The sequence below is a fragment of the Dreissena polymorpha genome, chromosome 9 (assembly GCF_020536995.1).
Source record: "Dreissena polymorpha isolate Duluth1 chromosome 9, UMN_Dpol_1.0, whole genome shotgun sequence".
In the NCBI taxonomy this organism is placed as follows: Eukaryota; Metazoa; Mollusca; class Bivalvia; order Myida; family Dreissenidae; genus Dreissena; species Dreissena polymorpha.
Window position 1 is genome coordinate 27353013 of NC_068363.1, and position 65050 is coordinate 27418062.

General features: G+C 35.1%; 2 protein-coding genes and 1 long non-coding RNA gene across 3 annotated transcripts; 1 reads left to right on the forward strand and 2 right to left on the reverse strand.

The window, feature by feature from the left end:
* Positions 1-9056: 9056 nt before the first annotated feature.
* On the reverse strand, positions 9057-15793 carry LOC127845586 (uncharacterized). Its single transcript, XM_052376604.1, has 4 exons — positions 15541-15793; positions 14324-14487; positions 12137-12229; positions 9057-10789 (listed from the first exon to the last, which is right to left on the reverse strand). The coding sequence occupies exons 1-4, from the start codon at positions 15551-15553 to the stop codon at positions 10229-10231; spliced, it is 831 nt and encodes a 276-aa protein (XP_052232564.1). The 5' UTR covers positions 15554-15793; the 3' UTR covers positions 9057-10228.
* A 15123-nt stretch (positions 15794-30916) lies between these two features.
* On the forward strand, positions 30917-50351 carry LOC127845194 (acyl-CoA 6-desaturase-like). Its single transcript, XM_052375946.1, has 10 exons — positions 30917-31244; positions 33440-33529; positions 33798-33995; positions 36333-36434; positions 36948-37134; positions 38227-38300; positions 39558-39655; positions 43349-43525; positions 45552-45677; positions 47116-50351. The coding sequence occupies exons 1-10, from the start codon at positions 31053-31055 to the stop codon at positions 47174-47176; spliced, it is 1305 nt and encodes a 434-aa protein (XP_052231906.1). The 5' UTR covers positions 30917-31052; the 3' UTR covers positions 47177-50351.
* Positions 33973-37074, reverse strand: LOC127845195 (uncharacterized). The gene is made up of 3 exons (XR_008033106.1): positions 36928-37074; positions 36301-36413; positions 33973-34128 (listed from the first exon to the last, which is right to left on the reverse strand). It is a non-coding gene; the product is annotated as an uncharacterized LOC127845195 (long non-coding RNA).
* Positions 50352-65050: the final 14699 nt, after the last annotated feature.

A 65050-nucleotide genomic window follows, 5' to 3' on the forward strand; every position in this document is an offset into this window, starting at 1 on the left:
TTGAAGTTTTCACAAAATAAGCACTTTATAAGCATATATTCAATTTTGTGACCCCCGGGGCAGTTTCAAATTTGACCCCATGGGCATTATTTTAACAAATTAAGAAGAGAACTATTACATGTCACTTCATACTAAATTTGGTAGCCATATGCCATACAGTTATGGCCAAGAAGTTTTTTAAGTTTTCACAAAATAGGCCTTATATAAGCATATGTTCAATTTTGTGACCCTCGGGGCAGGGTCAAACTTGACCCCAGGGGCATAATTTGAACAAACTTGGTAGAGGACTATAAGATGTCATTACATACCAAATTTGATAGCCTTAGGTCCAATGGCTATGGACAAGAATATATTTGAAGTTTTCACAAAAAAAGCACTTTATAAGCATATATTAAATTTTTTGACCTCCGGGGCAGTTTCAAATCTGAACAAACTTGGTAGAGGACTATAAGATGTCATTACATACCAAATTTGGTAGCCCTAGGTCCAATGGCTATGGACAAGAATATATTTGAAGTTTTCACAAAGTAAGTACTTTATAAGCATATATTCAATTTTGTGATCCCCGGGGCAGTTTCAAATTTTACAAAATGGGCATTATTTTAACAAACTAAGAAGAGAACTATTACATGTCACTTCATACTAAATTTGGTAGCCATATGCCATACAGTTATGGCCAAGAAGTTTTTAAAGTTTTCACAAAAAAAGGCCATATATAAGCATATGTTCAATTTTGTGACCCCCGGGGCAGTGTCAAATTTGACCCCAGGGGCATAATTTGAACAAATTTGGTAGACTACTATTAGATGTCTCTACATACCATATTTTATAGCCCTAGGCCCAATGGTTATCAATGAGGAGATTTTGAAAGTTTTCACAAAATAAGCCTTAAAGAAGCAATTTTCAATTTTGTGACCCCTGGGGCAGGGTCAAATTTGACCCCAGGTGCATAATTTGAACAAATTTGGTAAAGGACTATTAGATGTCTCTACATACCAAATTTGATAAACCTAGGCCCAATGGCTATGGACTAGAAGATTTTGAAAGTTTTCACAAAATAGGCGTTAAATAAGCAATTTTCAATTTTGTGACCCCCGGGGCAGGGTCAAATTTGACCCAGGGGCATAATTTGAACAAATTTGGCCAGTGGAGCTAAAAACTGATTCTTTGTTTAGCGTGCAATGGGTATGGAGGAACATTTGTTGGTGCCTTTTAAAAAAGTTGTTTCATTGTGTGGAAAATTGAGTTAAAAAATGTATACACAATGCCTAATATGTGGCAAATTCCAACAATGTCTGTGGTTTTTCATGTAAAAACAAGAGATGTGTTTGTCAGAAACATAATGCCCCCTATTGCACCGCTTTGAAGCCCTATATTTCACCTTTAAGGATGACCTTGACCTTTCAGTACTCAAAATATGCAGCTCCATGAGAAACACATGTATGCCAAATATCAAGTTGCTATCTTCAATATTGCAAAGGTTATAGGAAATGTTTAAGCTTTCGGACAGACAGTTAGCACATATAAGTTGGTTTTACAAATTCACTGAGTGTAAACATTGGGCACTTATATAGCTCAAAGTGACTGGGAAACAAATTCTTGTGTTCTGATTTACACTTGCAAAATTCAAAGTAAAGAATGGTAATTGTTCTCTCATTGCCAACAACTGCATAAATCTTAACATTGTAAATTGGTTGTTTTGTCTTTATTACTACTTTTGTACATTCTTTTGTATTGCCCTCTTTATATTAACTTTCAACATGTATATTATATCCAGTAATTGTTGATATCAGATGTTTTGTGATGTAAATGTGTAGGGTTCTTGTTACTTTTCACACCCATTTCCATTTCATAATGCCTTAACACTGATATAGGATATTAGTGATTTTTGATTATTGTATTTATGTAAACTTATTCTTTATGCTGATGAAAGTGTCATCCTTTATTTTCACAAAGATCCTAGTATCATCGGTAGTGTTTTTTGTAAAGAACTTGAAAATTGTATTAAATGGTTAGTGGATAACAAACTGCCTTGGAAAAACTGGATGTTTAGTGTTTGGTTCCAAAAGGAAATTATCTAAACTTCATTATTTTTATGTAAAATGCAATGATCACACTATTGTTTCTCAATCATCTGTTGAAAACCTTGGTTCAATATTCGAAGCTGATCTTTCTGCTACATCTATTGTTAATAATATTATTAAAAAGGTGAACTGAAGAATAAGATTCTTCAGGGGCGTAGCTAGCATTTTTTTGAGGCCTGAATATGTTATATATATATATATAACCGGAATATATATTACTGTTGTTCAAATAAGTCATCAATAAAGTATTTGTACGTACATTTAAATGTGATGACAAGATAGTAGTAAACATTGTGTAACTAATGCTCTTTATTAAAGAGTCTTTAATAATATATGCTAATTACTATTTGATCTCAAGACTATAGTCTCAAGTTTAAATTAACGATATTTTTATGCGTATTAATGCCACCATTTTTGTACATTTTCCACCCATCTATAGGGCCCCATTGGAAATAAGTTGCAAACCTTTCATGGGACATCCTGTGGTATATATATTATGTCTTGATTTCAACATCTTGTAACTACTTGTTATTTCAGATTTCTTCCAAATACACTGACTATTTACTTGTAACTGAATGTAAATGATTAACTTTGACTGTGATATTCAAAATGTGATATATCAATGCATTGTGATCCAAAACCTGTGATAATTGTTTTCCAATTGCTAAATGTTCTAAATTGACTGTATTGTATGATCTGTACTTGTATGACATATATATACATATGCATGAATAAATCAATATTTAGAAAAGTGTGACTGACACTGTTTCCAGACATATTACAGTTAAATTACTTCATGTAAGTAATGGCAGTCAGGGATGGAAAATATCTTTTTACAATTGTTGCCTGCACTGTCGACCATATTTAGTGCTTTTGTTTCTCATCTAAAGAGTAAAGACCCAAAACCATGGGCATGCCTGTGATATGTATCTTAAAGTTTCTTAAAAGATAAATAATATAAATTTTAACAACACCACTGCTCAGTTTTAACATTTCCAGTACAGTATGTCTTTTTTTGAGAGGCCATTCTGAATTGAGTTCATTTCCAAGGGCAAAGTTATGCCTTAATATATTAATATTACCAAACTGAACATTGTTACACTGTCCCTAATTTTAATGGCACTTGATTGTTTAAGGCTTTGAAAAGATAGTTGCCTGGTCGGGATAACAACATCTGGATAAATGCCTAGGATAAAATATAAACAATATCTGCCAGAAGTACTGTATGGTTGCAGTGTCCGACAAATTTCTTATTTTTCAGGTAGCCCACTGGGCTACCAATAAAAATATTTGGTAGCCCATAAAATTTTCCTAAAAAATGATAAGAGGCAGGTTTTCATCTTTATTTTATTTCTTTATTTACATATACATAATATGTATACATACATAAAACAGCAAGTAGTCTGATGTACACAGTCAATATCGTAAATTAAAGGGGCCTTTTCACAGATTTTGGCATTTTTTAACTTATTCATTAAATGCTTTATATCGATAAATGTAAACATTGGATCGTAAAAGCTCCAGTAAAAAATCAAGAATAAAATTAAAAATAGGAAAAGAACATTGCCCGGACCAGGTTTCGAACCCGTGACCCCTGGAGTCCTGCCAGAGTCCTGAAGTAAAAACGCTTTAACCTACTGAGCTATTCCGCCGAGTACACATGCTGAACGTATTTTATACCTTATATAAGCAATCTTCGTAGTTTCACAAAATTTAACGACAAAAACAGAACTCTCCAAATTATTCAATCGTTTCGCGTTGCAACGCTTTATAATTTTTAGGTTTTAAAATCGTCAAAAGATGCATATAATGGCTCTATTAGACCATGGTAAATGTTCAGTATTACTGTTTCCTCACAAATATCATAACTAAAACGAAAATTTGCGAATCTGAAACAACTTTTTTCAATTTTGTCAATTTACCAAAGCGTGAAAAGATCCCTTTAATGTTACAGTACAGGCACCGTGTACTTAAATGTAAATGTACCAAAGAAAATCATATACAACATGTAGATATTGCATGTATGTGCACATGTATGTGTACTTAAATTCGGACAGCACGTTAAGTCGTAAACGTAAATAAAAGCGTTTAGATGATCAATACGATTGACTCGTATGGTGTTAATCAATGCAATTGCTTTTTTTAACAACAAATATCGAGTTTCAAGAAATCAAGAGTATTAAATCATTTATTTACTTGTGTCCGACTTTAAGTACTGTCCGAATTTACGTATTGCATCCGTATGTTACGACACTTGTGTGCAGTCAGTATACAATACAATAATTGTTTCAATAATGAAGGAACTTATACAGCGTAACGGAAACGATACAGCGTGTTTACATGATATTGTATAAAGAGAAAATGTCAATGCCAAATAATTCGCGAGATACCCCGGTACTTTAGTTGAAATTCACAACGAAACTTTTAATGGAAATTAAATGATCTCAATGTTGTACCCGCTACGAAATTTTTATTTACAAATAAATACACCCACGCCAATTTTCGCGCGCTTTTTATCAGGACAAAGAAATCCATTTCTTAAATGTAGAATTTTGTAACCTAAAATAGCTGTACACAACGCGTGCAAACCGTGGAAGGTTATGTACGCATGTTGCAATACAACGGTCCTGATTGGGAGCTTATTTCATCATATCTTTAAATAGAACCATATGCCGAAATTCATTTGACACTTTAGAAAATTTCAAACGTTTGTGTTTATGACTCTTATCGTCTATATTACCCACCCATAATTTGGTTTTAAAAATATAAATCGAGCATATATGGGATTATTGATTAACAGTCGATTAATCCAATTATTAATTGACAATGCAAACTAATTAGCAGGTGTTAACCGCGTTCACAAAGTTGTCATTAATATTCATTTTTGGTTTCGTTACCGTTTTGAAGAATCCGCTATTGTTTTGATTTATTTAATGTTTGGCGTCTTTGGATATTTAACGACATCAAAAACGTTGTCGCTATTACTCATTGATGCGGTTAACAAAGAATTCCAAACTGCGAAATGATGTTGCATCATGTGCGCCAACTATCCAACCGGCTGTCATTATATTATTAGCAGACGACAAATGTTGATTCTGATTGGATGATTAAAATACACGGTTACTGTTTAAGACATTACCGCAAGTGATCGGTGACTGATTAGATAATTGATTGCACTTTGTTATCGGATTATAAGCAATACACAGTGTACAAACACATGGTCAGCGTGTTTATTCTATGTATGTCTGTCAATAAACCGGGCTACCGCTCTTATAGATTTATAGTAGCCCGGCGGGCGTCAGCTGGAAAATTTCAGTAGCCCGATGAAAAATTTCGGTAGCCCCCGGGCTCCGGGCAATGGATTTGTCGGACACTGTGGTTGCCATCATCAAATGTACAGAAAGAATCGTTTTTGAAATTCAATCAAGCCCCACTCATTCCATTCCATGAAACCTTTCAGGTGTCTCAATACTGATAATAGCCCCACTGAGGGCCTTATGGCTATGGTCCATATACAGTTTGTGACTGCCTGGCTGGTCACTATAATGCCATTGGGACCAACGTGAGTTTACTATTTCTTATATTACACGGAAGAGTTTTCTCTGTACCATTGTACAGTGTTGTACGATTGTTTATGGTATAGAACATAAACATATTGATTAAATCTCAAAGATTGTTGCCGGCAGCCGAACATCAGCAATTTTGCAATGAATATAATTTAAGAAATACTGATTCTTTTAAGTTTCAATAATGTTGTTGTTTTCACTTCAATAAACAACTAATTGGCTTTCTTAACATTTTATTAAAATTTGAAAATTTTGCATGCAATAATATCTAATTTTAAACATTAACATTAATGAATATTCTATTATATTACTCCTTAAAGATATTGCTCCTTATATATCTGTATTACCGGTTGATTTAGTGCAAATTTATTGGTGTGTAACCCGAACTATATTTTCGGTGTAATATCTTCCGCCTAGAGGCGTTAGACATATCCTTCCACCAAATACACCCGAGAGACGATCGCCGATATGGCGGAATTGTCCGAGGTGTCCCGATTGAGTCCGTTCTGAGCCCAACACAGAGGTGAATGTAATGTAACCGTCGTGCAAGAGATTGCAAATATTAGATAAAACGACAGTAAGTTCAATAGATGGGACACGATGTATACAAACAGGGAAATGTATTTCGTATCGAGTCCTGTACACATGCTGTGCACATACTTCATCTAGCGAGAAAATGTACAAAATGTTGTGAAAGATACATTGCTGAGACACAATGCTAACATGTAATTGTGCGAGCTGGTGAATGACATTTTACAGCAAATACTCGTAACTATTCAGTAAATTAACCGTAACGTCATGATGGTCTAATTCTAAATTGCAAGCCAACAAGTAAAAAGCATGACACAAATATACATAAAAATATCTACATGCTCGCCTTTAATATTCACATAATGAATACAAAAAAAACAATAACCAATATAATAAGTTACCTATGTACATTCCAATACGTAAGTGTTTCTGTATTGATAATTAACACCCATTTTATAAATGTTATTCCTACTTCACTGTTGCTCCAGTGATATTGTTTTTAACAACGTCCAACAAACGGAAGGACGTTGACAGTTCAACAGGACAGTTTCAACTGTATAAACGTCTAGAACTTATTCCGTCGCTACAAAGCACAAACTGCTTTCTGAAAACAACAATAAATCAAGCTTCTAAATGAGTTCTTGAGTAGAGTGTGTGCTGATCCCCGTTTGAATTATTTAATATTTATAGTTGGTGTATTATAATTACAGTAGTGGATAAAAGCACGCATTTCTGTCCTGATAAGTTTCTTTAGCTTAATTTTATGCTATATATTTTATACAAAATGTTGTTTTTGTAGCTGTGTGTGTGTGTGTGTGTGCGTGCGCGTGTTTGCATGTGTGTGTGTGTGTGTGTGTGTGTGTGTGTGTGTGTGTGTGTGTGTGTGTGTGTGTGTGTGTGTGTGTGTGTGTGTGTGTGTGTGTGTGTGTGTGTGTGTGTGTGTGCGTGCGTGCGTGCGTGCGTGCGTGCGTGCGTGCGTGCGTGCGTGCGTGCGTGCGTGCGCTCGCGTGCGTGCGTGTGGGGGGGGGGGAATAAATATATAAACAAACTCCGTCTATATCTTAACCCTCCATATACGGGTCTGAAACATTACAGTGATGATTAAAAAAATCCTTTAAACATTAAATCGAAACGTTTTTCCTTAGTTAACGAAGCCTTATATCATTAATCCCATGTCTCTACAATTAAAAGAAGCTATTGTTTACATGGCGTCGCGGTCACACTAAACACTACAAAAACAGGCTAGATTGCTCTTTACCGGTGCGCAGTTGTTCACCACTATCATTCTATACATAGATGGTGACGTCACTACGTTATTGTCACCTCTATACTAAGACGCATCACATTCCCCTGGCTTGGGGAATTATGCTTCCGCCAAAGTAGTTTTGCGTAGAAATGAAAATGTTAATAATAAAAGAAAAATCGTTTTTTATTGTGTGTTTTAAACGGAATGTTGTTTAAAGAAATGTTATTTAATTATGTTTAAATGTGATTTTGAATCTCTATTAAGACTGATGGCGATTATCAGAAGCACGATTACCTGACATATTTTCTCTTTCACTTTTCACTCGTAAAAGAAGTGCTACCCACAATTCCTTTCGCGTTCGTACACAGGTCAGTAAGACCGGTGTGTACACAATGACCTCTATACTAAGACGCATCACATTCCCCTGGTTTGGGGAATTATACTTCCGCCAAAGTAGTTCTGCGTAGGAATGAAAATGTTAATAATGAAAGAAACATCGTTTTCATTGTGTGTTTAAAACGGAATGTTGTTTAAAGAAATGTTATTTAATTATGTTTATATGTGATTTTGAATCTCTATTAAGACTGATAGCGATTATCAGAAGCACGATTACCTGACCTACTTTCGCTTTCACTTTTCTCTCGTAAATGAAGTGCTACCAACAATTCCTTTCGCGTAAGTACACAGGTCAGTAAGACCGGTGTGTACACAATGCACCACTATCGACAAAGCAGGGTTTGGGGGCGGTAGCCCCCGATACTAACTCAAAGACAGATATATTTCCAATACCTATATATTTTCTTAGTAACTAAGGAAATATATAGGTATTGAAATTATATCTGTCTTTGAATTATTCTTATTCAGATTTGCGTTTATTAGTGCAAATATGTTTCTTTGTACTTTGTTTTGTTCATTTTTTATATAAAGTTCTGTCTTTCTGCAAAAAAATCATATCACTATGATGCTTGCAATATCGAGTATTTTATGTTTACATTCTACTAACATCTTTACAAATTATATCACATTATCTTTTATTTCATTCCAGCATTATGTGCCTAGTATTTCAGTGGCGAATATGTTTTCTAATCTTTTTGAAACTAATGTATTACTCAGTCAATTATGAAAACCTGGACATTACAATACTTATTGACAATAAAACATACAATTTCACCTATTCTTGTTCATCATTTCTTCTCATCTCAGTAAAATATATTATTTTATTATCACTCACTACCTACATGGTCGCTTCATTCCGTCTCCTTTCACTGGTCGCAAACATTACAACATCAACGCCGTATATCTTTTTAAAGATATTTTTTGTTTCAATTCTTTTGCTATTATCCGGACATGGCCATTTTGTTGAAACCCGATGTTGTCCCTGCACATGATTTTGTATGTATGGTAAATTGATCTCGTTGATGTCGCCGTTCACTTCAAAGTGAATCTTATCTCATTTCTGTTCTTATTTATTAAGTGTCTTAAGAATAAGCCTTGATTTAATATAAATATAACGAAATTGAATTGTTCTAACCTCTCCAAGAGCGAGGTGAATTTATATCATAAAGTACAAATACCATGTCAAATTTTAACTGAAGATATTTTTTTATGTACACAGTACACAACACTATATAAGTAACATAAACTTTTATTACAACATTTAAAATTAAGTAACACAGATACAACAACAGAACAACCAGTACAATGACATCAAGTTTTATAAAACTGGACGGGATTCGTACATGAGCTTTACTAGCACATTGTTGCAGTACAACTTGATTGTCTCGGGGTCAACTTAAATACCTTAACAAATATTATTAAAACATACATTGTATTTTACAGAGCAATACTGAAACACAAAATACACTAAATGGTCCCAAAATGTTAATATAAAAGTGTAGACATTACATATCTTATGTTTAGAGTATAACATCAGTGGGAAATAATTTGTTGAATGTTTAAACAAACTGTTATATAATGTTACTGCTATAGTAAATAAAACTAGTTTCAGTGTGAATATCTATTTTGTTTATTGAAACTTCCTGAACAGACTGCGAGTTACCCGAAGGCTGTTCTGGTTTTATGCTGTATGCAGCCATGTTCACTTTGCTTCTGAATGGGAAAGGGTTAAAATCTTGTAAAATACAGCAAACAATCCATATAATGAGATTAAAAATGTAGTTGTCAATATATGTCATATCAATATAGCATGGTAGCGCTACTACGGGATGCCGACAAGACAACGCATCAGAACGAAGAATAAAGCACTGATAGAACAAGCATAAATTTTGCGTCGGTATGATGGCATAATGAAAGAATGCCTCAACAATCGACAAGACCTGTTTCCGTAAAAGAGATTTCAAGACAATTAATCTCTCATTCGGCCCCCAATACTTGAAATATTGACTTCTAAAATATTTAGCAAACTAAACAGTCCAAATTGATGCAATGTAAAACGTCTCATTTTGGGTTAACTTCCACTCGATGGATCAACGATTGAACAAGCAGACAAACAACGGAAAGGCCAATCGCAATATGCCTTCAAAGAGCTGGGTGAATAAAACCAATTGTTATTGGTGTTGTTTTTCCATAGATACCGGTCATCTATTTTCATGCATGATTACATTAATTAAGATGATCACTTATACCTTAAACAAATACTACCAATAAAAATCATCTATATCAATTATAAAATATTACCAGTAGGAATAATATTACAACTGTAACAAAATATTGCAAACATCATAATTCTATTATTAACATAGTTTAAACGTGTATTCAACAAAACTGATTTCATTGGAATGTTAAAAAGCCTTGTCATAGCTGGGGGGAGGGGCAGATGGAGTATACACCGAACCAGAAAATCCATATGAAGGTGGTGGTGGCGGTTGACCTTGGAAACCAAAAGACTGATTGTGTTCCTGATTTAGTTCTCTCTGAAGGCGAAGTTGCTCTTGTAGAAGTCTGTTTTGTTCTTGCAGGACTTGAATATTGGCATTTGATGTTCCTGGATTATTGAATCCTCCTCCAGTAGTGAACATATTGGGACCGCCTGAGTTTGTTATCACAGTAGCAGTTCCTGCGCCGTTAGGCTGGTGAATCATGATCACATTTCGATTACGGTTCATTTGAACACCAAAATAACTGCCATACGTGCAGATGATACAATATCCAAAAATGCCTACAGCCAACTCCAGTATACAGCCGACTATAATCGCCGCAGCCAGTCCTTTTATCGTGCCTTGATATGGAACATCCTCCTCGAAAATTGATGTCGTAAAGCCAAACCCCCCAATTCCTGACAAGATGATGCCAACAAAGCAACCCATCAAATGGAACATTGACATAATATACTGACCAGTCATCTGCAAAAAAAAGCATAATATTTTGGTGAGGTTGAAACAAGAGGATCATAATGGCTCCAGCACTCACCTGAGTTCAAGGTAACCAATTGTCAAACTTCTGACCTGGTGACCTTGTTTTTGACTGATTTTAAATCACAGCCTTGAGTAATAAATGTGACTAAAAATAGTGACTTATAGGGTGGATATAGGGATGCTCTTAGATAAGACATGGTGATATAGCTTTCGGACACTGGATTCAGATTCAAACTTGTCTTTCATTAGGTCAATATTAAAATTCTGAGTTTTATCAATATTTAACCATAAATGTGGCCTCTAAAGAGGTAATAATGTTTGTTCTAATATTTGACCAAGCTTTTGGATGCATGTGACCCAACTTAAAACTCAGCCTAGATATTGCTGAGAAAAAATTCAAAAAAACTTTCATCAAAATTGAAGGTAACATGTGAACTCTATAATTGCAACGAGTAAATGTAGACATGGCATGATACACAATGCTGGATATAGGGTGACTACAATAGCTCACTATGAGAAGAGCTAAAAACAAGACCACTACATACGGGGTGTCAAGGCGCGGCTGCAGGTCCAGTTTTGAATAAATGAAAGCTTGTCAGAATTTATTTATTTATTTTTTTAAAAGGTCACAGTGACCTTGACCTTTGACCTAGTGACCCAAAAATGGGTGTGGCGTGTAGAAGTCATCAAGGTGCATCTAGATGTGAAGTTTCAAAGTTGTAGGTGGAAGCACTTTGATTTTAGAGACAAATGTTAAGGTTTTAGCACAATGCGGACAGCAAACTGCGGGCGGCAGACGGCGGACGACAAGCTGGCTATGACAATACCTCGGGTTTTCTCCGAAAACAGCTAATAAGGGTAAGCGTTTAGAAATATTTTTTCTCAGCATTTAAAGAGGTATTACATATGAATTGTTCACTGAGGCATAAAAGTAAAACGCTTTCAGTTTCTTCCTTATTTAATGAACTTAATGAACATAAATATCAACATATTAATCACATAGAGTTGTAAAGAGGCATGTATGCTCTCTTTTTTTATTCAGGACATTGGTACCTAAAAACAAATAATTATACAATACCTAAAAAATACAAATTTAATCACTTGTGCACCTTATCTTCTTCTACTGCATTATCAACATACAACAAGAACTTGCCTTTAATGTACATATTAAAATATTGATATAAATACATATTGATAGTGGGAGAAATATGCTGCGTCATGCGAAAGTTTGTTTAATACAAAATTCCGCAGGTATAGCCCATGATCAAACTGGGTGGATGCACATGACCCATTTTCGCATGATGCTGCTCAAATCATCACAAAGCGAATTCTTACCACGCAAGCAAGTTCTCTCTTCTTAATCTCATCTTCCTGACTTTTGGGTCCTTTTACAACAATACACGTGCACAGCAGAGCTTGTAGGAGACCCTGCAATTAATAAAAATGTACACATTTGCAATTGACACATCAACAGAGATATTCTTAATAGGCTTTTGATTTGACCCAGTGATTATGTCTACAACCACACCTGACAAAGAATCAAACTTGACCAATTGAGTCATACGTTTGGCTTATTGTGTGGTTAGAAAGTGTTACTAAGATTTGCCTACCTTAGTTTACCATACTTGACCAAGATTAAAACTTGTTCTAACTATTGTCCATAGTGATGATCGATTGGTCACTGTCAGCGCAAGTACTACTTACATGTACCCTGGATACTTTTAAGTATAGTTACATGTACCCCAGGTACAGTAAATATACTTAAACGTACCAGCTCAATGTTAGACTGTACCCGAGTTGTATTCCCGCCAAAATCTGATGTCGTAAAACGCTCTACCGATTCCGTAAAACAATATTGTTTATCTTAAACAAACGTCTCTTTTAAAAAAACTGCATCAACATGATTTTTGAGTATCATGAATTTCGATAATATATAGGCCATTTAACAGACAATTGACATGTATATGAACAAAATCAATTTTTTTTAAATAGCGGACAACGACCGATTTAGCGTTAAAATTCCCGGGTACGTTTTAGTATATTTTCTGTACCCAGGGTACATGTAAGTATACTTACATGTAAGAGTACCCGGGGTACATGTAAGTAGTACCTGAGCCAACAATGACCAATCAAGCCATACTAACATTCTGAAAGTTTCAACATTGAATTGTCAGGTATTGTCTTTGCAATTGGTCACTAGCATGTGTGTTTTTTTTTTAAGAACAATCTTTCATGAGTTTCATTATTCCTGTATATCAGTCTTCATGACAAATTGCCCAAACAATAGGCAACAACACATACACAACATAAAACAAAAACATAATTAAAGGGGCCTTTTCATAGATTTTGGCATGTATTTAAGTTTGTCATTATATGCTTTATATTGATAAATGTAAACATTGGATCTAAAAAGATCCAGTACAAAAACAAGAAAAAAATTCAAGAAAGAAAAAAAGGAACTCTTAATTGGGCTCTAACCACCAACCCCTGGAGTAAAAGTCTATCGCTTAGACCACTCAGCCATCCGTGCTCATACAATGAAGGATGTATTTAATACTTTATATTAGCAATCCTCGTAGTATCACAAAATATAACGACAACAACAGAAATATCCAAAATATTCAATCATTTTGCATTACAATGCTTTATAATTTTCAGGTTTTTAAATCGTCAAAAGGTGCATATTATGGATATTTTAGAGCATGGTAAATGCTCAATATTACTGTTTCCTCATAAATATCACAACTACAATCAAAATTTGCGAATCTGAAACATTTTTTTTTTATTTTGTCAATTTACCAAAACTCCAAAAGGCCCCGCATTGGAAAAACAAAGTGGAAAGCCTTAAATTTGAATTGGTTGAATAGCACACCGAACCTCGCACTAAGAGCAGTATTAATCACTAACACACATGTGTATACAAAAGTTAACCTCACATTAGCATTGTTAAAAGCGCTAAAAGAGAATGTAAATTTGACTTTATTGCAATTTCATTACTCAATGGTTGCAAATTTTTAATATGCACAAGAATAACAGAATAACAACTTTCCGAGTCAAAAATGTAACATCTAAAGCAGTAAAAATGTTCTTCTAAAATCAAACCTTGTGATCCAGGCTTTGACAACATTTGGCCTATACAGGACCTACATATTGAAAAGATAAATATTCTTGCCAAAATTTATCCAGATTGTGCAAGTCCATGTGACCCCTATGTGGCTGTATGTTGATGAGGCACATTACCAGGCCCCAAAATAGGCTGATCACCATAGCTCAACATAAAGCACTTTTACTCAAATAAAAAGAGTTGTGCAGGCCTTCTTTTAATGGTGTTAACATATTTACTTTTCAATTTAATAACAAGAAAAAAGTGTACTTAGTTCACCCCAAAAACTCATTACATTTTATGCTTAACATCCAACCCATAACCCAACAAAACCAACAAAGTGACTCCAATATTATCCCTCTTTTTAGGATGGGGTTGGGGGTAAAATTACAAGTAAAAACTATCATACAAGATCGTACCAGAAATCCCCCAGTAAATCCGCCAATGAAGTAAGGAAGGCCAAACTCATTGCCTGGGTACTTTATGGCCGAAATAAAGCCAATTATAAGCAAGCCAACTGACAGCAGCCCCAAGAGGCCTGCAACAATCTTGTATCTCTCAATGGCAGCTTTACGAGCATCCCCTGAAACAAGAGGAACATTTTTTTTATGAGGATTTCAATTTAATTTGCTCAAAACCTTATGTGGAAACTACTGTTTCCAATTGTGAAATATTTACTCAAAGTAACTTAACAATGTGCTTAATAAAACATATAATAATAAACATGCATCAAAATATTCAATGGTATGCCTTAACAATTACTTGATTAAGGCAAAGGTTTTTATAGTGTTTTTACTTTAAAACATTTTCCTTAAAACATATTTTATTTCAGAGTGCAAGTACCCACTTTGGTCTTATTCATGGTTTAATAAAAAGAATCATTAAATTGTATTACCGTTCACCGGTTAGTTTAATTACTTAAAATGGAATTGCGTTTATTAAAAAAATCAAAGTATATGTCTTTGTCATACTACTTGATTATACTGATTTAATTTGAATAGTGAAATTGCCTTGTTAACAGATTTTGGAATTGTTGAATGATTTTATTAAATATGTTTACTAACAAATCTATAATGATTTGAAATGTCTTATCTTTTTGTAATAGCAAGAAATAAACTTGATTAAAAAATATTGTCTTCCTGAGGTTCAAACCAGGGACCTCTTTAAGCAAAAACAAAAGTTTTAGCTCTACCACTGATCCATGCAAGTTTTAATGTGAAATATTAACGCTCTGTCAGACTCAGGACTCACCTATTTTTCCAAATTGTGAAGAATTATAAACGCTCAATTATTTTACCCATGTCATATGATGAAATTCAATTATGACTTATGAACAAATATGTTTAACTTTTTTTCAGTCAGGAATGTTATTTTACGAGTTCAAACATAATTTGTACATGCTTTTATGACAATTATTTTGAAAATCGTCACTTTATTAAACTGTGAACAGTGGTAAAAATCATTTTCACATTAAATCGACCCTTCAATGTAAACAATTTTTTTTTCAATTTAACAGTTTGATTACAAGGTCAGAATTATATTGATTTTCACCACCTAAAGACTTTAAAATAAGCTTAAAACACGAATGTTATTTTGCATAAAAAATACATGTAGTCATTCTTCGACGCAATCTTACCTTCTGTTGTCATTTTGTTCTATGATTACCAAGTATGATACTTATGTTTTATGTGTTATTGTTAAACTAAAGCGAGTAAGGGTAGTTTTCAGCAAAAACGATTTATTTCACAATTGCAAAATATCTCAATAATGTCCGTATTTTGTTTAATATGATAAGAATATCTGAGAAATGCCTTTATTTCACATTTCTCAATTTTGTCAATAATATTGCGAAATGTTCATTTGTTTGTTTACTCCGTCGTGAAGTGCAGTGGGGTGAAGTCTTTTGTAGTAGGCTACACATAACAGAGAACTTTGCGTTATTTTCTCAAGTGAAAATAACGTTGAGTAGATTATTTCATATAATTACCTTATATAGACAGAGCGACGTTAACGATGTTAACAACTGTTGACTAATCTCTGTTATATACAGTAATATGATTATATGTGCTACCTAATTTACGGGCAAAAGCTTTTTAAGTTTTTTTATAACTATGTATTTTTAATAAATATATTGACATGATTGTGTTCAAAATATTATAATTGTTGCAATAATTAAGTAATGCATAAAAAAAAAATCAATCTTAAAACAAGTTACATGTTCCAAGCTTAAAGATCTAGCATCTTATATTTTTTTGTTTTCTAGCCACAGGAGTTAATAGCTGGTTCGGTCTCTGTGGTATAGTGGATGGGGTGTCTGCTAACTGTCTTAGTCACTGGGAGGTCTCTGTATTGATCTCTTAAGTGGGAGATTCTTTAGATAACCCTAAAGACATACTATGGCGTACCATTTGGGTTGAAAGTCAAGAAGACCTACAAGTTAAAAAGAGAAATGTACGTCAAAGTACAATAATTGTACGTCGACATAAATATAAAATACACTTCGAAGTATATATTTGTACGTCAAAGTACAATTTGTACTTCGACATACATGTTTGTACTTCGACGTACACATTTTTTGAACAGCCAATCAAAACACTGGTCTCTTGAGCCGCTTTTCCTTCAGATTTATTCATAATAAATGTTTAAAATCTCTTTTTTAATTGAGGACAAAATGAATAAAAATATCAGAATGGCAAAAAACAACACATAGAAGTTTCAAGTATTTAATGCATTGAAATAGATTGTATACAAATTTGAAGAAGATTCAATTGTTACCTTTTTAAAATTAAAATTATTCAGCATATTGTGAGTATTTATTGATCATGCGGGGCGGAGTATCTCGACCGTCCAGTGCATTACTGTGTAGGAAATTCCCAACGGTAACCAAACAGTTACCAAGCATTAACGGGATAAATAATGTATTATAACCTCTCCGTTGGTCGTATTTTGTGATAACCATAACTTGCATAAGTCAGAGGTTAATTCCGCCACGCCAGGTCAATAAATACGCACAATATCTATGAGTTAGCGGTCGATAGTCGCATAATTTGGTATAAATTATAATAATAATAATGTTTAATAAATACGCACAATATCTATGAGTAAGCGGTCGATAGTCGCATAATTTGGTATAAATAATAATAATACTTATGTTCAATGTCAAATATCTCTAAAAGCAACAGATGTAAGGTGTCTTCTGATTGGCTAACACTCAAGCGTCGGTGAAAACTGTACGTCGAAGTACATTTCTCGTTCTACCTAGTAGGTCTTGTAGACTTTCGACGTCATGGTACGTCATATAGACACTAAGTACTGGTCCTACCCAGGAACCAGTTTGTTTCATCAAATGTCTCAATTCAACTTGACAGCTTGCTAAAGCAGTTGCATTTAGCATACAGTACATGTGATGTGTCAAATCAATTTTTATTGACAAATTTGACAGGATTTTTTTTAATCCAATAAGTTTTAGACTGCCAAATAACACACACTACGTATTGAAAGCCATACCTGGAGCTTTCGTCTGTATACCATTGACTTCATCAGAAGAACGATTTCTACTGTTGGGAAACGTTAACACCACTAATTGTCTTCTTATTTATTATCAATGTATACTTATGTGTAACAGCATAACAACATACTTGTTTCACAATTAAAATATTTAATAAATACAGGTATCTTGCAGGTTTCTAATTTTCTTTCGCAAACAATTGTTGAATAGTTTAAATTGTGTCGCCACTAAAAAACTAGCCATTTTGTAGCAATTCTAAAATCACAGTCTAAACTGCATAAACTTAGCTCTACAGTTACAATTTGAATGCAAATATTAGAATGCATCATGTTATATCATGCATATTTTTTTATTTAAACATTCAAATAACACATAATACAGTACATATATAAAAAGATATGTGGTATTGTGTGGATATACAAAACACTTCACATCATTTATTTGCACAAAAAAAAATAGTTACAAAATAAGTAAAACTCATCAACCTACATTTCAAGAATATTTACGAATATGAAATTACAAAGTGGTGTTATTGTATTACCTTTTACAAAATTAACATTGCTGGTTTTGCACTAGCCATAAAACATTTATCATGGATTAGCAAGTAACAACCAATTTATTAATTACACAATAGAACGGAAATCATATTAATTGCATTATGCATTTACTAAACAAGCTATTTGCTACTGTTTAGAATTACACTATCTTACTAAAAATGATCACTGGTACTTAGTGCTTTTACATACTTGTGGTAAGTTTTGTATTACTAGTTTGACAATAATCGGCAGACACTTGTCGATATACAGACAAAATTTTCATGGAAACTTTTCATATTTTTTCAGCATAATTGCCTTCAAATTGTTAATTTAACAACCCTTTGACATTGATTGCACATCTGATCTTATTATACCATAGCTGGTTTTTGTTTATAGATAGACATATATAGTCTTTTCAAAGTTCTATAAAAGTTCACACATGTTCCATCCAAGTAAACAAACAGAACCAATAAAGATCACCACGGATAATAACTGTGTGTATAGCTTGGAAATTTTGATAGTTCGGGAATCCCTCCTTTGTTGATTTCTGTAAACCAAAACTATCAGTTTTGCTGGATATAATGGCTTGTATAATGCCCAGCTCTTGCCTTGGCAGAACAGCTTCTAAAAACGGAAAACCAACAAATATCTTAAAATTTGATCAATAATGCAGACAATTTATAAATGTCTTGTTTTTTGTTGATTTCGAATCTGGAAGATTTTTTACGTAAGATTGTGGTACGAAAATTCCAACGGTATCGGATTTTGTGGTTTTAGGCCTAAACTATTAATAGTGATATGTAACCTTTTGGGATATCGGTAAAGTGCGAGCAGACGAGGTGAAAATACTTTAAAAATTAAAGCTAAAAGACTAAAAAGTTAGATCTGAATATCTTAAAAATTTGTGAATAAATGTGTTTCTGGTGGGTAACAACGACAACTTACCAGAATATTGCTCATGATCAAACGTAAAACTTCTTTCTGAGAGCGAATGGAAAATGCGTCACAAATTCTGATACATAAACAGTAGGGTGTCGTTATTGAAATACCGCGAGAATACTTGAAGAATAGAGATGCCAACTATAGTGTTTAAAACAAATATTTTTTTAACAAGCGTTTGTGATTTGTCAGGATAATAATAACAATAAGATATCGAAAAGATCAAAGCAAATAAATTCGACAGAAATCGGAGATTCGGCAATATATTAAAGACGGGTTATGTTCCCCTAAATTGTGTTCGGTGAAGACTGTTACTATATGTAGTGAACCAGTCTTCGGCTTATACCCACTGAAGAAGAGCATTCAGGGGAGATAATTGAGTAATGACCTAATTCTGGAACGGTTGTGAAGAAAAACAAATAATGCGAGAATATTTAGTGCGATTCGCTTCACAATTATGATGTCATTGATATAACTTTTTCTGAGGTATGTATTTACATGTGATTTAGCATATGTCAAAGTGTTTTTTATTTGTTCAAGTTCATAAATAGCATCGCGAAAATATATGTCGCGTGGCAAATTTTTTTTTGAGACGTATCCATATGTGGAATTCTTATGTAATTGTATGTCTAAATTCCCATATGTATGAACGGTCAACGCCCGCTTCGCGGGCTTTTGCCCGTATTAGAATAGTTTCAAGACTTACATTATGTTTTATGTGTTTGAAACATCCGAAAATTCAAGGTCGTATCACAGCTGAATATTTAACTGTAGATTTGTAGTAAAAAGCTTAATAGACAGGTACTTTAGACGTAAAGGGGCAAACTCAATTATAAATAAATATATATATATATATATATATATATATATATATATATATATATATATATATATTATGAATATTGTATGTTGTTTATAAATAAATGTATACTCAAGTTAAATGTGCAAGTTTCAATAACTATGCCACGATTGGTTTTCGTTCTTTAAAGACAAACTAGTATTATATGTGTAAGAACAGTAATGCGTCTGGTATACATCTGCACTCGGACAAGTTATACTTGCAGACGACGTGTCATTAAAGTCAGATATACTGTTTTGGCCAACAACCATACATATCTAACGATGAACTTATTCATTTTTGTTAATACTATAAACTATTTGTGAACACGTGTCCGTTTTACTAGATCGTCCCCACTGTCTGCTTTTGTCCTAATAATCCACTTGAGTCGTTTAACTGGACCAAAGTATGGTTCACACGCTGGTTTATATGTTGTTAAGTTTAGCCATACGTTTTGAGTTAATAATTTGTTTAAATATTAATCTATATGATAGACAATAGATGACAACACATATACCCGTAAGAAATGCTTCACGACATGTACCACCCCCGGAAACCCGATATGATGTTAAAAGTTGGATGTGCTTAGAAAAGTTTCCGATAAATTTTGCTGAATTTCGGTAGGGTAAGTAAATCCAGTTATATAAATGTTTAAAGGCATTTTTGAATTAAAATATCTTTTGGTATATATATGCAAAGGAGGTAGTATCATGTATGTTAGAAAAAATCCTGGTTATTATTCAGGATTTTTTTAAATATGTGTATGTATGTATGTATTTCTTTTGACCTTGCAGTCAAGGATAACGCATGAAAGTGCAAGCACTTATCAACAATGGGGTCCTTTGGTTTTCCTGAAGAGACAGCAAGCAGAAGAGACAGTAGTGGGATACAAGGAATCCGGGTGCGATACCCTAGCTCTTTGCGAATAGATCCCTTGGTTCTTTTACGTGCTCAGTGTAAAGCAACGATACACGCGAGAATTACCTGGTTTTCATACCAGTACATCTCTAGTTGGGTGGGAAACACTTGAAGCATTTCTGAAATTTCCAGTGCCCCGGCCGGGAATTGAACCGGTGACCTCTGGAATGGTAGACCAGAGTGTTACCACTCGACCCTCGCACCACCACCTATATATGGCTATTTGAAGTCGACGATGCAAGGATTTGTCTCCTATTTAGCACTTTATTTACAAATTTCTTTAAAGGTATGCCAGTGAAAAAGTTTTTGCACCGAAAATGATATTAACCAATGTCCCCGAGTAACATATCCGCCAGGGTTTCTTAAAACATTCGCATTGGTGGAGAAATTCGACTTTACATGCAACATGTTGATGAAAAAAATTATATGACCCGGTGCAATGCCGGGGTGCTTACATCTCTCTCGTTCGGGCGCCCATTGTGTTGGCATGTTGACATCACAGATATGCTGTTTCAGCGTTGTGACTGGTTTGCAAGGGAGACACACGAGAAATGGAACATTAATCGTCTTTCTGTTTGAAGCAGAAAACAGCTAAAACGACGTCACATGACAACGTATTTGTCTTTTTGGCGTGTTGTAGTTGTTTGCAATTCCAATCCACAAAAAAAATCTACCAGATTTGGTAGGTTTTAATTTTTTGTTAAAGTAGTATATTATAAAAAGTAGTATAATTTGTCTTTAATGTTTTGAAAATAGTTTATAAATTAAGGTTAATACTAAAAAATAAATTAACTTAATTAAAACAAGTAAAAATAACAACGGTAAAATTAATGTAGCACGTGGCTAAGCTATCATCACGTGGTTGATTATGAAGACAGGAATTTGATCCAGCTATGCTGGTTCCAATCAAATCTCTGCGCGGAGGTTGGAACAGAGTTGGTACTGCATCAGGATGCAACAAAAGTCTCAGCCCTAAGCCCGCACTCGCCATCACACTCAATGGGGGAGGGGGGGGGGACAAAACACTTGTCCTCAAAATGCTTTATGCAAAGCTTTTTATATTCGCTGGTCAACCACCTTCTCGTCGATTATCCGAAGTGAATTCACGGCTAAAATCCATTTAATAGCGCCTGATACTAACGTCTTTTGGGAAGTCGAAAAATCCTTTCTTCCCCTTTTCAGGACGAGCATTGCATCCAAACGCTGCACGCTGCACACTACACAATCGTATTATCTGTAGATCCGCTGTTGTGTTGTTTTTGCTTTTTATCGAGTGCACCGGGATTGTCTCCCATCGCCCCCAGAAAGGCGTGTTAGTTGGTTACGGGGGATAGTGCAAGATACAGGAGACACCCCGTTCCAGAGGTGACCCTGGGTCTTTTAGTGCCCGGTGTATAGCACCTAGTACACTGCACCTCGGTTTAACGTCTCATGCAAAAGACGAGTTAGTAGGTTAGGTGCAGCGGGGGATCGAACCAGAGATCTCTGGATTGTGAAGCCAGTGTGTTACCACTAAACCACGGATCCGCTACCTGTATATCCGCAATGTCACGCAACAATTGACATGACGCCTTATCTATGATCGCTCCGCCCACTAGAATTGATCCACCAATCAGCGATCGTTTAATCGGGCGCACTCGTTAGCAACGACCTGTCCGCCATTTTCTAGACAAGCTACATGTTTAGGTTCACTTTTATTCCAACGAGTTTCTTTTGTTTTCCTCTTTAAAAAGAAACGATTAAAATGGTTAAACGGTATCAATGGGGATTATGTAACTCGGACAATCGATATCCTGAAGGATTAGTTGGTGACATTTAATTTATATCGTTTCCCAAGCCGAAAAGAGATCTTGAGAAGTGTAAGAGATGTATAAATACATGCGGTCGTCACCACGAACAACTGAACGTCAACACTGTCAAAGACAATTATAATATATTTTTATCGGATATACTAGCAGATTTAAATAGTTTATGTTATCGATCTGATTATCACATAATATTTCACTTTTTTAAATAGTTTTATCAGTTACTAGGTCAGAAGCGAGGTTCATCTGCATTACTTAAAGAGAAATAAAACCCAACATGAAGCCTAATGCATGCTGTGTTTTATTACTGTTAGTAATGCACTTAATTGACATCATACATGTTATTTGAAGGTGACATGTGATATATTATCTTATTAACGGTATCTACACATTTGCACTCATGTGGTGTCACCAATAAACGCTTTTAATCCACACTAGGAGCTCGAATGCCTAGATCTCATTTTTTACACGAGTTTCGTTTATTTTGTTGGGATTAAAAAACGGAAATGAAATATGGCAAAAACGGTGTAAAAAGGGTTTATGCAACTCTGACTTTTGGTATCCAGAAAGATAAGTTAGATGAATTAAATTTATACCATATCCAACGCGGCAATGCGGTCTTGACAAGAGCGAGTGGAAGCTTCAAGAATGACCGAGATCCCCTTTATAGAACATTACTTTATTTCACAAACTTGAAATGTCATATAAGCAATAACTAAGCATTATTAAGTATGTATTATGTCACGTGTGCATGTAAAATAATTGAGAATTTTGGTACCCAATTCGTGTAACTTTACGAAATCCCCGTTAAAAAACGCGTTTCTGTGTGTGTCAGAAACAAGTGAAAACCATTTTGTTATTATTTTAATAGAGACGTATCGATAAATGCTATTGTAAAAGAGTTATTATTACTGATATTAGTTAACCAATAAATGCGGTAACTTCGGGGAAGTCGGTACCTGCGCGAGCGTCTGATATTAGTAGCCTTATTAATTTATAATAGCCTGACCGTATTCCATTTCGTACAACGCTAATTTTATATCAGACAATGTCCAAACTTACTGTGTTGTTTTTGCGCTTTAAATTATAGTGATTGATAAATGTCCCATAAGCAATGTTTAATATGATTAATATCACTTATACGCAATAACATGTGGGATTGAGGTACCCACCCGGCGTCAGAAAGCGCGTAAAACTTCACCGAATTCCCAGTTATAAAGCGCTATTTCGTGTCAAATACACGGGTAGGGGGGAATGTTTCGGTAATAATTGTGTTAATAACACGGGTAAATACTGGTGAAGTGTTAACTTATTGCAAATACCACCATTACACGTAATAACGGGTTCGATTTCGGTAAGCGCGCATGCGTTTGAGAGCGTGTTTAATGTACCGATAAATAGCTGATGTTCTCTCTAATCGTATATTGTTTGCATTTGCAGAATAACTAAATGGCATCAACCCCTTTACAAGTGTAATATGGTGTTAAACAAGTCCATAAAATCATCCGAAATATCGCGTAAATCTATATGCAGTCTATAGGCAATAAAGCCATGTTGGTGTTAGCTTGTCTCGGTTTTCTTCCCGCTAAGCCACGTGATTAAGTGGGCGGAGCGATCACTGATAAGGCGTCATGTCAATTCGAATCGCAATTAACTCAACCAGATTGAAAATTAAAAAATATTATGTGACAATATTAGATAGGATGCTTAGGTATTATGAGATAATATGTAACATAAGCTGCCATTGTCGTTGAAATAATTTGTTATTTGTTTGGAAACGGATTTAAAATCTGTGAAATTCAGAATGTTCTAAGAATGGATTATGATGTTCAAATCAGTACTCGCCGTTTGAAAAGAAAAATAATTAAATTAGGACTTAAAATATACTAAAAAATCTCCAGTTTTATCTAACTTGATTACAACTGACCGCTTTGTTGAAGTTTTGATAATAAACGGTATATCATTTTTGGACCGTAGCATTTCTATCTGTAGTTTCGGCCACAGGTGGTTAGCGTGTGGCTATGCTATTAATTAGTGAAAACATCATTTTGAATGATAAATAATCATATTATAACGAAAAATTAACTTTTCTGAAAAAAAAAATTTCACTATCAAATATATATATTACAAGGTATGCAACTCAAAATCAGCCCAAAACGGGGTGCATCGCTTTGAACAGCCATATCTTCATCAATTTTGCAGCGATTTTCACGATCTCGGTCTTATTCAACGCAGAAATGAATTTCCTTTCTGGAAATGTATATGTCTTGCAATATTTTTACAAATGCTGGGTCAACTTTTAAGAAATAACACGATACACAACACGCATGACCCAGTTGACAGTGATCATGTATTCTTTATGAATGAAATCTCCAGTTGTAAAGACACACCTCCGCATTGGACCAATGAAATCACTCGTATGTTTAAAATGTCAGTTAGTTGTAATGTATGTAAACAAAGGTTTCAAACGGCGCTGGACAGTTAGTCTTGATGCAGAATGTAACGACAAGAACGGTAATAATGTTTTTTCATACGTTTTATTGAATTATGGTATCGAACTACATGAACTTTATAGGGAAGTTGCCCTTTACTCCGTGAAGATTTCAGTCTTAAAGACAGCATGATCACTGTCAACTGGGTCATGCGTGTTGTGTATCGTGTTATTTCTTAAAAGTTGACCCAGCATTTGTAAAAATATTGCAAGACATATACATTTCCAGAAAGGAAATTCATTTCTGCGTTGAATAAGACCGAAATCGTGAAAATCGCTGCAAAATTGATGAAGATATGGCTGTTCAAAGCGATGCACCCCGTTTTGGGCTGATTTTGAGTTGCATACCTTGTTATATATATATTTGATAGTGAAATATTTTTTTTCAGAAAAGTTAATTTTTCGTTATAATATGATTATTTATCATTCAAAATGATGTTTTCACTAATTAATATCATAGCCACATGCTAACCACCGTTATATATATATTTGATAGTGAAATATTTTTTTTCAGAAAAGTTAATTTTTCGTTATAATATGATTATTTATCATTCAAAATGATGTTTTCACTAATTAATATCATAGCCACACGCTAACCACCTGTGGTTTCGGCCCTCTTAATGAATACATACGAATTTTGGAAGTGAAAAATACAAAAACACGCATGTGTTATATGTCAATCTATAGTTAAATGTGTGTTATTGTACATAACAACGAAAACGCATTTAAATCGGCAATGTTTTGACAAAGTACTGGTTAGACTTGGCTCCCTATAGTAACCTGTTTCATGTACAATTTTCTCATAGTATAGGCCCTTCTGATTGGTTGCTACGATTTGTTACTATGGCTCGATTGGTCATTGTCGGCTTGGGTACTACTTACATGTACCCCGGGTACTCTTAGTATACTTACATGTACCCCGGGTACGGTAAATATACTTAATCGTACCCGGTCGATATTAGACTGTACCCAAGTATTTCCGCCCCAAATCCGATGTCGTAAACCGCGCTACCGATTATATTAAATAAAACTTCTCTTTTAAAAAATCTGCATCAACATGCTTTTTGAGTATGAGTTTCGATAATAAAGATGCCATTTTATATAAAATTGACATATATGTAAATATAATTAATTCCAAAAAATAGCCGACAACGACCGATTTAGCGTTAAATTGCCCGGGTACGATTAAGTATATTTTCCGTACCCGGGGAACACGTAAGTATACTTAAGAGTACCCGGGATACATGTAAGTAGTACCTGAGCCGACAATGACCAATCGAGCGTTACTATGCGTATGTGCTTGTTCTAAAAAAGTAATTTAATGGAAAATCGAAATTCTTGATCATGTTGTTCTTAAAATATTTTAACATTTTATTCAAAAATAAGCGGCATATTAAACATTTGATAAAGTTAGATTCTACTATTAATCCATAAAAAAACATAATTGTGTGTTACGTAATTAAAAATCATAGAATCACCCTGGAATAAACATGACTCACTTTCCAACGAACACCGGCAATCATGAGAATGAGCATCGTAATAATCATGGATAACCATCAATTAAATAACAACTTCTAAAAATTGAAAAAAAACATTAACTTTCCAGCACTTCTTGAAGGCTTTTCGTTAAAGGCACAATACTATGAGGAGGACCGATACTATGAGAGTAAGGTATAATTATCATTTTTGGACCGTAACATACTTGTAAAATTGGTGCTTTCGTTTTCCTCCCCCCTTAATATAATTTCGAATTTCAACTCATTATCATAAAAACAATATTCCAACAATAAATGTGAGTATTAATAAAAACATTGTGCAATTTTTAAAACCGTGTCCCCAGGTTTCTGTTCAAATTGTCCCTCCAGCACGATGCTGTGGGTATATAATGACAATTAAGGTGAAAGGCTATATTGAGCTTTTCAATAAACGACACTGCATTCGAAACAATCTGCCGCAATCCAACTGTCTGAATTTTAGTCAAGAAAGCAAGATATGTAGACGAATAGTAAGAAGTAGAGAGAGGGATTTTGAAAACTGTACATCAATCATTATGATCTTGTAAGTAGTGCTGTATTTAGAATACCTAAATGTGGCAAGCATAAAAAATATGTTTGTATTGGATTACCCGAACGACTCACCCACATATAGCCGACCTAATCATGTTTTGGGTCTTGAATTTGTTTTCAAAAGAAATACATGTATCCTCGCATTTGAATGCACGATACGACCTTATAGCAAGACACTATTTCAAAGATAACTCCTCTTCATCAAGCTTTTAATTCAATATATCTGTGAGAGGAGTCACGTGTACTACATGCAACATTACGTAAACACTTTTCTATTCTTAGTTATTATACTACGGAATACCGTTAGTGCCGTCGTGATTACACATTAAAATCCAGATGGCGACAATGCGATAGTACGATGGCGACAATGCTATAGTGCGATGGCGACAATGCGATAGTACGACGGCGACAATGCGATAGTACGATTGCGACAACGCGATAGTACGATGGCGAAAACGCGATAGAACGATGGCGACAATGCGATAGTACGATGGCGACAATGCGACATCGCGATAGTACGATGGCGACAATGCGATAGTCATATCTTACTGTCGCCATCGTATCATCGCATTGTCGCCATCGTACTATCACATTGTCGCCATCGTACTATCGCGTTGTCGTACTGTCGTCATCGTGTTAACGTTTTGTCGCCATCGTACTATCGCACTGTCGCCATCGTTTTGTAGCACTGTCGTCCTCGTATTATCGCACTATCGCATTGTCGCCATCGTACTATCGCACTGTCGCCATCATATTGTCGCACTGTCGCCATCGTACTATCGCATTGTCGCCATCGTACTATCGCATTGTCGCCATCGTACTATCGCATTGTCACCATCGTACTATCGCGTTGTCGCCATCGTACTATCGCATTGTCGCCATCGTACTATCGCATTGTCGCCCTCTGGATTTTAATGTGTAACCACGATGGCATTAACGGTATTCCGTCATGAGTTTCGTGTTCAGCCTTTGTTCTGCTAGACCAGCGCGCAAACGATTAGCTGAACATATGGCGTCGTGTAATCCTCGTGGAAAGCGTGGGCATACTCGATTGTAGTTGCGTCCGGTTTACCAAAGTTCTAAAAACTGTATAATGTTTATTGGTAAATCATTTGTTTAACTTACAATAACGGAAAATGTAGCAGTGTCAGTCAGTAGGTTGAAATTGAATTTTCTCTCGTCAACCCGCCAAAGTTTTCGAACTAATAATACTATAAGTGTGCAGTGTCTGACCGATTTTTGCTAGTTCATCGAGTAAGAAACCATATTCAGTAAGGCACTGGAGGATACAGAAACTTATTGTTTGCAGCACAATTTCCCTTTTAATTGAAAGATATATGAGACGTGCTCTGTCAAAAGGTTGTTAAATGCATGTGCGTACAGTATCGTATCAGATTAGCCTGTGCAGTCCGCACGGGTTAATCAGGGGCGACACTGACTTCCTACACTAGATTTTAGCTCAGACTTTCTTGAAACGAAAAAACTATCATCAAAGCGGAAAGTGGCGTCCCTGATTAGCCTAAGCAGACTGCACAGGCTTATCTGGGACGACACTTTACGCATGTGTATTAAACCCCCTTTTCACAGAGCACGGCTCAATTATATTCCATTGTCACTTTTTTAAACGAATATCTATTAATTAACACATTTATGAATAGGTCTATGATTACATAACGAATAATAATTTTTTTACATCCAGCTGATATCAAGTAAATTTTATACGGCGTACAGTTTTTAATTCACAACTCAGTTTCGGATATACCGTGTGTTGTTATTTCGTTGCGCAACAAGTTTGTCAATTGATTAAAAAATAAGTATATTATATATTTCAGGAACCAATAATGATTTATGGCTGACAACATTTGGCAGCCACGTTATTTTAATTCAAATTGTTATAAGAGATGAGTTGTTTTCGGGTGGGGGGGCTAGACTGGTAATTATTATTTCCACAGCATCCATCAATAAAAATTATGGTGTATTTTATATCTCCTAAAAATTAAATACAAATCGACGAATCTATAAATACATTATTTTTTGTTCAGCGTTGAAAAGTCTTGAACATATTGGTTGATTTTAAAGAGCTTCAATAATAAAGCATGTGCTTGTAGCTAAAATAACGGCGAGAAATTTTCCTCGCGAAGCCATGCACGTGCGCATCAAGTGTTAGTGAAGATGTCTGAATGCACATGCTTTCCGTGCATATGTTGTTTATTACGAACGAAACGAAGACGTGACATTTTACACGCACCATACGTTTTCGCTTTTTTGCAGAATCACCATGCAATGGTATTATGTAGCGTGAAGAATATTTCCGTTTTTTTTTATTTAATTTAAGTGTATGTATTTTAAAAGTGATCGAATAATAGTATCAATCAAAAGAATTACACGTAAAAATCACCTACCTTCCGACTGTCATGTTTTAGGTCTGGTTATCCCAAACAAACATGTTTTAATGATGGTAAAAAGTTTTGAGTAGAATGCTCAAAGTCGCCTTTCCTTGCTTATTTTTGTAAGCGTTAAACAACATGGGTTAGTCTTTGAAATAACCTTACATAACTGCAATTATAATAACGACATTACAATGAAAAATCATTCGACTTGTAGTGTTTTTATTTCCCGCCAACGGATAGTTTTGGCTTTGTCCGTCCGTCAGGCAGTCCGTATGTCACAAAATGTTTAGGGCATTATCTAAGAAACTACATAAGATATCAACATGAAACTGTATGGGTGTATTATATTAATGAGGAGAAGTGCCATGAACCTGAACCATAACCCTACACTTTCTTAAATAAGAGTTATTGCCCTTTGTTGTTTGTGTATTATGTAATTTTTTGGTCTATATCTCAGATACCATACCAAAATTTAATATAAATGTTCATGGGTATATATTAAATAGGAGTAGTGCCATGCACATGAACCATAACTCTGCACTTTCTTAAATAAGAGTTACTGCTCTTTGTTGTTTTTGTATGATGTAACTGTTCAGGGTTATATTTCAGATACGATACAAGATCTCAACATAAAACTTCATAGGAGTACAGATATACATGAAGAGAAGTGCAATGCACGAGAATTATAGCCACACACTTTCTCAAATAAGAGTTATTGCCAATTTTTGTTTTTGTAGGATATTACTGTTCAGGGCTATATATATTATACGAGAATTCAACATGAAAATTCATATACATATATCAATGCAGAGAATAATAAACGCATAAAATGTGCAAATAAGTAAGAAAATGCTTAATCTTCCAAATAACCTTCTCTATTAGCTCTGCGTCAATCGATAAAAAAATTATTTGGCGGACGATATATCAATGCACTTGTTTAAAAGAGGTATTAATTTGGAATATATTGAAATGAATATATAAAGATCTTTATAGATTTATGAACTTGTGTAGAAATACACTGAAAACATCATTGAATACTCTTTACCGCACGAACAAATTATTGCAAAAGTGTTTAATTATGTTTACATTTTGAAAATTTCGATTTTAACACACATCTTCATCAGAAATAAAAACAAGTTTATGTAATAAGCGTATATTACCTTTTCTTTAAAGCACGTTCGTTATTTTCGTTAAAACAGGTTTCATTAAAAGTCATATAAGTTTCTATTAAAATTTATATCTTATATAATTTATAATATAGATATATTCTGTAATTGTAACCAAATTCGAAAAAATAACATTTAAGTTTGTAGTGAAAAAGTTTTGAATGTACATTAATTTTCGTCTAGTGCAACTCTCTCACATGTTTAGACGGGCTATATATGCACAATTTATATAAGTGCGATCAATAAATATGAACAAAGTCGTGTTGGTTTAAACTTGACCCAAACTTGCCATTTCCCCATAGAAACGTGTAAACAAATCAATACTTGCTCTTTCATAATCAGGATCATGCTCATGTGAACGCTTGCTTTTCAACGTATTATTTTACGAGCATCTTAGAGATCTTGATGTGGGCTACTCTCATTTCCTGATCGGAAACCGCACTGATTTCGTAAAATTGATTAATAAAACCAGGAAAAATTAAGATTTCAGAATGGGAAAAGGCGGAAAGCGACCAGAAAATGGTACATCAAAGGTTTATCAATGGAATGAGATTGAAAAGCATAGTAAACGGGACGATACTTGGATTGTGATCAAGGGAAAAGTTTATGACGTGACGAACTTCATGACAAGGCACCCAGGGGGAGCGCGGATTTTAGGGTCGTATGGGGGTCAGGACGCGACGGTATGTTTTCATTTTTCTGGGCTTGTTTGTATTCCTATATATTTTAGTTCTTAATTTAAACTTTTTTGTCGGGGCTCGATTGCTTCCTAAGCCAAAAGCTTCCATAGAACCAGTACTTTTTTGTCTTTTGCCGATTTGGGGAGATCTTAAAAATGCTCCGACAAAGGGGATTGAATCCATTATTTACTATCTATCTATCTATACTGTCGAACTCCCCTTGTGGGTATTATTGACAGGTACTGGTGACTAGACGGTTTCAATATTCACTAGATAGCACAAGGGATCGACAAATCCACTCGCCGGCTCGTAATTACTAGAAGAAATCAGCTCCGGACGAGTGAATATTCTGGCAGTGCTCATCCCTCAGGGCGAGTGGCATTTATGGCCGAAAAGATTGAAATTTCAAGTTTTAAAACATTTTTGCCAAACAAAACAATGTTTAATCAGCGATTAAAAATTTACCAAATGTACATATGATTATTGCACACTGAGCTAAATGAAAAAAAAAAAAAGTTAAGGTAGCGCACCTCTAATGGGCACATATCCAAATATAATCTAATTAATTATTTTCTTCATCAGCATCATTTCACTGAACTACATGCAAATTTGTAGGTAGGCTTTCCATGCTTTTTAAAAAAATATACCGATTTTTTCAAAACCACCCCCACGCTCGGCTTTTGTCCAGTTTATTTTCACCCCTGGGGTATATAAAAGTTCCATAATTCATTAAAACTTCCAAATATGGGCATGCAGTTGGTGTGTACAGATGCTGTAAAGGTGTTTAAAGTTTAAACAAGATGAAATAAGTATTCTTTTACAGACATTTATTTTTTACAAATTTTTATCTATGGAAGAGCGCCATGAAATGTAAGTGATTTCAGACAAGTAAAAATTTGGTCGGTTAAAAACAAAGTGTCATAAAATTCAAAATAGTATCATTTAAGTCATATTTTAAACTTAGTTTTTATAGAAACACTATATACAGCAAAAATACCAAGAACTAGACAGATTTACCGTTTACTTTTTTAAATAAAAATAAAAATGCAACATGCATGGTTCGTATTTTCAACAGTAAATCACCCAATTTCGCCATAACGTTGTTTTAATTTTAATAATTGAAGAATGTGCATAAAAATTGCAACATATTTAACAATAAATATAGCTTATATGCCATGTTAAATCAAATTACGTTAGAAAATAAATAAAACGCGTCGCAAAAAAGTATACGTCGTCGGCAGGATTCGAACCTGCGCGGGAATATCCCAAAAGTTTTCTAGTCTATCGCCTTAACCACTAGGCTACGGCACCTAATAGTAGGCTCTTCAACCTTCGAAAAAATTGCGGGAAATCATTAGAGGTGCGCTACCTTAAAAGTGTGTAAAAACAGTTTATTAACTTTATTGAAGTTCATGAGTTATCACTAACAGTTCTATTTTATAACCAATAGAAAATCACAATAAAACATATTAGTTACTGATTTTTTTCAATAAATTGCAGTGCAAGTACATATTTCAGCAGGGCAAGTGGAAATTCTTAGTTACTTGCCCTGCAGGGCAAGTTGCTGAAAAACAATTTGTCGATCCCTAGCTATGGAGAGCTTAATTTTAGTTCTAGCTATGTGTTCATGTTCCTAGGACTTATTTCTTTGAAAAGTGCATCTTTGTCATAATGGTTATATAACATCTATGGTTATACATTATAAGGCCCTCAACACTATGTCATACCGTCCTATCCTGCATTATGGGATATCAGGTGACACCAACAGATGGAGACATGGCTCTGTGAGTGGCAACAGAGAGCTGCGCCTTAACATTCCTCATTTATAAACTAGCCAGTCATCTCAGAAGTCCCTAAAGCTATTTGTTAGACCTGCTGATGTGTTTACAATACGAAAATAACAATATATTATATGCGTCACCTGAAAACAGTGCCTTATGCAGTAGCTTCAGATCTTCCTGCGCATCCTTATCATGGGTCCATGATTTTTCTCAGCTAATGCTCACTAAGTCTTTGTTGCGAGTATGATTATTTGCTTGTAGTCACATATTTCTTTGTCAAATAGTTTTTAATTGAAGATTTGAGTAACAGTAAACTGTTTAAACCAACATTGCCCTTGTTTTTAATTATTTGGAAATAAGTTTTGTTATAATGAATGTAATGTATGAGGCATGTATAAAAGAATGATTTTTTTGCAGGATGTCTGGACAAGCATGCATAATGATAAAGAATTTGTTGGAAAGTACATGAAACCACTTTGCATCGGTGAAGCAGAAACTGTAAAAGAGGTAAATCTTGATACTTACAAATAATTTGTATTTTTAAAGTAATGATGACAAGATTTTCAAAAGTTTGGTTAAAAAAAACATAATTGTATGACTGTTTGCAATCAGTAGCAAAGACATCAAGAACATGTATACTTGCCAAGTCCCATTGTTGTAAATGGACAATTTTGTGCAAAAAGCTTGCACTCTTTAATGAGAATGTTGGTAAATGGTAAAATTGCACAATAAATTTAAATCCTAAGCTTAACATGTATCTTGTTCTCAATCACAGACCGAGCTTGAACAAGACTTCCGTCAACTCCGCCAGTATGTTGAGGAAAATGGTCTCCTGCGGGTAAACCCAATGTTCTACGTGTGGAATCTCATCAGCATACTGGCCCTTGAAGTAATCGGGTATCACATCCTGTCGCGGTTTGGGACATCCTGGGTACCATACATCGCCGCTGCAGCTTGTTTCCTCATCTCCCAGGTAATGTTCACTTTCTGGTTTGTTTTGAGGATTGGGCATGTACTGTTTTTTGACGCCCTTTTAAAAGGGTATATAAAAACAAATGGGCCGTCCATTCTGTTATTGTGTCTGTGGCTTGTCTGTCCCAGCCAATCTTAAATATGATAAATAATTTATAAGGCAGTGTTTTTTTGCACAATTTTTGGAATGGAGCCGGGGTCCTTTGGATAAGGAAAATTTGCACTGTTTGCCTAACTTTGGGAAATTTAGTTGTGTGTTCATTTTTTGTTTGGTAACAAGTACTAAAAAATTGTTAATAGAAGTGATTTAATATTATAATTGCTAAGGTTTGATTCAAAGAGCTATTTAGAGAGTACAATTTAATAATGAAAGGTAAATTTCAATTTGGGATTTGGGGCAGTCATTTTCTGAAAAATAAACACCTTTTGAGATTTGGAATGAGGCCAAATTTCAGCCCCGAATTTGACAACAAGAATTTCTCTGAATAAAAACAACAATACAATGTAAATGCATAGCTTAAAATACATTTTCAACATGAACATTGTCAATTGTATAAACAACCCCCACATTTGTTTTATATTCTGACTAATTAATCAGGATGAGTTATTACTTTTTACAAATGGTTTTACCAGCTTTACATTGGGTAAACAATTTACTATTAAGAATAATTTAAATTGTGCATCATCAAGTGTTATTTACTTAATAACATGTAAAAAATGTCTAAAACAATATGTTGGTCAAACTAATCAAAAATGTAGTCAAAGAATGAATAGCCATAAATTTGACATTAAACATTTTCCCGACTTTAACAAATGTCTCAGAATATTTTAATTCTGCTGGACATAGCATTGATGATTTTTCTTTTGTTCCTATTGAACAAATACAAAATAACTGGAAACGCCTCTTAAAAGAATGTTCTTGGATGCATTACCTAGGTACTATAGCTCCACTAGGTATGAATTCTAAAGTTCTCTTCTAATTTTCTAGTTTTTAAGGTAGTTTTTACTGGTTCATATAACATATTCACATTCAAACTGTATTTTTCCAGTAATTTTGTATCATAACTGATCCTACTTTAATAATCTAGTTAATTAGATAACATATACGAACTATATGCTTTTTATAATGATTATATATTTTTTTGGTTATATGTTAATTTTAACGCCAAATAGTATGTAACACTTTGACGTTGTTGCAATTGACTTCATGCAATTGTGAGGTCATTTCCTTTATTTTATAACAAAATGTTTACTCCTGATGAAGGTCTAAATTGACCGAAACATTGAGTGAATAGATATTTTGAAAAACAAAGAAGTTGTTTCTCTGTTTTATATAATTATTTATTACTTTTTAGTCATCAACACTATGTCTGGTAGATTATACCTTCAAGTTATTTAGTTTAAACTATTTGCATTAACTATCAACATGACACTTAAAATTCCTTTGGAACCATTTGAGTCTTGCGAAAATGGGTCTAATGCCATATTCAGAGAGCAAAGCTCTAGACCGGCCTGAGCATTGGAATCTGTCATGACGGAGCTACCATGTCCGCTATCAAATAGCTAGCACTGTCTGGACCAGAGCTACCCTGTACGCTATAAAGTAGCTCAATGTCTCATTACCGGATAGAGTAACTTCAGACCAACCAACGCATTAGCACTGGCTGGTCTAGCAGCAAATTGCATAAGACCCCTTTTTGGATGCTGCTGCTCATAATTATGTTATCTGATTATGTTGAAAGGTTTTACTACCTATTACAGACAAAGCCAATAAACCTTGCAATTTCCCTTTATATGAGACTGTTTTTAAGGCATATTTACCTTTCTATGACATTGACTTCCCGGAAATTGCAGCTTAAATTTTAAAGTCATCCTAACTTTTGGTGAGTCAAAACAAAAATGAAAAATAATGCTGTGACACTGTCAAGATCTCACATAACAAAGCATCCCCATGAAAGGATAAAATGTTTTATATACATGCAGCTAGTTTGTTATCTCCCGCCATAGGCGGAGGGATATTGTTTTGGCGTTGTCCGTCCGTCTTTCCGTCCGTCCGGCACTTTTATGTCCGGAGCCATATCTTGGAAGTGCTTTGGCGGATTTCATTGAAACATAGTATGAGCATATACATGTATATGTATAAGAGGATGATGCAGGCCACATGGCATTGTACACCATCTGTTAATAACGGAGTTATGGCCCTTTGTATTAAAAAAAATGCTTTTTAGCTGAGTGTCAAATATAACACTTTTGTGTCCACAAGCATTATTGCGGGGTATATCAATTAAACGAATTTGCTTGTTTACCTTGTGTTAATTTGTATGTATATTTTGTTCAGGCGCAGGCAGGATGGCTACAACATGACTTTGGTCATCTCTCTGTGTTCAGAAGCCGTAAGCTGAACCACATAGCACATCACCTGATTATAGGACATTTAAAGGTATGAATCATATTCACAAAACAAACAATTTGATACTAAGATATAATAAAACATTATTTAGACACGAAAGCAACCAAAGATGCACAAAACATATTTTACAACAATGTAGTGCCCATGACGTCACAATTTACACTTTAAAGGTCATAAAAATATTCATTCCCGCTAAAAATGCAGCATCATAGCAATTTGTTATGATTTCTATAAAAATGGTGTCAATAGAGGTATTATAAACAGAAAAACAGGTTACTGCCTTATCATTATAATAGTATATCATACTCATCATAAATTAAAGAACGGCACGGCAAGCCTCACTGTGCTTTTTTCACCTAACCTCACCTGATATATTACACAACGATAACTTAATAATTGTTGTTCTCTATTTAGTGCATTAACCAATTGAAAGAATCAGTTCATTTATAGCACATCACCAAATTATTGAACAGTTAGATATACATGTATGTTCTGCCATATCAGGAAGAACCAAGTTACTGACTTGATTCGTGATTTTTTTAGGGTGCGTCTTCCCATTGGTGGAATTTCCGCCACTTTCTCCATCATGCCAAGCCAAACATCATCAAAGTGGATCCAGACATTAAAACTGCCAACCTGTTTCTGATGGGGGACGTCCTGCCGAAACTGTGGGGTGAAAAGAAGCGAGGATTTATGCCGTACCATTTTCAGCACATCTACTTCTTATTGTGTATGTCAGCATTCATAAAATTCACCTGAGCACTATATATTTATATATGAGCCTTGCTCTGTGTATAGGGGGTTTAATCAATGTGCGTAAAGTGGCGTCCAGGATTAGCCAGTGCAGTCAGCACAGACTAATCAGGGATTACACTTTTCGGTTTTATTATATGTTTAGTTCAAAGAAAGTCTCTTCTTAGCAAAAATTTAGTTTAGGCGGAAAGTGTTGTCCCTGATTAGCCTGTGCAGACTTCACAGGCTAATCTGGGATGACACTTTACGCGCATTCATTAAACCCACTTTTGCACAGAGTGTGGCTCATATATATGTTGTTTAAGTTCTGAGAAGACAGGGCTTAATGCATATGCTGAAGATTGTCCCAGATAAGCCTGTGCAGTTTTCACAGGCTAATTAGGGTCACATGGTCCGCTTTCGTGGATTTTTTTAAGGAAGTCACTCCCAAACAAATATCCAGTGTAATCGGACAGTGCAGTCCCTGATTTGCCTATGAGGACTTCACAGGCTTATCTGGGATGACACTTTGCACACATCCGTGAAGCTCAGTTTTCCGAAAACGAGGCTCAAATCTTGCCCCTACTGTCAAGCTTAGCTGCTCCAATGCAGAATGTGGTGAAATGTTTTGAAGGCTTAAATGACAAAATGGTTACATAATCTCTAAAAAGAGGGTGTTATGGACATAGTGAATGTCCCGAGGGCTTTTCTCACCTCTTTGGGTCTGGTATTTTGGGGGCAAATTAGCATAATGAGATTAAGGGGAAATTTTACTTGCAGAGGACTAAACCCTTTTCTCATCAGAAGCAAAGTGATATTGGCTTTTGCAACCAGAATAAAGCCAGAACAGCCTGCGAGTAACTCGCAGTCTGATCAGGTTTTATGCTGCTTGCTACTCATCATTATCTTATGGTTGGAAATGAAGCCTTAAAAACTTTAAGATGTTAAGAAACGACTTAAATTTGATTTGATTTTCTTAAAGACTTCAAATGCGTCAAAATGCGTTTATAAAGGGTAAATGGTTAAATAAAGTGTATAATATCACTGCACTATTATGCCTAAAAAACGACTTTGATGTGGTTGTTTTCAGTGAGCCCTCTTCTACTGCCGACATATTTCGTGTATGAGAACCTCTTGTTTGTGATTAAAAGGAGGGACTATTGGGTAAGAAAAAATTTGATTTGACTTACCCTGTACTGGTCCTAAGACCAAATGCGAAAATAGGTCTTATGCCATATGAGGCCAAAACAGCTCCAGATCAGCTTTTCCAATCACACAATCTGGTCAGGAGCTATGATGTCCACTAGTAAGTCACGCAAGGTTTTGTTGTCTCATTAGCAAGATTGTGCAAATGTGCAGGGCAGTCAGGAGTTACATTGACCTCACATGGCATAGGATCCATTTTGGTATGCGGATGTTCAAATAAATTTAATTCCGACAATGTTGATCTGCCGCTGAATGAAAGAAAGCAGAATATAGCAAAATTAAAATATAACATATATCTTTTTTTATTTATTCCAAATATTTCAATGTTTGTTTGTTAATATCAGTATCTAATAACTCTGGATTTGCGTGTCCCAATGCTTTTTTGTTTAAATGGACCTTTCTGTTTGGGTAAATTGACAAATTAAAAAAAAATTGTTTCAGATTCGCAAATTTTTTATGTAGTCATGATATAACATGTAGTGAGGAAACAGTAATACTGAACATTTTCAATGCATAAAAATATCCATATCACTCATCTTTTTTATGATTTAAAAATCTGAAAATATTATGGAGCGTTTCAATGTGAAACGATTGATAATTTGGAGAGTTCTGTTGTTTTCGTTATATACTGTGACACTACGAGGATTGATTATATAAAGTATAAAATACGGCACGGATGGCCGAGTGGTCCAAGTGTTAGACTTTTACTACAGGGGTCAGTAGTTCGAGCCCAGTTGAGAGTTACTTTTTTTCTTTCTTTAATTTTATTCTTGTTTTTTACTGGAGCTTTTTAGATCCAATGTTTACATTTATCAATATAAAGGCAAACTTCAATACATAACAAAATCTGTGAAAAGGTCCCTTTAATTGGAAATCAGGTGTCAGAAAAAGAAGCTATGATACATTCACAACTAATGCATTTATTGCATTTAATAAAAAAAAGGGTTTCATGGATTTTCAATTTTGTTTAGATTTTCAATTTTAATGAATGGCCAATATCAAATGACACCAATGTATATATATGTTTTAACCTTTAACTGCATGTAACTTATTAAACAAAAGTTGGCTTTTTCTCACCTTAAATCCTGCTATCTTTTTGGCCCGTTTTCCCATGCACCCCCGAATTAAACATTAATTATATTTTGTAGTTTTTCAAAGCCAATATGTTTTTTTAAAATGTGCAACATTTTGTATGATCATTTTTCTATCTTTCAGGACTTGTTTTTCACTGTGACATTTTTCTGGAAGATGTTTGGAGTGCTCTCCCCTGTTTTGGGCGTGGCTGGAACGTTTTGGTTCTTCATGTTTGTCAGGTGGGGCACACTGAATATCAACATAGTTAACGTTTTAACCTATTATTTTAGCTTCATGGCATTTCATAGACTTTAATAGACACTTAATAAAAAATTAAAACATATTGCTTCTCTTCACACATATATGAGCCTTACCATGGGAAAACAGGGCTAAATGCATATGCTTAAAGGGATCTTTTCACGGTTTGGTAAATTGACAAAATTGAAAAAAGTTTTTTCAGATTCGCAAATTTTCGGTTTAGTTATGATATTTGTGAGGAAACAGTATTACTGAACATTTGCCATGGTCTAATATAGCCATTATATGCATCTTTTGACGATATAGAAACCTTAAAATTATAAAGCGTTGCAACGTGAAACGATTGAATAATATAGAGAGTTTTGTTGTTGTCGTTTAAATTTGTGAAACTACGAAGATTGCTTATATAACGTATAAAATACGCATCTTATTTATGCTTGGCAGGATAGCTCAGTTGGCTAATGCGTTTTTACTTCAGGATTCCGGGGGTCACTGGTTCAAGCCCTGCTGTGGGCTACTTTTTTTTCCTTTTTTAAATTTTATTTTAATTTTTTTACTGGAGCTTTTAAAATTTAATGTTTACATTTATCAATATAAAGCATTTAATGACGAACTTCAAAACATGCCAAAATCTGTGAAAAGGCCCCTTTAATGGGTCGTCCCTAATTAGTCTGTGCAGTCATCACACGCTAAATGCTAATCAAGGGCAACACTTTCTGCCTTGATTGGATTTTCATTAAGAAGAGACTTCCTTAAAAGACAAAAGTCTATGTATGGAAAGTGTGGTCCCTGAATATCCTGTGCAGGTCTATGTATGCGGAAAGTGTGGTCCCTGAATATCCTGTGCAGGTCTATGTATGCGGAAAGTGTGGTCCCTGAATATCCTGTGTAGGTCTATGTATGCGGAAAGTGTGGTCCCTGAATATCCTGTGTAGGTCTATGTATGCGAAAAGTGTGGTCCCTGAATATCCTGTGCAGGTCTATGTATGCGGAAAGTGTGGTCCCTGAATATCCTGTGAAAGTCTATGTATGCGAAAAGTGTGGTCCCTGAATATCCTGTGAAAGTCTATGTATGCGGAAAGTGTGGTCCCTGAATATCCTGTCTATGTATGCGGAAAGTGTGGTCCCTGAATATCCTGTCTATGTATGCGGAAAGTGTGGTCCCTGAATATCCTGTCTATGTATGCGGAAAGTGTGGTCCCTGAATATCCTGTCTATGTATGCGGAAAGTGTGGTCCCTGAATATCCTGTCTATGTATGCGGAAAGTGTGGTCCCTGAATATCCGGTACGGGTTTGACCCCGGGATCTTCATATCTGTCTGCGGACACCGTATCAACTTTGCCATATTTTTTTGTGTAACCCTTTACCACTAAGATAGGTATTTTGATACGTTTGTAGTCCCTTAGAAAGTTAAATTTTATCAAAGACCTTTCTTACTACATGTAGATTTAAAAGAGCCTTTTATTTTGATACGTTTGTAGTCCCTTAGAAAGTTAAATTTTATCAAAGACCTTTCTTACTACATGTAGATTTAAAAGAGCCTTTTCACGTTTTGGTTCATTGACAAAATTAAAAAAAAATGTTTCAGAATCGCAAATTTTCGTTGTAGTTATAATATTTGTGAGGAAACAGTAATACTGAACATTTACCATGCTCAAAAATATCCATTATATGCATCTTTTAACGATTTAAAAACCTGAAAATTATTAAGCGTTGTCACGCAAAACAATTGAATAATTTGGAGAGTTCTGTTCTTGTTGCTATATTTTGTGATACTACCATGATTGCTTATATAAAGTATAAAATACATCACTCATTGTATGAGCATGGGTGGCCGAGTGGTCTAAGCTATAGGCTTTTATTCCAGGGGTCAGTGGTTCGAGCCCAGTTGAGGGTTATTTTTTTTTCTTTCTTTAATTTTATTCTTGTTTTTACTGGAGCTTTTTGGATCCAATTTATCAATATAAAGCAATAAATGAGAAACTTCAATACATGCCAAAATCTGCGAAAAGGCCTCTTTAAGTTTTTAAGGCTTCATTTCCAACCCTTAGATACTGATGTTCTGGTGTTATGCTGTTTGCACAAAGCCATTTTCACTTTGCTTCTGAGTGGGAAAGGGTTAAAAAATGTTTAGCATGCAAACAACAAAGCAGCTAAATCTGTCTTGTTTCTAGGTGCATATCAACTTATGTTATGTATATGGGCACATAAAAACAATCCATATTGCCTCTGGTCACACATATAATAGCTTAGCTCTGAGTAAAAAGGGCTAAATGCACTGGATTTTTGTTTAGAGGAGACCTTATTGAAACAAACAATTCCATAACAGACAAAAGTGTCGTTCCCGATTAGCCTCTCCACGCAAGCTTCTCTGGGAAGGGAAACTTTATGAACATGAATCCCAAGAGCGCTTCTCACTCATACGTATATAGCAACAATTATATATGTATTAATTTTTAAAAAAAAACAGTGCCAAAACTTTTTTTTTAATCAAGGTCCGGGATGATAAAATTTCAAGCCTTTAAAAAAAACTAAATGTACTTTTCAATTACATTTTACTGTGTAAGTAAAAGCAAGACCTTGGTTATCAATTTATAATTAATCTTAGGAACAAAATCTCTTGTGCTCAAAATGAACATTGCTGCTAATAATCTGTGTACATTTTTTGATAATGAAGTATCAATTATGATGCACTTGTCCTGGTACTGTCCATATTCCCAATAAATTGTTAAATTTGTTGTTGAGAATATCCATAGAAGACCAAGCTTAACTATTGATATAACATGTCAAGATCTAATACTCGGAATCACCACCCCAACAATTATGAATGATTTAAACATTTTGTATCTAGAAATTAAACAGTATATTTTTCTTTGTCGGAAAAAAAACAGAATCCCCTCACCTTTTGGATTTGTAAATAGCATGAAACACAATCTGAAACATAAAAAAACACATTTAAAACAGATGATGAATTACAAGACTGGTGCCGTATAAAAATAGTTGTAGACATATCCAATAATGACAACACTAATCATAAAGAACACATAATTTAAATACTTTGGATATTGTTAAATCACCAAATATTTTGTGAAGTCTGCATTTTTAATGTACCGGTATTTTACATTATGCAATTCAATCCTTATTTGGGCCTTTTCACAGATTTTGGCATGTATTGAAGTTTGTCATTAAATGCTTTATATTGATAAAAGATTACATTGGATCTAAAAAGCTCAAGTAAAAAGCAAAAATAAGATTAAAGAAAGAAAAAAAGTAACCCGCAACTAGACTCGAACCACTAACCTCTGGATTAAAATTCTATTGCTTAGACCACTCGGCCACCAGTTCTCATACATTGAGTGATGTATTTAATACTTTATATAAGCAATCCTTGTAGTATCCCAAAATATAACAACAACAACAGAACTCTCCAAATTATTCAATAGTTTCTCGTTGCAACGCTTGATAATTTTCTGGTTTTTAATTCGTCATTAGATGCATATAATGAATATTTTAGAGCATGGTAAATGTACAGTATAACTGTTTTCCTCACAAATATTTGAAACAAAATCATAACTTGCGGACTTAACAAGAAATTATTTGATTTGCAAATTAAATCATGAGTAAAAAAGACACTGTACGAACACTGTAAGAAATGCTGTGCCCATATTTTTAGGTTCTTTGAAAGCCTGTGGTTTGTCTGGTGCACTCAGATGTCTCACATTCCCAACGAAGTGGATTTCGACCACTCCAAGAACTGGTTCCAGCTTCAATTGGACTCGACGTGCAACGTGACTCCAAGCTTCTTTAACGACTGGTTCTCGGGACATTTGAACTATCAAATTGAACACCAGTGAGTTATTACCTCTAGATAATTTTTAATTATTAGTTTACAAAATCATATTACTTAGATACTTTTTAATTATAAGCTTTACAGAGTTATTGCCCTAAAATAATTTTTAATCATTAGCTTTACAGAGTTATTGCTCTTAGATAATTTTTAATTATTAGTGTAGATGTTAGTGTCTGCACAACGCTCTGGTTAATGTAAAACATCTCCATGTCACTGTTTCTACTACTGTATTTATTTGAAACTTAAAATGTGTGTTTTGGTCATTGAGTAAGGCCATTGATCAAGTTCCATAATTCTAACTTGCGATTTAGTGTGCCCTATTGTTTGGCTAAAAATTTCATGTTAACATTTACGTGCAACAACTACATATCTGTATCTACCACAAATATTGAAATAAATCTTAACATATATGATGAGGGTCTTAATGACTATTTCAGTGTATAAAATGAATCTGCAAATTGTAAAGAAATACTCACATGAATAATTCCCTCAAAATTAAAATTCAAAACAATTTCAGGAACTTGGAACACAATGTGTGACATTTGTAAAGTGTTTAATGCAATTTCAACTGTTAATAATATTGAGTTTTGCTCTGTGAAAAGGGGGTTAATAGATGTACTTAAAATGTTGTCCCTGATTAGCTTGTTCAGTCTGCACAGGCTAATCAGGGACAACACTTATGGCTTTTATTGTATTTTTATGCCCCCCTTCGAAGAAGAGGGGGTATATTGCTTTGCACATGTCGGTCGGTCTGTCTGTCGGACTGTCGGTCTGTCCACCAGGTGGTTTCCGGATGATAACTCAAGAACGCTTGGGCCTAGTATCATGAAACTTCATAGGTACATTGATCATGACTCGCAGATGATCCCTATTGATTTTGAGGTCACTAGGTCAAAGGTCAAGGTCACGGTGACCCGAAATAGTAAAATGGTTTCCGGATGAGAACTCAAGAACGCATATGCCTAGGATCATGAAACTTCATAGGTAGATTGATCATGACTCGCAGGTGACCCCCTATTGATTTTGAGGTCACTAGGTCAAAGGTCAAGGTGACCCGAAATAGTAAAATGGTTTCCAGATGATAACTCAAGAACGCATATGCCTAGGATCATGAAACTTCATCGTTAGATAGATTATGACTCGCAGATGACCTCTATTGATTTTTTGGTCAAAGGTCAAGGTCACGGTGACCCAAAATAGTAAAATGGTTTTCGGATGATAACTCAAGAACGCATATGCCTAGGATCATGAAACTTCTTAGGTAGATTGATCATGACTCGCAGATGGCCCCTATTGATTTTTAGGACACTAGGTCAAAGGTCAAGGTCACGGTGACCCGAAATAGTAAAATGATTTTCGGATAATAACTCAAGAACGCATATGCCTAGGATAATGAAACTTCATGGGTAGATTGATCATGACTTGCAGATGACCCCTATTGATTTTGAGGTCACTAGGTCAAAGGTCAAGGTCACGGTGACCGAAATAGTTAAATGGTTTCCGGATGATAACTCAAGAACGCTAACGCCTAGGATCATGAAACTTCATAGGTACATTGATCATGACTCGCAGATGACCTATATTGATTTTCAGGTCACTAGGTCAAAGGTCAAGGTCACGGTGACCCGAAACAGTAAAATTGTTTCCGGATGATAACTCAAGAATGCTTTTGCCTAGGATCATGACACTTCATTGGTACATTGATCATGACTCGCAGATGACCCCTATTGATTTTCAGGTCACTAGGTCAAAGGTCAAGGTCACAGTGACAAAAAACGTATTCACACAATGGCTGCCACTACAATGGATAGCCCTTATGGGGGGCATGCATGTTTTACAAACAGCCCTTGTTATTGTATTTTTTGTTAAAAGGGAGACTCTTTTTGGCAAAAATCCTGTTAAGGCAAAAAGTGTAGTCCCTGATTAGCATTTGTGCACTGCACAGGGTGATCTGGGACAATACATTTTTGCACATGCATTAAACCCTGTTTACTCAGAGTGCAAATCCTATTTGTTCTATTTTTAGCCTGTTTCCCATGATGCCCCGCCACAATTTTGCTATGATCGCACCTCTAGTGAAGTCACTGGCAAAGAAACATGGCGTGAACTACAGATGCAAAGATTTGCTCACTGCATTCGGTGACATCTTTAGGTAAGAATCTTTGTAAAATTAGGCATAACTAATGTACTTGTAACATTATTGGTACATGTATCAACAGAAATAAATAAAATACATTTCCTTAACCTTACTGGTTTTTGAAATAGCTTCTTGTTAGTAATTCCTATAGATGGTGTACTTTTTATATATGAACATGAATGTTCTATAGGGTCTATTTCAGCTGATTATTTGTACTAAGAGTTTTTAGGCCTTGCCCCCCCCCCCCCCCAATTTTCTTTATATCACACGGCATATAGGAATTTCACCCATAACACACAGTTTGTTCTTCTCTACTGTCCATCAAAACGAAAATACTTAAACTGACATATTTCGTATGACATCAATATTGGTTCCTACAGAGCTTTGATATCTACATGGATGTTATCAATCAACAATTGCCATCACCAGACCTCATGTTGATCTTGATATTGATCCACTCTTGTACTAACACTAAATCAGGAAGTTAAATTTTTGGTTCACCCAAAATTATGTGTTTCATATAACATTAATAATGCGCCCTACAAAGCTTTGATGCACGAATGGATAATGTCTTGTCTCAACACATCCACCTCACTTGACCTTAATTTGATCTTGACCTTGGCCCACTTTTGGACTTTAACTTATTCAGATCAAAATTCTTGGTTTGTGTAAAAAAATGTAATATCAATATTGCTTGCTAAAAAGCTTACTGTAAACGTATAGAAATTCGTCGGTATGAAATTTCGTGGTTTAATAAAAAACAACTAATTCGTTGACACGTAATTTTGTGGATTTCAAATTTTCGGGGAAGATTGACAGTCATAATCATTAAACTTTTCTTAAAACAACATGAGTAATAACGAAGAATAATCTGCTTATGTGTGTTGACAGCAAGGCTTGTGATTAATGTGCACTGAAGCATGAAAGTGTTGCCGATAATTGTCGATAGTATATACTTGCATGGACATCATATATTGATAGTCTCAACATATCCACCTCATTTTGATCTTGACATTGGCCCACTTTTGGACTTTAACTTATTCAGATCAAAATTTTTGGTTAGTGTAAAAAATGTAACATAAATATTGCTTGATAAAAAGTTTTGATACTTGCATAGACATTATATATTACATATCAACACATCAACATCACCTGACCTAATTTTGACATTGACCTGGCATTCTCCTACTTTTAACTCATTCATAATGTCAAAATTCTTGGTTAATCCATATTAACCATTTGCTAAACATTAATAATAAGAAAAAAAAGGCTCTGATACCTCCACTCAATCCTCAGCATTCTGAAATAAATTGACTATATTTTCAAATGTATTATCATGTCATTGAGTGACTAAAGGAAAATGTACATAACACTATCAAATCAGAAAAAAATACCACACAGGCAGATATGGCTCTTGTTTCAGTGCCCCTGATTTTATTTCTGTTGTTTTCAGGTCTTTGGAACACTCGGGGGAGCTATGGTACAACGCTTACTATGAGGGCATCACCCAGTAAAATCCCTTAATTTTCCTGTTCATTTGTCAAGGGAGCTTACTCTGTGTGGCATACTGTTTTCAAGGGAGTTAACTTAAATAGAGCAGCGCTCTGGGAAAAAAGACCTTAATGCATGAGCTTAAAGTGCCATCCCAGATACATCAGGGGCGGCTCTTTCTGCTCTTAACAAAAGCATGTCTAGGCGGAAAGTGTTGTCCCAGATTAGACTGTGCAGACTGCATAGGGTGATATGGGATGACACTATTTCTCATTTTGATACACCCGGAGTTATCAAGTAGTCGGTTAAGATATTGTGCTCTGGTGTGGTATCAAATTACTGAAGGTGTATATCCCATACATTATCAGTTACTAACACTGTAACTAATATTACCCACAAGTCCTGTTTTCCCAGATCGAGGCTCAACACATTCCTCAGAAGACTTTTTTAATAGTGAAACTTGATTAAACCGGAACATTTGTTAACAAGACTATTGCCAAGCAATATATGTCCCCTGCCAGCTCCACCATTGTCAGATTATTTTTTTTGTTGCCATAGTAACCAGAATTTTTTACGTGCATAATGTCCATATTGCCATCTATCCATGTTTCAAGTTTCATGAACAAATATGAAGAACTTTTAACGTTATCGCAGGATCCAGAAAACCACCATTTTCAGCAGTATTTCTCGTCTATTTGTTGCCATAGCAACCAGATTTGTTGACGTAGGAACAAAATTAAATGATGTGCATAATGTCCATATTGCGATCTATCCATGTTTCAAGTTTCATGAAAAAATATTAAGAACTTTTAAAGTTGTCGCAGGATCCAGAAAAGTGACAGACAGACTCACAAAGCGAAAATTATAAGTACCCTCCGGTGAAACCAGTAGGGGACAACAAGAATCTGCTAATCCGAACATCATTGTCTTTTTCAATACTTGTACTTGTTTTTTTACCAGAGGGAATTAACTGTTTTTTCTTTCAAGACATGTTTTAATGGAATGTGAACAATGATACTCAATAGTTGATAGGAATTTTTTTTATAGTATTTTTTAGTTAAAAACTAAAATAGAGCTTTGATAAATATTCATTTTAGTAACTCTCACACTAGGACCTTTTGTCAAAAGTAGTTATTTTATATCTTTAAGATTATATTGATGCCTCAATTGAATATCAGAAAATGCATAAGCATGTTTTGTATTAGTTGAAGATACAGGGTTTGGGGTTAGGGAACCAGACTATTCAACATTTGCCAATAAAAGAAATTAATATTAACATCAGGAAAACCAGTGTTAACTTAATTATCATGAAGCATCTTTTTCGAATTTGTATCCTGGGGAAAAATGGTTGTTCTTGGTGTTAAATTAATTGTCAACACAATTATTTATTTAATTTCTATAACAATATTTATTATTTTATTGTAAAGTGATTCATGAAGTCTAGTAGTATTAAATGAAGAAAACTTTTCCTCTTTAAGTCTTTTTATGAAGTGCTCCCGCAATCCTTTTTTACATATACATGTATGTCTCAATTTTATATAAATTTTTAGTAAGTTTTACATTCAGTTTTGTATGTTTTTTATGAACATTCTACATGCAGTATGTAAACTTGATATTATTAAAATGGTGTAAACATGTGTTAAAGGGGCCTTTTCACAGATTTTGGCATGTTTTGAAGTTTGTCATTAAATGCTTTATATTGATTAAAGTTTACATTGGATATAAAACGCTCCAGTAAAAAATCAAGAATAAAATTAAAAAAAGAAAAAAAGGTAACCCTCAGCAGGGCTCGAACCACTGACCCCTTTACTCTTGGAGTAAAAAGATTACCACTTAGACCACTCGACCATCCTTCCGAATACAATGCAAGATGTAGTTTGTACTAAATATAATCTAGTTAATTAGATAACATATACATGTATGAACTATATGCTTTTTATAATGATGTCATATATTATTTTGGTTATATGTTAATTTTAACGCCAAATAGTATGTAACACTTTGACGTTGTTGCAATTGACGTCATGTGACTGTGACATCATTTCCTTTATCTTATTACAAAATGTTTACTCCTGATTAAGGCCTTTGACCGAAACGTTGTGTGAATAGATATTGAAAAACAATGAATTTGTTTCTCTGTTTTATATAATTATTTATTGGATACTTAATATAGGCAATCCTTGTAGTTTCACAAAATATAACGACAACAACAGAACTCTCCAAATTATTAATTCGTTTCGCGTTGCAACGCTTTATAATTTTCGGGTTTTTAAAAACGGTAGTCAAAAGATGCATATAATGGTTATTTTAGAGCATGGTAAATGTTCATTATTGCTGTTTCCTCACAAATATCATAACTTAAACGAAAATTTGCGAATCTGGAACAATTTTTTTTTAATTTTGTCAATTTACCCAAACGTGAAAAGGCCCCTTTAAACTCTCATGTATTTGTGAATGCGTATGTTTTGGGCAGAATGACTGTTAAATTTATTTTCCTAAATTCTTATGTTTGATTGTTACTGATTTACTGTTTAATTTTTTATGTACAACATGTTTGTATTATTTATTATGATCATTATTTGTATCAGTATTTTATATCCGTCTGTGATATCTTTGTTAATTAATTTTTCAATCATCTTCTATGAAAAATATTTATTCCGGCTCTGATTGAACTCTCTCTTTGTTTTTTTGAAAGCTCACGTACGTACCGGTATGTAATCATATTATTGTTATCATAATACTTGTTTCATAAAATTGTTCAGGGGTTTTGAGATTTTTAATTTGAACTGTTCACATGCAAATGTCCCTGTAAAGTCATTTGATTTTTAGGTAGGTATTCATAACCTTTGTTCTAGCCATTCTAAGTGATAAAATGTACTTTGAGAAACGGAACAAAATCCATGTAAACAATTTTCTGCAAACATGAATCATGATAGTTTCAGGATTAATTACTATTGTTTTCTTTTTTCAGTATTGTACAAGGTGAGCACATCTGGGCCTAGGGTCCTCTAGTTCAATTTTATGTTTAAACTATAAACTCGACTGATACAAGTTTTCAGAACACCATACTGCATAATAGCCTTAATGTTTAGTCTCAAATTAAGATGTTACCTACATGTTTGCAATATTTCTTTGTATCTCAGACAATGTTTTGATATAGATCTTTCTTACAAGGTTAATAAAATCTGTTACAAAATATTATATGTTTGTTGTGAAAAAAGCCATATATTAGCGGAAATAATGGAAAAACATACCTAACTGCCTTTGTGATTTAAAACCGACCATTCAAAACTTCAAAACTGTCGTTATATTAATGCCTTCATGGTTTGGGAGGCATTCAGTATTGCACTTGTCCATCTGTTTGTTCTGCTGTACGTGCCGATGTTTGATTTTTAGCTCGGCTGTTTTCGGAGAAAACCCGAGATATTGTCATAGCTAGCTCGTCGTCCGGCGTTTGCCGTGCTAAAACCTTAACATTGGCTCTAAAATCTAAGTGCTTCCACCTACAACTTTGAAACTTCATATGTAGGTGCACCTTGATGAGTTCTACACGCCACTTCCAATTTTGGGTCACTAGGTCAAAGGTCAAGGTCACTGTGACCTCTAATATAAAACTTCTGAAAAGCTTTCATTTATTCAATACTGCACCTGCAGCCGAATGTTAGCACCCGCTATGCGGTGCTCAGGTTTTAACTCCTCTAACTTCTTGGTGGATTTAGCTCAAACTGTCACAGTCTAATTGCCTTTATGTGTAGATATCGTAAAGAAAGGATTTTCCGCACGGACTTGTTTTGGCAGAATTATGGCCCTTTGTCTGATTGTCCACAATGGAAAATATAGTCCCAAATATTTGTGTTCTCAACCCCTCTTTAACTACTTGGTAGAGTTCTTTTAAACTGTCACAGATGCATGACCTGAACGTGAAGATGATTATGAAGATTTTAATTTCAAATAGCTGGCTGGCAGATTTTGCTCAAAGTAGACCAGCTGAATAATGTGTAGATCATCATGAAAAATTTGGCAGAATTACGGCCAGTATTTTCACTCTAAAACATTTAGTGGATTGGTCTCCAATCATGTGTTATTGAAGCATTTATGACCCGTTTCTATTTTTTATTTAATGTGCATTTAGCACTTAATATTATCACTGTGTTCAATGTGTTTCAATAATTTTTTTTAAAAAGTAGAAAGAAAGTACATTGTTGCCAGGGTAAATACATGAAGTTATAAAAGACGGAATTAAATTTATATTTTAACTTTTATTTATAACAATAAAAAACAGTAAAGATGATGACAGACACTTAATGCGACCTTATTTATTTCAGCTTGATTGCATCCAAAGCTTAAGGCTTATTTAGTCGCTACTTGATGTATTTGTGTGGATCTAATGAACGGTCCAAATTTATGATCTCCGAATTGCTAGGGGGAGACTATAGACATGGAACAATAGAATATAGCATTATTGACAGCTATTGATTCAGTATACAAAAGTTATCACAATTTCTGACGCCTGATATACATACAATAAAGTTATTTCATGTACATTATATATTGAAGTAAAGATATTGGCAGAGACGGTATGTAAAGGACAGATAAAGTCAAAGATTCAGAATATTAGGATAAGGACATTTGAATATTCAATACCGGTATATATATATATATATATATATATATATTTATGAAGATACTGACAGTCGAAGATTCAGTATATGAAGATAATGACAGTCAAAGATTCAGTATATGAAGATACTGACAGTCAAAGATTCAGTATATGAAGATACTGAAAGTCAAAGATTCAGTATATGAAGATACTGACAATCCAAGATTCAGTATATGAAGATACTGAAAGTCAAAGATTCAGTATATGAAGATACTGACAGTCAAAGATTCAGTATATGAAGATACTGAAAGTCAAAGATTCAGTATATGAAGATACTGACAATCCAAGATTCAGTATATGAAGATAATGACAGTCAAAGATTCAGTATATGAAGGACACTTTAGTCAGCGCCAAATCTGTACAATCGGTTAATAATGCTCCTTCGAGTGAGGAAACACTGTGTTTTAACGAGGTAGGCACAATACCGGTACCCCCCGACTTTATTTCTCAGCGACACTTTGCCGTCGCCAGTGTGTGTGCTATGCCAGTCCTTACGAACATTAACAGCGTTCCCCCTGTAACTCTGACAACGACTAGTGTGGTTTCGACAGTCGCCGCCAGTGTTTGTGCTATGCCGGTCTTTACGAACATTAACAGCGTTCCCCCTGTAACTCTGACAACGACTAGTGTGGTTTCGACAGCCGCCGCCAGTGTTTGTGCTACGCCGGTCCTTACGAACATTAACAGCGGTCCACCTGTTATGCTGTCAACGACTTGTGTGGTTTCTACAGCGATGCACTGCAGCGACAGAGTAGAGAGCGTACCAAACCGCAACAGTGTAGATCGTGATAGCGAACATTTTTCAGTAGTGCCTAGACATTTCCATGGTCAACCGTTGTTGTATCTACCGGCGGGCACTAGTGTTAAGAGCTTTCCTGATCAGCATCCTTTTTTGAACCACGTCAAACATCGGAACATTCCCAGATAGCGCAAGGGTCGGAACCGAGTGTTAATTTTCAGTCCAGTGGCGAGTCTTCAAAAACTTAAGGAATGGCTTTATTTAATTGTAAGAACATTGTGACTTGCACAGTCGCCATAGCGGACATTTTTTAGCGTAACGATATTATACTAGTGCAAGAACATTGGCTATTGCAGTCTCAAATTGATCTTTTAAGCGAGGCACACGAAAACATAAACTCTATTGGAAAGGGTATAGATTATAATGACCCAATATTGCCTACACAACTTCCGCAAGGTTTTGGCGGGATAGGTGTTTTATGGAAGAAAGAACTTGTTTCAAAAGTGACCGTGCTTGACGACGGAGGAAACCGAATTCAATGCCTGCAACTTTCTAACTTCAAGGACAATATGGGGTTAGTCATAGTGTCTGTATACATGCCTTGTCGGGGGTTGAGTTGTAATGTGACTGAGTTTTGCGATTTTGTGGACCAGTTAAGGGAAATCATATTAAAATATAACACTGACAATTATATCCTTGTGGGCGGCGACTTCATGGATCTAGAAGACTGAATTACTTGAGAGAACTAGTAAATGACTTTGATCTTCAATTTAAGAAATCCGGGAAAACATACCTAGACCCTCGCGGCAATGAGTGCACCGAGATAGACTTTTTCTGTACAACGTGCCGTCAGAGCTATTCACTCCAAGAAAGGTCGTACTTAATGACCAGCTGACAAATACATCGGATCACTATCCTATTAAGGTTAAACTCTTGTGTAATTTTACTTTGAATAAAACACCAGAAGAGAGCGTAATAAGTGCTAGGGTGAACTGGAAAACTATTGATAAACACGTATATTCCATTAGGATCAAGGACGGTCTTGTAAACCTAGATACTGAAATTGATGATGATAATGTCGATGAGGTTGTCAAAGATTTCTGTGAGCTTATGAGTGAATCGGCGTCAAATCTTGCCAGTAAAAGAAAACCGTTTAATTTTAAACCTAAGTTGAGGGTGTGGAACCCAGAAATTAAAGACAATGTCATGAACATGAAAAGTGCATACAAAGCGTGGAAGCGGGCGGGTAGACATCGTGGAGAGAGTTGTTTGTTAACTGAAAATAACTTGGCTAAGACGGCACTACAATCTAGTGTAAGGCAGGCAATTGCGAAAAAAAGACGTAGGTAACCAACGGTACCAAGAAGATAATATTTTATGTGGTTTTCATGATCATTTTGAAGCTCTTGGGCGAGAGGCCACCAGTGACCTTTTCGACAATGTATATGATGAAATCGTGAATCTTGAATACGAACTGACTGTGAATATGAACCGTAATCAATACGTCCAACCTGTAACTAAAATTGAACTTGAAAAAGCAGTTAAAAGTTTGAATACTGGCAAAGCGCCGGATGTTTACAACATGCCAGTCGAACATATATTGAACTGTGAAGACAGCACTCATGAGAATCTTTTAAAGGTTGTATCCCATGTATTTGCTAGTGCACTGTTTCCTGCGGCTTTGAAGAGAGGTGTGGTGACTCCAATTTTCAAAAACAAAGGTGACCCAATGTTTCAGGAAACTACAGGGGCATAACAATTCTACCGGTGATTGGCAAGGTCATTGAAGCAATACTGCGTGATAGGATAGCACCAAACATAAAGAACTGCCAGAATATATACCAACGGGGCTTTACTAAGAACTCTTCACCGCTAAATTCAGCTTTTATAGTAGAAGAGCTTATCGTGAATGTCATGACAATAGATCCGAAATGCATTTGATCTTTCTAGATGCTAAATTTGCGTTTGATATGGTGTACCACAAACATGGACTGGGTCACATTGGAGAATCTGACAAACATTGGACCCTAATCGATAGCTTCCATAGGGACCTACTAGTGCAGTGAAGTGGAAGGGGCGTGTCTCGGCTGAGTTTAGTGTCCAGCAGGGCGTCAGACAGGGAGGAGTACTGAGCACCGACCTTTGAAGGTCTACGTTAACCCGCTGCTTGATCGCCTACAAGAAGCCAGGGTGGGATCCACTATCGGTGACGTCAAATGTGCGGCCAGTGCTTGTGCGGACGATATATGCTTATGTGCCGAGACGGTCAATGAAGCTCAGGAACTGTTATATTTCATCAGAATTCGCCAATATGGAGCGATACCTGTTACAACCTACCAAGAGCGTGCATATCCATGTAAGTCACCAACGTAAAAAGGGCGTGTCTACTCCCCTGTTCATGAACAATGAAGAAATACCATCTGTGCAAAGAGCTATGTATCTCGGTATTATACGAACTGACTCTATGCTGAACAACCAAAAGCTAACATGGATGAAATTAAAAAAAAAGCAAGAAGAAAAGCATATAGTATATTCGGTAGTGGTTACAAAGGGCAAGCGGGACTAAATGAACTGTCCATTATTCATCTTTACAAATCTTATGTTCTTCCCGTTTTTTTATATGTACTGGAACTGTTATTACCACCTGAACGCATTATTAACTGTCTCGAGGCATTCCAAAGAAAGTTTGTTAAAGAAATTCTTAGATTACCAGACAACACAGCCAATGCGGCAATATATCTTCTATCCGAACTTTTACCGATCAAAGCACAAATTCACATACAGGCTCATCTTCTTACATACTATATGCTCGCAAGATAAAAACAGTTATGAGTGGGCGCTACTTGTACGTCAGATTAGCTTTAAATCAGTTGACAGCTCATCTTGGCTCATACAAGATTCTCCCTTTGCTCTCATTTGGAATATTCTGCCAGAGAGTCAGAACGTTTGAAAACAAAGGTACGGTAACTCACAGGGACTTATATGCTAGAAACAAAACGTAAGAACTTCAATCAGTTTGATATTAACCCAACATGTCAGATGTGTGGTGAAGAAAACGAAACCGCATAACATTGTGTGCTCAAGTGTAGTGCCCTTCATAGTGTTAGACAGTAAATTATGGTAGACATAGAATGTCAGTGGGAGGCGATAACAGAGACTTCATTTAATACTTTACCTGTAGACGAACAGCTCTACATACTCATCAACAGTTGGCCAACTTAAAAGACTTTCCTGAAAACCCATTTGTCTACAGAATTCCACGAGTTTGAGAAGCATTGTGGACGTTTGTTGTACGGTCTTGACAGGACACGCCAGTTGCTCTTAGTGACTAATGCAAGCCAGCGACCACCCCGTACCAAACACACAAAAACTAACAAAGGGCATAGGTCATAATTAAACAGGCAATAGTTTCTATCGGGTATTTATATTCAGGGCAATATAATTCTTATGTATGTATAGAAGCACTCTCCGACCTTCAGTAAATAAACTTTCACTTAAAGTTTTTTATGCTTCCCGAAATAAATTTCGGCGGAGCATATGGTTGCCAGGTTGTCCTTCCTTCCTTCCTTACTTACTTCCTTACTTCCGTCACACTTTTGCTACCGTTTCTCATAGCGCCTTCAATACTTAACCAATCGCTTTCATATTTGGCATGTGGGTACCTTGCATGGACCTCTACCTTTTGATGAGGTTTCAGATCACTGGGGTCAAGGTCAAGGTCACCGAGGCTAATAATAGACTTCCTTCTGTCACACTTTTGCTACCGTTTCTCATAGCGCCTTCAATACTTAACCAATCGCTTTCATATTTGGCATGTAGGTACCTTGCATGGACCTCTACCTTTTGATGAGGTTTGAGGTCACTGGGTCAAGGTCACCGAGGCTAATAATAGATATTTTTAGGTGTTTATTAACACATACATTGACAAAGCGCATCATCGGGGAGCATACATCAGTTTCACTCATATTCTTGTTTTTATTTTTTTATTTTTTTTATTTTAACAACTAATGAACACTCTCGCGTATAGTACTTATCACATATATTCGCGATTAGTGGATACACTGTTATATTCGATAGAATGGTGAGTGATTTAAGGAGTGAATAGTGTGAACGTGTAATATAGTGTTTATATTCGGTGTTGGATTATTCACTGTCTACAAACGATTGTTTGGTTCCTCTATAAAGGGTTAAAGAAGAACACAGAATACAGATGGCGACGTCCGTGCCGAAACAGGTATTTTTCAAGATACAAGATACAATAATCTTTATTTTACGTCGTATATGAACAAAAATATATTTTAGCTCTTAAGCTATTTCCCGACAAACAAATGTATATAGTATAACAAGTATAAATGAGCTAAAAGAAAGATTAAGCATATTATATAAGTATTTAGAATACAAAGACATAGTTAAAGCACATAAAACAAATTAAGTACAAGTGTACATTAAGAGCATAATATTTTGCATGTAACAAACACATACATATAAGTCAAAGGTTAAGATATCTCGACTTTACTCTCCGCAAAATTTCTTAGCGAGAGCCTGTTGCCATATAATTTGTGATCTTTGCTGGGTTTCACTTATTAAATTACTCTCCTGCATACAAACACAGACATATTTGTATTTAAAATCCATATACGCGTATTCTTTTAATGTTTCTTTCTGTGTTTGGTAAAAAATAGATGTGTACGAATCGTTTTTAGTTGTTCGCGTAGCGAACAGCTAATGTTGATTATGAAAATTTCAAGTCAGTTCGGCTTATCTATGGAAAGCCTACTACCCTCCACACCTGCCGTATCCGCGCGAGAAAGAGTTGTATAATAAATGCAAGAGGTTTGAGTTCTCCAACTATATTCATTCGCAAATGGAAACATTATGTGAATATCGTGTTTGATGGAATATTTTTGAACGGAGCTTATATAGAAAAGAATCAATAAACAATGTTTGAATTATACGTTTCACGGAAGAAATTATTTATGAATGATTAAACTAGTCCACTATCTGCTGCGTCTTAATGACGTAGTAAAGTTCATTCATGATCCGAGGCTATTAATAGATTCGAATCGGGAAAACAACGCAATAGTATAAAGTTACGCTTGTTTATATTCTCAATTTATAAAACGTTGAACATGAGTTCAACAATAACTTCAGGGATACGATAGACAACAACAAAAATGCTTCATAATCGCTTAAACCGAATATAAAAAACAATTGAATATAACAAGAATTATCTGTTTCGTTATCTCGTTCATGCTTCTACTGCGGGGTTAAATTTGATATTTCTGGGAAACGTTCTTTTGTTCTCAACAGATGCCGGCGCCGCGATCTTTTGTATTTACGGGTGTTAACAACGCAATAGTAGAAGGTTAAGCTTATTTATATTCACAGTTCTCAATTTATAAAACGTTGAACATGAGTTCACCAATTAATACAGGTATACTATAGACAACCTCAAAAATGCTTTATAATCGCTAAAACCGAATATTAAAAAACAACTAAATATAGCAAAAAATATCTTTTAAAAAGGTAGTCGGCCTAAATGCTGAATTTGAAATAAAGTTTGCAATATACATTTCTAAATAAATAAACTGAAAACAAAAGTTTAACTATTGTGTTTTTGTTTACTTGTAAGTCGCATATTCACCGCATGAAATGTGTGCTATCATTGTTAAACCACAAATTAGTGTAAGTAGATAAAAATTATACTACGGGAGTGCACATCATATGTGTCCTCACATGCCTTATTATGAGTATATTTCTTCACTATCGAAATATATCGTATGTGAATATTTGATTTAAACGAAATTTTCTTTAGACACATTTAAATGACACTTTCATAGCCGCGTCATGCGAAAATGGGTCTTATGCGTTTCGGCCAGCGTATCTTAAACCCAACATGTGCATTTGCGCAGTCTGGTCAGAAGCGATGCTGTTTGTTATAAAATCACTCAATGTGTTATGGTCTCATTATGAATCTCCTGACCAGACTGAACGATGCGCAGGCTGAATGCGTTATATATGTGATGGGCGCATATGGAATAAGACCCATTTTCGCATGACGAGGGTCATAAAAAAATCTCATTGCGAATTGTAAATTGCATTTTTTAGAACAATGCTTTTCGATACAAAATTGAACTCAAAATAGCAAACTTGTAAATAAGGGCAACCTATCAATGCGCTCAGGAAAGATTTCAAGACGTGCTGACCGAGTACGGCAAACATTGTGGTTGGATAATTAAACGATTTTCCTCTTATCTTGACTCTATACTATTTCGGTATTTTTTTTTCTCATCTTGAAAGCAAAACTGTGTTTATCGATAGTCAATTATATATTCCCCGGACGACCCTGAAATTCTGCGAGATGGGTTTTAACGAGTAATTGTAACCGGGTCACAATTTTTGTCGTTTGAACATACAGAGAGTAGTCCGGAATTTCTTACACTGAATAGTGCTACATCCTTTGCACTGAGCACAGACACGGTGATGTAGCCAAAGTTCAGAGGTTTTATCTGGAATCAGCCTATGAAATATTCGAAAATATTCACGCGTGTCTGCTGGCGTTATGTAAAAGTCATTTAAGGTGAAAAGCTGGGTAAAACAGCTATGCCGAAAAAACGCATAAGTGCTCTATACCTATGTTTAGGTCAGAGCTGTTGACACCGTGTAAACTGCTAGGGTAACAAGTAATGCATAAACAACAAAGTACGGGTCAACAGGGCTGTCTTTATGACTACCTAATTCGTGAGTAAAAAGTATTGCTCGCAGATTTTTTTATTTTCATCAATTATCTTATTGTATATTTTGAATTTGTATATGGTGTAAATAATCAAAAGTTTTGTACAGGGAATTTTCATCATGAAATTATATTCTTAGTGAGATAGGTATTCGATATTCCATCGATATTCATTTAATATGATTGTGATTGCAAATTGTCTTTCTATTCAGTTCTCATTACCATTTTCATCATGCTTTCTATGCGTTTTCAGAACGTCCAAAAAGAGCCATGTTGTTGTTTTGTCTAATTTATCTCTATAAAATAAATAGGATGATAAAAAGTGCAAACAAATCTCAACCCGTGCGTTATGACACACTCTTTATAAATTTAAATGGCGTGTGTTCATTTCAAACTTTCGATTAATTTTGAAAAATGAGTTGCGTCTTAAATTATGCAATAGCGAACAACTTTAGTGCCTTCAGCGCATTGATTACTTAAGTAGTAAGAACTTAAAAGGTTTTACGATCTAAATGGGTCCCGCTTTTGAGATGATCAGAAAGCGATCCCGATTTCAGCCGGAAAAAACGTTAGCTCGTTGAATGCTTTCATGGTGTAAAATTAAATGTGATAGAAGTATTTTGACTAGATACATATTAACTAGGACGAAACTAGCAGCTCTTATCAACCAAAACCAAACATAACTTTTGCATGCCACTCATATTCATTTCAAAATTACGCATGTCTTTCAGCTTTTTTATCCTTTTTACAGGAAAACGTGTGGCCGATCAAATTGCTTCCACAAGAATCATAACTGCAGGGGAAGCAAGTTTGAAGTAGTAACAGATTGTTCTTGTCTGTAATTTATTAAGCGCCATTACATATACACTTTTTATTTTGATCAAATACAATTTATTCTATGCATGCATTATATTTTCATATAAATGTAATTATTCGATGCAATGTGTTACCTTATAAACATTTTACATAATTAATCATCAGAAACCTACACAAAATTCCAATTTACGAGGCCTAAATTACTCATACATGTACAATTTATTGAGTTCTTCAGAATGTCATTTTGAGACTGAACATTTAAAATGTAATACTAATACGTTCATGGCGAACAGTCTTAGTCTATTACTTTACGAAAAGCTCTTGGTACGAATGGGTTTTACACGGAGTAGTATTTTTACAAACGTGCATACTGCAGTGGCTTCATGAGGAAGAGCATTAATAAAGTATTTTATATATGAATGTCGCCATGAGCTACACTAAATTTTTCATTAAATGTTTTTTTTTGGTCATTTATATATTGAAACAAAACGATCTGTGGTTAGTTTATTCAAATTGAAGTATTACATGGTGTAACATTACGCACACAAAACGCACATTTGGGGCATTGTTGGATAAATATGATAGTCGAAATAAGTACCAATATTTGCTTACCTTATGTGTCAATCTTCGGTCAATTCCGTATGTATTCGTTATGCGTCCGTTATTTATGTTGCAGACACGTGACTTTACAAACGACGAATCAGAATTGAACACGTTAAATCAACTTTACGTTGCAAACACGTGACGTTACACGGCCAATCAGAAGTGTACATGTAACAATTATCAAAGCTTTCGTTGTTTATATCTATATTAATAAAACAGTCTTACTTGAGCAGCCGAGGATCGAAGGCGCATTATTGCTTGCTTTCGCGGGCTTGGCCCGTTGCCGGCTTCGTGTGTTATATTAAATTTGACAAACATTTGAAAACGTTTTGTTGCGTTAAGAAGCAGAAATAAAACGTAAAGAAAACAGTAATGGACTTTGTCAACGTTTACTGTCTACTTTGATCGTGTTATCGTGTATCAACAACTATGTTAAACAGCCTTTAAATGCGCATAATTGCTAGCTGTCGCAAGCGAGGCCCGATGCGGCCTTCGCTTTATCTTGAATGTTGTTCAGAATATTTTACGTTGTGTAAAAACTAACTAAGCAAAAATAAAACGCAAAGAAAACAGATTTGGACTTTGTTCACGTGTTTCGTGTTATTGCGTTCTCCGTCAGCTATGTTACAATGGACATACTTTTTAATATCTATGGCCTTATACTCTTCCCCATAAATTTTGGCATACAGAAATCTTTGTTTTCTCACAAATCTTTGTTTTCAAACTATTTCAGTTAATAATAATAGTACAATTTAATATTGTGTATCAATGGCAAATTTATGATATTCAATTTAAATGATATCTATCACCTTGTTGTTGGACCGGTAAAAGTACCTATTGATTGGAAACAATTATAATGCAATTAAATGTACGAGTTTATTGCGACAAAACGTATCTGTGTTACAATAAATACCATCAACATGTCCCTGTACGAGATGAAGGAGCAGTTGTTTGACTGATATAAGATCAACATTTTAATTATTTCAGACAATGGCAAAGACGAATGGTCATGTTCAAAAGTATACAATATTATAAGACCAAGCCAGGTAGGGTTCATCATCCACTGCGAGGATGCCTGGAGAACGATTACGGCAAAGTTATCCGAGGGAGGCAAAACACACTATCGTATATCATTTTGAACACTTATCTATAAAATCTCCTTCAAAAAAGAATTTAAATCTGAAAGGACCTTGATTAAACGACAAAATAAATATAACATGTAATGCATGCAGTAACGAGTTTGAAGACTTATCCATAGAATGCCATCAAATACTTAAAATACCGACAAATTATCCAGAAACGAAGGCGATATTGGAACCTTCAGAACCACAGCTTCTATGTGTTACAGAAGACTGCATGTCAAATAAAAAGAATAATGGTACTGGCTCAAGACTACGCAGCCTAATCCCAACAGTTGTGAAAGAACTATCTAAAATTAAAGGTTATGAGAACAATATATTACACTTTTTTGAACTTGTTGAAATTGTTAATATATACATGTATATACAATAAATCATCTTGCTCTCAGCCTGTGTAAGGTATATATCAAGAAAAAGTCATTATGTTTTGTTACTTTAATTCCTTTCTTCATTCACAACAATAAAAATCCATTAAATATTGACAAGATGTTTTAAAAACATTCGACACTACACTAAGCAATATTTCAGTATTGTAATTGGTTTTCAATTTTATAATATAACAGTTAATCACAGTTTCAAATCACATAAATCAATATATAAAAGCGATTAACTTTAAATCCCAGTTTAAAATCACATAAATCAATGTATAAGAGATCAACAATACTCACAATGCTTGATAACATTAAACAATATATAAGAAGCAGTCAACATAAATTAAGATAGAGGCATATATATTTTTTTAACAGTATCGGCATATTTGTTTAGTGCTTTGATGTTGATTTTTGCCTATATAGATGTGTGGCGTGTCTGTATGTTGTACCGCTTTGGCAGACATGCGCTGCATGACTCTAGAACTTACTAGCCAAGTCATCCTGGAGGCCTTGTTTGGAAATTTAATTTGAGAAACACGTGTCGCACATACAGTGTCATAGATTCGCAGATTGCACCACGGCCACTAGTTGTGTTACCTGTTGGCGTGTCGCAAACAGTTTTCCACACTAGAAACATGCCTAGCGGACCGCCTCTCCGTGAATATGATTTCTTAAAAAACAAAAAGAATGTTAGGTGTTACGATTTAGCAGTTGTCGGATTTTCACCAACTCGAGCTTATTTAGCTTGTGCGCTAGCTGTATACATTTGTGGCAACGTATGCCTTGTTCTGAAAGATTAATATTAAGCTCACAATGTTATTGACATTTTACAACGAACATATAAAAACATAATCGATATTCATCATACAACATATTCAGTAATAATGGTAATAGAGTTGGCATAACTTGTCTAATGTATAACAAGACACCAACACATCGAGATCTTTTTCACATGATTGCTAGCAATATATGTGCATTTTATTTTATCCTTGTCAAAAAACATCTTCCCGCAACACCAGTATGGGGCTTGTATTTTGTGTTACATGACGCCTGAAGCCACTCCTTGACTGGAACTGTCGGCCACACTCAGTCCAAAGACGCGTCGTGTTTGAGTTAGATTCCAAATTCGCATGGAACGTTCGGTTTCATATTTGAAAACATACTGTGTTAATTATTAACATCTTAACATTACATGAAATATTTGTAGCAAAACCTAGCAAAATAAATCAACAACTGATTTTGCCATACTATGCGTAGTATACGTAGTATATTAATGCCTAAATATCAACCAATTTTCACACACGCGCATAAGCATATACATCAAACTTTGACGAACAATTTTATAATGATGTCAAACAATTCAAAACCGACCTGGAAGAACACTGTATTGAGAACCAGGAGGACAACTCGTGTTTAATTTTGAACGCTAACATTTCCATTGCTGAAATAAGAAAGGCTGTTCTGAATTGTAAAAATGGCAAGGCATGTGGTGAAGACCTACTCCCATATGAAGTGTTTAAGAATGAAAACTCATACAAGCTCCTCCATGAACTATTTAACAAATGTTTTATCACCGGGATAACGCCCTCGTTATGGTCATCGTCCATCATTAAGCCAATACCGAAAAGCAGCACAAGCGACCGCCGTATACCGCTCAACTACCGTGGAATAAGCCTACTTCCGGCGGTGAGCAAAATTTTTTCAAGTGTTTTAAACAGTCGACTGACAAAATATCTGGACTCGAACGATATAATAGTAGATGAACAAAACGGCTTCCGGAAACTGCGCTCCTGTACAGACCATCTATTTACGCTATGTTCTATCATCCGAAATAGAAAATCGCAAGGCTTACCGACATATGCGTGCTTTATCGACATGATGAAGGCCTTCGACCGGGTTGACAGAGACTGCTTGCTGGCAAAATTATTATCCGTCGGCGTCCACGGACAGTTCTATAATATACTGCGACATCTGTATAGCACTTCTCGTGCAAGGGTTGATGTTAATGGACACCTAACGAACTACTTTGACATAGAATGCTCCGTAGAACAGGGAAATAAAATTTCGCCTACCTTATTCGGATTATACATAAACGATTTATCTATAGAATTGAAGTGCATGAACTTGGGGATCATGATTAACGGTGAAAATATATGCATACTTTTTTACGCGGACGACATTGTTATTCTGAGTGAAAACGAGGAAAAATTACAGAACATGCTGAATAAAGTGAGTGACTGGTGTAAAAACTGGCGCATGAAAATTAATCCGACAAAAACGAACACCGTGCACTTTAGAAAACAAAGCCAAAATAAAACTGATTACCTCTTTAAAATATGAGACGATATCATTAGTGTTGCACCGAGTTATAAATACTTGGGCTGTGTATTGACCGATACGCTTGACTTCACGGAGACAGCAAATATATTAGCGGAATCGGCTGGTCGCGCACTTGGTGGCTTGTTAAACAAGGCTAAGGCATTAAATGGACTTACATTTAACGTGTTCACAAAACTCTACGACACCAGTGTAATCCCGGTGATGGACTACAGCTCTGGGGTCTGGGGTTATAAAAAATACGCAAAATGTGATACGATACAGAACAGGGCCATCCGGTCGTTTCTAGGCGTCCATAAACATGCGTCGAACTTGGCGATACTGGATGGCGAGCGCCCCCAATGCGACATCACCTGAACATGCTCCGCCTATGGGACCGCCTCGTCGAAATGCCAGATGACAGAATTACGAAGAAAGTATTTTTGTGGGATTACGCACACAGCCACGGATGGTGTTCGGACGTGAGACGTGTTTTTGAACAATTAAATTTACTTGACCT

Coding starts and splice junctions, on each gene's coding strand:
- LOC127845586 (XM_052376604.1), bottom strand. Junction 12,230..14,323: donor GATTTACTGGGGGATTTCTG/GTACGATCTTGT, acceptor TATTAATTGCAG/GGTCTCCTACAAGCTCTGCT. Junction 10,790..12,136: donor AGAGAGAACTTGCTTGCGTG/GTAAGAATTCGC, acceptor TTTTTTTTGCAG/ATGACTGGTCAGTATATTAT.
- LOC127845194 (XM_052375946.1), top strand. CDS start 31,053: ATGGGAAAAGGCGGAAAGCGACCAGAAAATGGTACATCAAAGGTTTAT. Junction 33,530..33,797: donor AAGCAGAAACTGTAAAAGAG/GTAAATCTTGAT, acceptor TCTCAATCACAG/ACCGAGCTTGAACAAGACTT. Junction 43,526..45,551: donor AACTATCAAATTGAACACCA/GTGAGTTATTAC, acceptor TTCTATTTTTAG/CCTGTTTCCCATGATGCCCC.